General features: G+C 44.5%; 3 protein-coding genes across 5 annotated transcripts in view; 2 read left to right on the top strand and 1 right to left on the bottom strand.

The window, feature by feature from the left end:
- The first annotated feature begins 14,206 nt into the window (after positions 1-14,206).
- On the top strand, positions 14,207-20,838 carry LOC107117640 (G-protein coupled receptor 54-like). Its single transcript, XM_015419796.1, has 5 exons — positions 14,207-14,422; positions 17,111-17,235; positions 17,770-17,905; positions 18,248-18,486; positions 20,474-20,838. The coding sequence occupies exons 1-5, from the start codon at positions 14,242-14,244 to the stop codon at positions 20,828-20,830; spliced, it is 1,038 nt and encodes a 345-aa protein (XP_015275282.1). The 5' UTR covers positions 14,207-14,241; the 3' UTR covers positions 20,831-20,838.
- Positions 20,839-37,460: 16,622 nt separating this feature from the next.
- On the top strand, positions 37,461-41,660 carry TRAPPC5 (trafficking protein particle complex 5). 3 transcript variants are annotated; one of them, XM_015419793.1, is made up of 3 exons: positions 37,615-37,657; positions 39,067-39,161; positions 40,139-41,660. In XM_015419793.1, the coding sequence occupies exons 2-3, from the start codon at positions 39,133-39,135 to the stop codon at positions 40,707-40,709; spliced, it is 600 nt and encodes a 199-aa protein (XP_015275279.1). In that variant the 5' UTR covers positions 37,615-37,657; positions 39,067-39,132; the 3' UTR covers positions 40,710-41,660. The 3 variants fall into 3 exon arrangements, with proteins under 3 accessions (XP_015275281.1, XP_015275280.1, XP_015275279.1); XM_015419795.1 differs by lacking the exons at positions 37,615-37,657; positions 39,067-39,161 and adding an exon at positions 37,461-37,506; XM_015419794.1 differs by lacking the exon at positions 39,067-39,161 and having other exon boundaries at positions 37,605-37,657.
- A 7,611-nt stretch (positions 41,661-49,271) lies between these two features.
- LOC107117641 (CD209 antigen-like protein E) overlaps positions 49,272-70,841 on the bottom strand; it is a 26,443-nt gene continuing 4,873 nt past the window's right edge. Inside the window, exons 2-9 of the mRNA XM_015419797.1 lie at positions 69,179-69,301; positions 67,235-67,297; positions 63,826-63,879; positions 62,607-62,669; positions 59,737-59,817; positions 58,479-58,630; positions 54,403-54,509; positions 49,272-50,015 (exon numbers count right to left, since the gene is read on the bottom strand). Of these exons, the coding sequence (XP_015275283.1) occupies positions 49,877-50,015; positions 54,403-54,509; positions 58,479-58,630; positions 59,737-59,817; positions 62,607-62,669; positions 63,826-63,879; positions 67,235-67,297; positions 69,179-69,301 (782 nt within the window). The 3' untranslated portion in view covers positions 49,272-49,876. The remainder of the gene's footprint in view (positions 50,016-54,402; positions 54,510-58,478; positions 58,631-59,736; positions 59,818-62,606; positions 62,670-63,825; positions 63,880-67,234; positions 67,298-69,178; positions 69,302-70,841) is intronic.

Below are 70,841 nucleotides of genomic sequence, written 5' to 3'. Positions count from 1 at the left end.
TGCCCGGTGGTTGCTGCCCAACAAAAGTCTGGACACTCAACCACAGTGAAGAGCTGTCTGGTAGAACCACGTTGGAACAAAAAGATCTAGATCAAATTAGGCTGCGGCAACAGCGGGATAAGTTGCCCGTCTGACTGTGGCCATCGATACATTTTTAATTCACCTTATTTTATTTATTTATTTATATTATATTTATACCCCGCCCACCCTGTAAACAGTCTCTGGGCGGCTTACAGAAGACGGCAGAATGTGCCGAATTAGCACAAAACCCATAACATTAAAATAGTATAAAACAGAACTTACCTAAGATTTCAAGAGTTGAGACCTTTGCCAGCCAGGATAAATTTCAAACTTTAAAAACAATTCTAAAGGAAAGTCCCTGACTCTCCAAAATGGAAATAAAGTAAAATAAAGTTTCTTTTCCATAAAAAAAGGATTCAGTTTCCACAAAAGCCTTCATGACCAGACTGCTGATGGTGGAATTTGAATAACAAAGTGGGAGGAGAGGTTCTGGGACAGGACACTGATTTTATGTATTGAAAGGCGGGAGACGATCCCTGGCCATATAGGGCTTTAAAGATAAGTACCAGCACCTTGAAGCGAATCCGGTATGCTATTGGCAGCCGGTGCTGTTGCCTAAGCACAAGCTGGATGTGCTCCCGGCGCGGCAGGGGGATATCGATGAGTGCTGCAAGGTGAATAAATGTGGCTGTGTGTTGAGTTTTTGAGGGGTTATGTTCTGTGTGGTTGAACTTTTCAGGGATTTACATGTGTGGGAAATTGGGTTCCCTGTATGATCTTTTGATCAGGAAAATTTTGTTGTAGCATCTCATCTGTGTCTGGTAGCAGAGGAGTAGGGAATAGTTAGCCTGTTGATGTAAGAGTGGAATCTGCGACCTTCTGTCGTTCTCCACTGACGATCTGAGGCTTTTGCGGAGATCGATCAGTGTAAAAAATGGCTGGACAGCAGATTCCGGTGGTTTTGGGGAGGGGGAAGTATGGCAGTGGACCTAGGCGGGGTTTTAAGGGAAGGATGCGGAGAAATGGATCTATATCTTTTATTTACAAATTACTTAATGTGAAAACTTGGAGAGAAAAAATCTTCATCGCAACTAGCATGGGAGAAGGATTGTGTACTGCTAATAAACGATCAGCAATGGGCTAAAATTTGGAATTCATTTCCTTTCATGACCAATAATCTTCTGGTAAAACTAGAATCATTTAAAATTTACTCTCTTTGGTATTTAACTCCAAGCCATCTGTCCTTGTGTAAATTTAAGGCAAATCTGAACTGCTGGAAGGGATGTGGTCAAAAGGGATCATTTTTACACTGTTGGTGGGCTTGTCCAAAATTTTTTGAATTTTGGGAGAAAATTCTTATTGAAATTTTGAAGGTTATTGGTCACAATATTTCAAATAAGCCAGAATTGATACTCCTGAACTACTGGCCAAATTTATCTTTGACTAGACAAACTTCAGAATTGGCTTCACTTTTACTCTCAGCAGCTAAATCTTTGATGGCGCAAAAATGGAATCAAGTAACTATACCTACCTTGAAGCAATGGACATCTAAATGCTGGGACTTGGCTGTAGCCGACAAAATAGCAACTCAAATAACTGTCTCAGATACTCCAACTAAGACAAATAATTTTTTAGAAAAATGGTTTCCATTTTTTGATTATATTATCTCATGTTTTAACTTGCTATACAAAAAACCTGACAAATATTTAGACTTTACTTTCTACTAAATATATTAAGTTATCTATAAATTTCATGAGAGATTGCATTGTATTCATTGTAGCTGGTTGTAATATTCCACTTACCTAGATAATTTGTGGAGTCAGTCATCTCTCTCTTCATGTTGTTGGTTGTTATGTAGTTTGTTGATACACCTGCATCACAAAAAGTCTCCTTGCTCCACCGCCAAAGTTTCCTGGCTCCATCCCCAAAGTCCTCAGACATTTCCCAAGTTGGGCCTGGCAACCCTAGTGAGATTCATATGCTGCTTGCTATGTTATGTTTATTATGCTCTATGCTGCCTTATGCTGCATGCTGCTTCAAGTGAAATTAATGCTTCACTATAGGCAAAAATATTTTAGGTTAAGCTAAGCTACATGCTGTAATGTATTTTGTTCTGTGTTGGGGTATATTCTGGAAATTCTAAATGTGATTAAAGAGAAAATCCTTGTTAGAGCTTATGTACCAATAAAATCCCATAAATTTCTGAACCCAGTTGTCCAAGTTCTTTCTTTTCTTGGAACTGTCATTCCCAGAGTAAGATTCAAAAAGATCCCTCTCACAAGTACAGGTTTAGCCTGGAAATAAGGCAGGTTAACAAAGTGTAGCATATTTTATGGGCAGTCTTTTCTGCATCAAGCATTAGCAGAGTGGGTCAACAAGAGGTGACAGAAATTACGGGAGGGGCAAACATAGGACTCATCTAGTAACCTAGCAAACAACTGACAATTCATCCAATAGCCACCCTGGTGAGAAAAAATGAAAGTGCATCCATGTACTTAGTATAGTCACACTATAATCACAGGTATTTATTTTATTTGTTTACAAAATTTATATTTTGCCCTTTTGCCCTCACAAGAGCCAGCAAGGTGGCTCACAATTTAAAACATATATATGATAAATCAACTCCCCCAGTACAAATACTAAAAACATTTAAGATATAGTATGTACAAACACTTGAAAAAAGCAATGAAAACACTGTTCTGGTCAGGAATAGTGGATCACTGAGGAAGCACCAAATGAAACAAAAAAAGTCTTCCCCCACTGGCAGAAGATGGAAGCAGAAGGGGACAGATGAATCTCCCTGAGGAGAGAGTTCCAGAGCTTTGGTTACATGACTGAGAAGGCCCCCTCCTGGGTTGTAGGGTTGCTAGGCCCTACCTGGCTGCCGGCGGGGGGGACTCCTGAGCAATGTTCCCTCTAAGCTGTGGAGTCTTGTGAGCAAAAATTCCGCTTTGTGAGCCATTAGCATGAAAGTTGTGAGTGAGCAATTTGGCTACTGCATAAATTAGTTTGCTCCAGAGCCATTCTTCCTGAGCTAAGACTAAAATGTGTAAGCCGGAGGCTAAAAACTGTGAGCTACCTCACAGTAACTCAGCTTAGAGGGAACACTGCTCCTGAGCCTTTCTGGAGTTCTTCTTGCAGGCATGCTTTGCACAAGCGCCACAATTATGTCACCCGGAAGTAACGTCATCATGTTTCCGATGTTGGGGGTGATGCTCTAGGTTTTGGACAAAACTCTATGGTTTGGGGGCCTCAAGCCAGAAGACGTTTCCACCATGCAGTTACGGCGTGTGCAATTAAAAATAAATTATATGTTGTCTTTCCTATCCCCTATGAACATTGTTAGTCCCCTGTCTAAAAGTGTAACTGTAAATCACTTTGAGCCCACTTGTGGGGAAAGCGATTAATAAAATCGAAAAATCAGAATCGAATCGAAAGCATCTCCCTCAACGTTGGAAACCCAATGACAACACTCCTGGGTGACATCATCGTACTGGTGCTGGCACCAGGGCTTCTCGGGTTGAGGCTTCCCCCACCAGCCAACTGGGCCATGGAAGATTGGGGTCCCCCAAATTGGGGGATCCCCTGGCCCCACAGGGGAATGGCAACCCTACTGGGTTGTCACCCACCTCACCACATTAAACATTGTGGTAGAAAACTGGCCCCTGATCTGGTCTTCAGGCTGAAACTTGGTGGTTGTTCCCTGTTTAGGGATCCTGCCTGGCACCAACTAGAGTCCATGGCTTTTTCATAATAGCTCCCATACAAATAGAACAAGCTTGTGGAGGATGAGGGGGGCACAATTTCTAGAGTTATTTATTCAGGAGGCATTTGCTAGGGCTCCGAGTGAAGGGCGGGGTATAAATCCAATCTCCTCCTCCTCTTCTATTTATAACCAGTTTTCCCCCCATGGGGATCTACTTAAAACATTATTCTCCCCTCCTCCAGTTTTAGGCATTTAGGAGGGGATTATTTGCATGTGTATGTATGCATTTCATTTTGTAAACTGGCTTGAGCTATGGGAAAGTGTGGGGTGTAAATATTTGAAATAAATGAAAGAAAAGACTTGCTTGGGGTGGCAGCAGGGGGGGACACTTTTCAACCCTTTCCCATCTGATAGCTCCAAGATGTTCTCCCCATCCCTCACAGTATAGACTGAAGAGCCATCACTGCTCCCTTGTAAGGGGCATAAAGAGGTTTCAAGTCTGTATGTGAAAGCACTTGAGCAAAAATACAGCATACTCAGTGATATCTAAGCTGGTCACACATTTTTTAGAAAAAAATCTTATTTTTAACATTATTTGACAAAAAGATTCCTAGTCATTCTCCTAGCAACGAGTCAAAGAAGACTCATTATGTTTGCTGGAGGGGGGTCACAAAAGCTGGTTGTGAATTAGCTTTAGCATGTTAGGACAGTCTAGTTAAATCTCTAGAGGGAGGTAGTTATGACAGCTGGTGGGTTGCCATCTCACTTCCTGTTAAACTATTGACTTTATAATCATCCCATTTGCCAATTTGGTCACTTTTTTATTGCTGATTAGATCTGAGTCAGAAAAGTGCTTTGGGAGGCAGGTAATTATGCTGAGAGTTATCCTGCAGACTTTGGTGCAGGATACAGACTCCTTTATGAGGAATTTTGAGAAGCCTTTGAAGCAGCTCTGCAGCAAATGTCTGGTTTAGACTAGGGATGGGCATGAAACAGGAAAATACAGTTCACCTCAGTTCACGGTTTGTGGTGTACCTATTTCATGAGCCAGGAACCATCACAAACCTTTAGGCACCAAACAAACTGGTTCAGTTTGTGACATGGTAGAATGCTCCCCCAACAAGCTAGAGACACCAAACTCTCAGGGGATCTCTCACTTGACTCTCCTCCACCTGCCCTCTGAATTTGGTGAGGATTGGATTTACAGGGTCCAAGTTAGAGACCCCCCCAAAAGATGCCTTCAGGAAAGTGTTTTCTGGGGAAATGAGAGGTGCAGGTTTAGGAGATTCAGGAGTGTATAGAATGGACTCTGTGTAAGATAGAAACATCAAACTCACAGGGGACCTCCCCCTGATGCTCCTTTACAAGACCTCCAAGTTATACGCAGATTGGAATTAGGGGTGCCCCTGGGAAAGTGCTTTTGGGGGAAATGTCAGGTGCAAGTTCAAAAATGTACAGAATGGATCCCCTGCAAGCTACACACACCTAACACATAGGGAACCTCACACTGCCACCCTCTCCCCTACAATCTCTCCAAGTTGGGAGCTGATTGCTTTGAAGTTTGCTGTGAAGTTTGGTAAACATTTTGAGTGGAGATTGTCTGGAACTGTATCCATTCAGGAACAGCTAGGAACCACCACAAACTGCTTGAAAGTTTGTGGAAAGTTCATGCCGGTTAACCTGCTATGAACTTCAGTAAGTGAACCATGAACCAGCCAAAATTCATCATAAACGTTAGTTCATGATCCAGTTTATGCCCATCCCTAGTTCAGACATAGTTTCCTTTTACACCTCCATATTGTTGTGATGTAAATGTTGGTTGGAATAGATACATGCACAGTTCATTGTGTGTACTCGAGTGGTTGTATGATTGCTTTACTACATGAGAGGCTAGCTATTCAAATCCCATTTACAGAAAGTTTGGAGACATGACAGCAAAGAATCAGTCAGCTGAATCATTCCTCAATAGCCCAGTTGACAACTTTTCCCTCCATTCTTTGGAAAGTTTCCAAATTTGGGTTGGGCAGTGAAATTCACAAGCTGCAATTTGCATTTGGTTTGAGCTCTTCAAATGACCAGTTCAGGGTCAGTCTTCAGAAACAGAGAAATGGGATAAATTTAGACAGCATGTGGGGGGTCCAATATGCAAATGTTCTCCCCACATCAAAATCTCCCTAACTATAGAAAACAACATGTCAGGGAGATGTAGAGGAGAAGAAGAAGAGGTTGAATTTATGCCCCTTTGGTGAGGTACCTTGTCAAAAGCCTTTTGAAAGTCCAAGTATATAATGCCAACCAGGTCACCGTTGTCTACATACTTGTGCACTTTCTCAAAGAAGTCCAAAAGGTTGTTGAGGCAGGACTTCCCTGATTTTCCCTCAGCAGGCTTTGTCCCTCTATGTGCCTAACAATTCTCTCTTTGATTACAGTTTCTACTAATTTGTCTGGGACAGACATGAGGCTGACTGCCCTGTAATTTCCTGGTTCCCCTCTGGATCCCCTTTTAAAAAGTGGTGTAACATTTGCTATTCTCATCTTCTGGTTCAGTAGCTGAATTTAGTGATAGGTTACATATATGGGTTAGTGGATCTTCAGCAGCTGAATTTAGTGATAGGTTACATATATGGGTTAGTGGATCAACTATCTCACACCTGAGCTTCTTATGCTCTCTTGGCTGTATGCCATCAGGACCTGGAGGCCCCACATCTCCTCTTGGCTTTCCCCCTGGGAAAAGTTTAAAAGCTGCTCTGCTACCTTTTTGATATTAATCACCAGCATCCTTTTTGGTTCAAGTGAAGCCCATCTCTTTTGTACAGGTTCGGCTTGTTCCAGAAAGTTCCTGTTGTGTATACAGACTGACCAAGCCGGGCATGCCCGGGCTTGCCCAAAGACCTAAACCTCAAGCTTCATACTGAAAGACAATGGGCCAGTAGGATCCTAGCCAGGCCCAATGAAAGGGCTAGGTCCCAGGCCGGGAGGCCAATAGGTCTCTCGGACCCGTTACTGTAAATAGTCTATAGAGATTGGGGTGTGTGTGTTCTGGTGGTGGGTTTCTGAAGGAATATAAGCCAACCTGGATGAGCTGGCCAAGGTGTCTTGTTCCTGACTAATAAAAGGTATGCTTAGCTGAAATCACTCTCCGTATGCATACTTTTCAGTTCCGCAGTGCCTAACAAATCTAAACCTTTCCTCTCAGCACCCCTTTCTCATCCATGCATTGAGACCCCTGATCTTTTCCTGTATAGCTGATCTATTCCTTATTCCTAGTAGATCATAAAGAGGGAAAAGAATAGAGATTGCATTGGTTAATCAAGACCTCAGAGGAGGGTCACAGTCATCCCCTGAAAAAGTGATTTTGTGATATCAAACCAATTTTAAAAACCGCCCGTCCACCCATACCAACCCCTTCAGAAGGCATTAAAGAGAGGAGAGATGCTTCTTTCTGGGGATGATTACTGGGAGATTATAAATGCATTTCCTGTTAATAAAACTGAAGATACTGGGGGAAAAATAATTGAGTTACTGAGCTAAGGGCTGATTTCAATATGATGATGGCAAGGCAAAAGAGACCTCATCTGTGAGACTTTGCACTCCCACAGTTTTTCCTTTAAACTGGCTTGCCACCTGTGCCAGGCAGTTACACATTTAGTGAGCACACCAGGTGGGTGTTGGGCTGGTATGCTAATTCACTTGGCCCAGGTGAATTCTTTTGTCTTGCCAGTGTGTTACATTTAAATCAGGCCTAAGTGGCTTGTGAGTAGGTACACTAGAAAACAATAATGCAGGTCAAATACTTAGTACAACAGAATCCGTTTAGAGGGGATGGCCAATGTCACAGCCAGATCTTTGAAGGATAGGGAATTCTGGTCTGCTGTGGTCCAGGCACAGATATAGTATATATAAAATGAAGTAATTTGTTATTCATATGAGGAATGGCCTAGTCAGTCCTGGTGTGTCTTGGTAACGACGTCCCTTGCTCTTCACTGTGTTAGGCTAATGTGATGCAATAGACGAGCAGTTATTCCTAAACTGTGTGCCACAGCGGACTAATGCACAGTGAGAGAGGCTGAAGGTGTGTTTAAAAATATTAAGCCACTATACAAGCGTATAGTAGGATCAGGGAATTATTTGTAGCACTGATTCTTCCTCTCTCTCTGCTGAGGTATGGGCAGTGACACTATCCCAAGGGAGATACTGGAATTCCTTGATAATGCCCGTGCTACAGTTGACAGATGGATACGTATTCCAGAAGGATCACTGTTGCTGCAACGGAAAGCTTGATTTCACAGCAAAGTTTACAACCATCGGCAGCTGCTTGGAAGGTAGCCTGCAGCTGAGTGGTCACATGACCAGAGAGGCAGAGAGAGAGCGTGTGTGATGTAATGGTTTTGGAATCTTCAGTTTTGAACTGGAGGGAGGAAAAAATGGTTAGAAAAGGTGGTTAACAGCTGACCGCTGACCAGAAGAAGAAGGGGAGAAAGGGTGCTCTCGGATGGGAGAGAGAGCGTGGACCCTGTGAGCTGCTGAGGAGTTTAATGATAGAAACTCCTGGTGCAGGGGTCTTGTTGTAGAAAAAGAGCTGCCGGAGCTCATTAGCATAACTAATTAGCATAACTTATTTGCATATGCCACGCCCCCTGACATCACCGGAAGTGACAGAAGGCCACACCCCCTGACATCACCGGAAGTGTGTCAGAAGGCCCGGCTACTTACCCTCCTGCTTCATCCTCATTCCCAAACGGAATGAGGATCGAAGCAAAGGGCGGGGTAAAGAAGGGGGCGGGGCTTCACCACGTGACCGCCCCGCCCCCTAGAGGTTCTCTTCCGGAGCTCCGTACCTGAGAGCTCCCCCCCGACTAGAGCCCTGTCCTGGTGTATAACTCAGACACACATAGTGATCCTCTATAAGAAATCCTGTTGGGGAAGGTTATACAGTTCTAGCTAGGGACCAACTGCAAGTGAAACAGTTTAAGAAGACACTAGACTGTGGGAGAACCTTCAATAGAACAGAGGTATAAATGATGGAGTGTACAGGAAGGGTGTGGTCTGGAAGAAAACTAAAAGTCCTAAGAGCAGTCCAAAGTCTAAAAAAAAAAAAAGGAACAAAAGAAAGCCTGAACAACTGCCTCCCTGTATATAACTCCTGTCCCCCGGTTTTATTTGACTCCCTGTATATAACCCTGTCCCCCGGTTTTATTTTAAATAAACTTGTATTTGTGTTTAAAGTGGAGGGTGTCATAAACCTCTGTGTCAAAGAGGGCGAACCGGTGGTAGAGAGGGGGAAAGTGTGCTGAGAGCCCCCTGCAGCCCAGAAAACACTGGGTAAAGGGGAGGTTGGTAGGTCGTGAAACAATGCTAGCTGAGCTATCCCTGATTTGACTGCCCATTGTTGATCACAGAGTGCATCTCTCTCTTTGAATGTCTCCTTCTGAGGAGACACACTTGCCAGAAGAGACTTCTTTTAAAAGGGAGACTCAATTATCTGGACTATTTTTATAATTTATTTTTATCTGGACTATTCCTGCTTAAACTTGACTAGCAAAGGGGGAACCATTCCAATTAGAATGTTTGTTCTGACACAAAAAGACTGGATTCAAGATAGACATGATCAAAATATTTATTTGCGGGAATGTACATGTGCATATGTACAAAACACATCATTAGTGACATCCAGGAATAAAAATAAAACAATGTAACATTCACTCTGTTTTTCACAAGAAGGGAACTTTCAGGGAACTTTCAGCACCAAAATCAAAAGCCATTAAATTGGCAATCATTCATCATAACAGGGTGAAGGATCCCTAAAATTTTAATCCAGAAAAACAAATATTGTCTGGGTATCCATATAGTGTAGTGGCTACTGTGTCAGCCTAGGACCTGGAAGACCCAGGTTCAAATCCCCACTCAGCCAAGAGAAGGAGAATCGTGCCATCCCAATTGGAAACCAGTTGAGTATTGTTAGACAAGATCAGGGAGATCTCCATTCAAATCCTTGCTCAGCCATGATCTCCGTGTACTGTTTTGGGCCAGTCTCCACATCTCAGTCTAACTTAGAGAGCTGCTGTGAGGATATAATCGGCATAATAACCCAATGTATACTGCTCATGTATGGTTGCCAACTCCACTTGCACCATAGAGACCAACAAGGTTTCCAGGGTACAAGCTTTCGAGAGTCAAAGCACCCTTCCTCAGACACAAGTAGGAAGGGAGATCTGAGTCTTTTTTATCCCAGTCACAAGGTGGGAGAAGTGTTATAAAGAGTAGTTATAACTTATAAAAGAGTTATAAAGGATGCAATAAAAAGATTCAGATCTCCATTGTGTAAGACAGAAACTCCGTCACGGGTTGCGCTTCCCCAGCCCAATTTGAGAAAGCACTTGGCACATTCCTGTAGAGTAAAATCCAGGCTAAAAAGTTTATTAATAAAGGAGGGAAAATACAGGCACAACAAGGTTTTGAATCCTTGAGTACCCACAGCTCTCCCTAAGGTTACAATAGGAGACATAGGGTTTTAAACCCACTATGACGCTTTGCAAATAAATCAGAATTATCGGTTCCATCAAACTTTGTCATATATCCGTCACACCATTCTGATTGGGCCCGAACCTGTGGGTTGGATTTTCACAGGCAAAAATGTACCTCCTACAGCTAAACAATAGGCCTTCTTCTTCTCAGGCTGTGAAGTTCCAAAAAGTATCTAATGTAACAGATATGGGTACATCATGCAGTATGTTCTCCATCTAACGCAAGCGAGCTGACATCAGGAACATGCGCAGTCACAGATAGCCATCACGAGCAAGGTCATAAGCAATCAGTTACTGCCTGTCAGCATTTAGTATTTTCCCCAGAATGATTTAAGCATTGAAGCAAAGTGAATACCTGAATAGATATTCATAATTGATTTCTATCTCTGTAATTAGAATCATCAATGGCACTTAACATATCTGTATGTCTGTGTATGTCATAGGTGCTAACTGAGTCCACTAAGGTTCGTCTACTAAGGCAGACAGAGTGCTGAGTGCATAACAGTGTCACATATAAACTATGCGTACAACAATTGTGTCTAATGAAGGGCGCTTTAACTTTCAAAGGCTTGTACCTGAAAACCTTGTTGGTGCTACTGCACTCAGAGCTAACTATTATTGTTGAATCATAGTATTTGTTGGCAGAAGAAGAGGGACATTATAATATTGTATGTACATTTCCAACCCCTTCCCAAGTGTACTCCTTTGTGCAGTTCAGCCCTAAGCACGACACCTGCAGTAGCCAATACAAAAGGAAGAAAAGACTTATCATCATCCCACAACGGCTCGTAAAAGCAAAGTGAGAAAGTTATTAGTAGCAAGTAGCTGTGGTGGGGGTGGGGAGAGTAAGAAGAAACCAAAGTCAAGATTCGGAATAAAATTCCTTTCAAGACAACAGAGAACTCTTTTAATGTTAAACTAAATCATAAGAAATGTAAGGAATTCATATCTTCACAGTTCCAGGTATTTTCTAATCTGTAATTATATATGTTGATATTTACTGGTAAATTATAGAAATTTGTGGTGAAACCGTGACATTTATTGAAGGCATGTTGGTATTTTTAATAGCTATAATAAAAATGTCAAAACAAATGAGTCACAATTCATTTTTGACATTCATACTCAAGTTGTAGTAAATACTACCCTTTATTGGTAAAAGAAATAACAAAATTTGTTCATTTACTGAGGGCAGTTAGTTGGATTTGAAATTTACTTACAAATATCAAAAATGATTTTTCTTCTCATGCGTACGTGCCAACCATGATAATGTTGCCCTGTCATGGTGAAGAATGAAAAGGAGTCTGTAATTTGTTCATGAACCAAAGAACCTTAGATTTATCAGGAAATACCAGAAAATTGTTCTCTTAGATTTATCAGGAAATACAAATTGTTCTCTTAGTAAAATTTTAAATGATGGGTAATTACCAGTCTTCAATGAGTTTTGTTCGACATCGTGTGTGTGAGAGTGTAAGGACATTGTATCTGTCTATGCAAAGTTTTCTAAATGATAAATAAATGCTGGAAGAGAAAAACCAGAAATTCATTAACTTACCATCTTACATAAGTGTCAAAGAATTAAAATATGCTGGAGTACAGGGAAATCAGACAAGAGGCTGTTGTTTTGATTCATTAAATCTGCTGAAAGAGAAAAGTTGTAATTCTTATCTCAGGACAGGTAACTATGTTGGAGTGAGTGACTCAGCATGCCTGGAAATGGGGGGGGGGGGGCCTGCTACATCACATTGTCTCCTTGAATGGGATGCCTCTCTTTGTCTTAACCTGGGAGCTGTCCTCTGACCCCTCCTCTCTCCTTCTGTGTCCTCTCAGTGTCCCTACATGGCCTTCCATGGAGACAACATGTCTCTGCAGGTCTCTCCTATAGATACAATTGCCCTCTCATACTCCCACACAAATGATGCCGGACAAGCTGGTCATTTGTGATAGGGAAAGTACTCTTTAGATTAGGCTTCTGTTTCTTCTTTTGACTGCAACCTGAATGTGAACTGGATCTACCTGAATAAATGTAAGTTTACCTTTTTTGCAATATACTTCTTGGGAGATTGATTTACTGTATCATGCTTCTATGACTTTGCAAAACTCTGCTATGGCCCCAGTCACACGGGCAGGAAAATGTGGGGGGGGGGGCGAGCGTGGCTGTTTGCCCCGGAGCAAAATAACGCGCAGCTGCATGATCAGACGTCCAGTCGAGGTCCTGTCGAGGTCCCGTGGTTAGGGGGGAGGTGCCGATCAGAGGACAATCCTGTGGCGCGGCCAAGAAGCGGCCTCTCTAGCAAAAAACTCCGCAGGTTTAACCCCTTCCAGGACTGCAGATGAATGCAAACTGTGTCCTCCCTCCTGTCCCCTCCAGGAGGAGCTTCAGCCAGGCCGCCCTCCCGCCGCGCCCCCCCTGCACCTCCCCCTCTGCCGCTCGGTGCAGAGAGTTCCTCTCGAGCAGGCCGAGCGAGGAGTGGGGGGGGTACAGAAAAGAGGAGGGGGCTGAAGTGTGCGCATGCGCCGTTGGGTGCTTGTGCGCATCCCGTGGAGACTTGGGAAAAAAAACCTTTTTGCGAGGGGACATGGGCGGGCGCCGGATGCCACGACCTACCACCGGAAATGCGATCAGGTGCCTGCCCTTGCCCCGCGGTTTCCGGAAACTAGTACCTCGGAGGTACTAGTTTTTTACCCCGCATTTTCGGCGGGAAGCCTCGGGTTCGCCACGGGAGCTCTACGCTTCCCAGATGTGATGCTGTGATCGCACCCGGAAAATCCGCCTATCTTCCGTCTCTGTAGCGTGGCTAATGCTCCGTGTGACCGCAGCCATTATTAACCAAATATTCCAATTAACTTTTAGAGAGAGAAAAGGACCCAGCCAATCCCATTCAGGAAAACTGTGGCAGAGAAGCTCAGGAACATGGGTGGCAAGCCATATGCTTTAACCAATATGTCCCAGTCCCCTATCAGAGCTTCAGAAAGAACTCAAGAATCCTGTCTGTAATCTTTCTAGTTCTTCTTCCCTGCATGCCAAATGCTTGTCTTTCTGTGGGAGGTGTTGTTTGTGAGCCAGTACACAAAGGAGACGGTGCTGGAATTAGCACATATACATCTAGGATGGGCCCTGTAATGTGTACTTGTTTTCTGCTTCCTTGGTCCTCTCCCTGACACAGCTACAAACAGCATCCATGAGAGCCAATCAGAACCGTCGCTTCCACCTCTCATCATTAAGCACAGCTTGCCTAGTTTCTCTCCTGTGTTCAGACACCAGCATTAGTCACAGTAAGTCCCGGGATGCACTAAAGGAGGCAGGAGGAAGAGAAGGAGCTAGCACAGCTGTCTCTCCCACTTCGTGGCAAAAAGACCAGCCAGGAAACCAAAGCTGAGAGTTCTGACCATGCTGTGGAGGGAATGAGTGGGACTTTGTTGTGGCACAGAGAGGAAATTCTGAAAGCTTTGAAAGACAAAAGATTGTAGTGGAAATGGGATCATCTCAGGCAGAGCCTACAGGCACAAAAGGTACCGTCTGGGTGGTCTACCTACCCCATCTTGGCTCTCACAGCAGCATCACCTCTTATTAAGAATAAGGAGACCAGAAACTGGAGGAAGCAGTTCAACCGTCCTTTCGGCCAGCCCACATTTGGCTCACATCCTAAAGTCTATGGGGGATTGTAGCCTTCCCCCAATTTGCAAACAAGCTCCATTTTTACAAGGACTATCTATACCATGCACCCCCTTGGCTAAGAGACTGCTCATCCCTGGGGCATTAGTAGTTTCAGCACCTCTCACGAATTTTGTGTTTTCAAGACCAGAGACTTTCCAGCCAGGCTTCTCAGAGGGACAGACTACACATTTCCGGCTGTTGGCACGAGCTGCCTTGGTAGTCCACTCCAAATGGATGCTGAGCCTTTGCCTTCAGAGCTCTGGCCCAGATGGACAGCAGAGCCAACATCCCGGCCAGGCAGTGCCAAGCCCAGCACAGGTGCCCTTGAGGATAACATGCACTTGTGGATCTTTAACAGCAGTGGAGAGGATACCTCCCCCCCATTTCTGACCGATGCATGGCTTGTGCCCCTCTTTTACGCCCTCATTATGCTGCTTGGTCTGGTCGGGAACTCACTGGTCATCTATATCATCAGCAAGCACCGCCAAATGCGCACGGCCACCAACTTCTACATTGGTGAGTGAACCACCTACCTCTTACTCGCCCCCGCTCCTTGGTTCGGGAGTTGCCCTGTCGCTTCTTGCTTTTCTGACCATTCGCACTTCTGCTCCCCAGATGCTAACCTACGCCACTCATTAAACTCATAGGAAGAGATTCAGACTCTTCCCAGCCCAGCTGTCTGATCTTCTTCTGCCCTCATTTGCAGCCCCCATTAGTGGCATTATCAGATTCCACCCATAGATCCTGTCAACCTCTGTCTGAGTGCGACCCTGGCACCGATCCTCCCGTGGCCGTGACGTCAGTTGCCCCAACAGGGTAGACGGTCCTGTCAGCGGAGGGTACTCAAAAAGAGAGGGGAGGAGTGAGGAGCCTCAGACAGGCAGGGGCCGGGGTTAAAGCCACCCCGCAAGTCCCTCTGCCAGTGTGCGTCGGGAAACTCTTTTGCTCTCTCTCAGCTTTTCCGCCTCTCTATACCAGCGTCTCCTCTACTAGCTCCTGCGCACACTCCTCCTCCTCCCCGGCCCCTTCTCCATCCCCGCCTTGTACCTCCCCACCCCGCTCCCAGCACCGCCCGTCTTCCCAACTGTGGCCCTGCGAGTCATCTCGGCCCCGCCCCCTTTTATTAGGACGGCCGACGCGACTAGGTGCCAGGTTGGGTGGGGTTGAAGTTGCGCTGGCCTCTGGGCCGCGCCACTGGCGCCCAAGTGTAGCTGCGCTCGCCTCGCAGGGCTCGCTCCCGGGCCCCCTGTGACGCCGCCGGGGCCGCGGATGACTTCGGCTGCTCCACGAGGGGCCCGACCGGCGCAGCCTTATCTCCTTGGGGCGGGGTCGTCAGCTTCCGCGTCTGCCGTCCGTCGCGGACCGCTGTGCCCCGGCTCGCCTCCCTCGCTGTCCTCCAGGCCGTGGACTCCTTTGGCGAGTTGGATGCTTGCGGGGACTCGGGGGGGGGGGGGTTGTTCCGGGGGTTGGGGCCCGCGAGGCCTCCGAACCGGGACAGATCCCAGTGAGGGTTGTTAAATGGACAGTGCAATCCTAATTAGAATTATACCCATTTAAGTCAATGTGCTTCGAAAGGTGTAACTATGCTTAGGATTTTACTGTAGAGCATTTTGATCCCTGACATTCACGACCTTTTTCACTGTCACTGATGGAAGAAAAGGTTATTGAGTTAATATGACAGTGAACTGGCTGTAGTACTATGTCTCTTAAAGGCCATTTCATTCTCCATGGACCAGTGCTGTTTTATTACATCCTGCCTTCCCTAGGCAGTTCAGTAGATAAAATGTTCTCTAATATTGGTGCTGGCAGCTTATCCCTTAAGATTTGCATTTATTAATCTTACAGACAGCTAGTTAGAACAAACCTGTTCCAGAATTGCTTCCTAACACAGTTATGGATGGATCACAGTAGCCCATAATGTCCTGCTAGGTTAGTTCCTGGGATGTATTTCATATAGGGGTCAGCTGGGAGGGAAGGCAGCATGGCATAGTCCAATCTTGTCAGATCTTATTTATTTATTTATATTTATACCCCACCCTCCCCACGAGCTGGCTCAGGGTGGCTTACAACAAGGCATAAAGTGCATATAGTATAAAAAGATAAAACAGAAGCTAAGCAGGGTTGATGCTTGGAAGGGAGACCACCAAGGAAGACTTTGCAGAGGAAGGTAATGACAAACTATCTCTGCTTCTCATTTGCCTTGGAACTGCCTTGAAATTTCAGCATGTAACGGCACCAAGTACAAACTGAGGATACTGCACACATACTGCACACATTCATTGGTAGTATGAAGTCTCCCTTGCTTTTTCTTTCTTGCCCGTATACAAAATGAGCCATATTCATTGAAATATCTTAAGAAATCCCATCCAGCCTTGCTAGAATGGCACCCCCCTCAGAGCTAGACAAAATAACTTGTTCTGCACCTCCTTTATTTCTGCCAAGGAGAAAAGTGCTTGGGAAGGACCTTCAAATCATTAGCTGGAGCTGGACTTGAGTTTTGCTTGCCTGTGGGCACACCTAAGGGGTTCCCACATGGCCCACCATTTTCCATTTTCTTAAGCAACAGAAATATGCATAGCTCATTGTTTTCTAAGTCTAGTGCATAGACAGAGTTGTTCCTTCTGAAAGCTTAGGCTGAATTTGCATAATGCACAGAAAAGGAAGCTCATATATTTGTGAAATATATAAAGATTTTTATTGGGATAGGAATGAAACTAATGTGATGCAACAAGAACCATGGTCTTAACCATATCTTTATTGTGGAATATTCAGGATATATTGGGATAGACCCTACCTCTATCCTCCCACTCCACTGAGTCAAGTTTGAAGTCTTTTTCCAGCCTAAAGAGCCTTCTTCCAGCTTAAGTGGCTCTTCCATTGGAGGAAGAGCCACTTAAGTTGGAGGATGGCTGGTTAAGCTGGAGAAAGGCTATTTGGAGGATGGTTGGATCCACCCTATTGGCACTTTATGTTAGCTGGAATCCCATTTAGCATTAAGTAGGCAAAGTGAACCACAAGGATGGAGAATGGTGATATTGAGTGATTCCAGTTCTTCTGTATGTGATCTCCACTGCATCTTGCCTCTACCTTCTGCCAGGGAGCTTCTCACCCATTTGATGCAACTAGTCTCCAGTTTTAAGCTGGGGGGTGTGGCTGACAGCCAGAGCTACTCCTGTAGTAACATAATCTCTATGTCTCTTGCAGCAAACCTGGCTACCACTGACATCATATTCTTAGTATGCTGTGTACCCTTCACCGCCACACTCTATCCCTTGCCCAGCTGGGTTTTTGGGGATTTCATGTGCAAATTTGTCAACTATTTGCAGCAGGTGAGCTTGAGTGGTGGGAGAATCTGTGTAATATTTAAGTGTACAAAGAGATCTGGTGGTGGGTATGTCTGATGTCTGTGTAACAGCATGACTGTATACATGCAGATAGTGGTAGAAGAAGAGAAGAAGAAGAGATTGGATTTATACCCCGCCCTTCACTACCCAGGGGAGTCTCAGAGCGGCTTACAAACTCCTTTACCTTCCCCTCCCCACAACAGACACCCTGTGAGGTAGGTGGGGCTGAGAGAGCTCTTGACAGAAACTGCTCTTTTTCAAGAACAGCTCTTATCAAAACTACGGCTTGCCCAAGGTCATCCAGCTAGGTGCAAGTGGAGAAGTGGGGAATCAAACTCGGTTCTCCCAGATTAGGGTCCGTGCACTTAACCTCTACACCAAACTGGTAGGTATGCAGTGGTCATTCTTGTCTTATAGGAGGAGGGGCTGTGTTCAGAGGTACATATGGTCAACTCACTAGTGGATATAGTGGATATAGATTCCAAGCTTTTTACTTATGGGTCCTTGTTTTCCCACCAGGTAACAGTACAGGCCACCTGCATCACTCTGATGGCTATGAGTGTTGACCGCTGCTATGCTACACTGTATCCACTGCAGTCCTTACGTTACAGAACCCCCCACATAGCCATGGCTGTCAGTTTTGCTATCTGGATTGGTGAGTGTGACCAGCAGGAGCTATGCATACATAGCTAGAGGGCCAAGACAAGAGCTTCATGTGGAAGAGCCAGAGCTAGACCTAAATCCTAACATCTGTCTTGAACTTCCCAGGACCAGCTCCATAAACTCATATGGAATTCTGTATTAAGTTCTCTATAAGGTGCTTGGTACTGATTCCCAGTCTCCTCTTCTGTGGAAGCGTAACCACACAGTATCAAAATGAAGCCCCATTGACTGTTCTTCAGTTTTCCCCTGAGCTCAGGTTGGGTTTTGACTTCTGCAGGTGACACAATGGAGCATTGTCCTTCAGGGCTCTGAATGCTGTGTCTTTGGCCTCCAGGTTCCTTCATTCTCTCACTGCCTATGGCTCTATACCATCGCACTGAAGTTGGCTACTGGTATGGCCTGCGCACCTACTGCATTGAAGCCTTCGCCAGCAAAAGCCAGGAGCGCAGTTTTATTCTGTATACTTTCCTGGCTGTTTATCTGTTGCCTCTGTTCACCATATGCTTCTGCTATTCCATCATGCTCAAGCGCATTGGGAATCCTGTGGTGGAGCCCATAGACCATGACTATCAGGTAAGTAGGAGTCCATCCTCCCATACTGACCATCCCAGCAGTTAAGATAATCCTTTCCTCAAGCCCTGCTCTCTGTGTCCTTGCCTGCAGAGGTGAGGCAGATGGTGACTAAAGGCAGGGCTTTTTCAGTGGTGGCACTTTGCCTCTGAGTTGCCTTTATCCTTGAGGCTTGCTGGGCATTTATCCTTCTCTCCTTTAGATACTAGAGCAAAACAATTTCTTTTTATCAAGGATTTTAACTGAGAGGTAACATCTTTTCTTAGCTGTTTTATGATCTGCCTCTGTCCCGAGTATTGTTTTATAAATCTCATTTCAGGCTGCCCAGTGTTTGCCTTATACTGGGAAAGATTGAAGGTCAAAGAAGACGGGGACGGCAAAAGATGAGATGGTTAGACAGTGTCATAGATGCAACGAACATGAAATTGAGCAAATTTCAGAGGACGGCGGAAGACAGGAAGGCCTGGCGTGATCTGGTCCATGGGGTCGCGAAGAGTCGGACTCGACTGTGCGACTGAACAACAAAAGCGCTTAAGAGCAGTGGACTCTATTGGAGAACCAGGTTTGATTCCCCACTCCTCCACGTGAAGCCAACTGGGTAACTGTGGGCCAGTCACAGCAATCTCAGAACTCTCTCAGTCCCACCTACCTCACAAGGTGCCTATTGTGGGGAGAGGAAAGGAAGGTGATTGTAAGCTACTTTGAAACTGATTAAGGAAGAGAAAGGTAAAAGGTAAAGGTTCCCTTGCTCGAAAGCCAGTCGAATCCGACTCTAGGGTTGCGGTGCTCATCTCCGTTTCCAAGCCGAAGAGCCAGCGCTGTCCGAAGACGTTTCCGTGGTCATGTGGCCGGCATGACTAAACACAAAGGCGCACGGAACGCTGTTACCTTCCCACCGAAGTGGTACCTACTTATCTACTTGCAATTTCTTGCTTTCGAACTGCTAGGTTGGTAGGGTATAAACACCTACTCTTCTTCTTATATTGTTTTTATGGCCTAGCTTGGTTTTGATGCCTTGTTTGGCTTTGTTGTGTTGTTTTAGTTACAAGTCTCCTTGAGCAGTCTCTGGAGAGACAGCATATACATTTTCTGAATAATAAAGAGTTACTCAATTCCATTCACTATGTAGCCTATGTTTCACTTCTAATGAAAAGAAGTCCCAGGAGGACCTGATGAGCAGGATTCTGTGTACTTGGGAAGGGCAATCAAAAAAGATCGAGGCACAAAGACATGACAGAGGTTTATTATTAATCATGTGGGAATGTGGACAGAGAGAACTTCTCCACTCTCTTCCAAAATAGTAAAATTTGGCATTGGATACTGAGACTTTGTGCTTGCATAGCAATTACAGTTGCCTTCTTCATTAAATACATACTTCTGCTCTAACTGACCGGATTCTCTTCCTTACCAAAGCTGGAGATGGATCCTGCTGCCAGCCTGACCTACCTTACTGGGTTGTCGTAAGGAGAAAAATGGAGGAGTGGGAACCTCCCTGAGCTCCTTAGAGCAGGGGTGTTGAACTCATTTGTTACGAGGGCTGGATCTGACATAAATGAGACCTTGTTGGGCCGGGCCATGTGTGTCATAAAATGTAATGCCAGGTAGCAGAGATATAAACTTTATAAAAGACACAAACACAAAAACATGCTTAAAACATTAGCACTCTTGCAACATTTTGTTTATTTAACAGTGTCTGATAACTGACACCTCTTGCTCTGAATTATTACATCAAAATGTCTGTGCTGTTGCAATCTTAACTCTGCTGTTCAGGTGTGTATCTGTAAGCTGCAAACCTACGATGATGCAGCAGCAGCAGAACTGGAACAAGAAACAGAAGACAGCCAATTCCACTGCGTACGTGATAGAAGCCCACCGGCCGCATGTTTGACACCCCTGCCTTAGAGGGATGTAGGATAAGAGTGTACTAAATAAACAAATGTATCCATCTTAACCTTGGGTAGGCCATGTATGCTCTTCTCTTCAATCCCAGCAGGTGCAACATCTGTCAGAACGCTCAGCTGCCGTGAGGGCCAAGATTTCCAAGATGGTTGTAGTGATTGTGCTGCTGTTCACCATTTGCTGGGGTCCCATCCAGTTCTACTTGCTCTTTCAGGGCTTCTATCATCACTTCCAGGCCAACTATGAGACCTACAAGATCAAGACATGGGCCAATTGCATGTCATACGCTAACTCTTCTCTCAACCCCATAGTCTATGCGTTCATGGGAGACAGCTTCCGCAAGTCCTTCAAGAAGGCATTCCCCTTCCTCTTCCGCCAGCGTGTACAGGACAATGGCATGCATTCAGGCTGCCATAACGCTGAGCTAAATTTTGTCGCTTCACCCTGACCTGAATGATGGAGAACTCTGCTTTGTATGCACTATCAAAGGTCATGGAGACTAAGAAGATAAAACTGGATGTCTGCTTAGTTCTTACAGTGGTTATTCCTGAACAACATACAGTGACTGAAACATTGAAGGATCCTACTTCAAATTCATTTGGTGATCATGTTAGTGACTGTGGATTTTAATTCAGAAGTCTAAGCTAAACTGCTAAACCTCAAGACCAGGGCAGTAGCTAGGGCAGGGTCACTGGGTTCTCTGCTTCACTTGGAATTTCCATTCACTCTATCTGAGATTACTGAGGGCTTTTAAATTTGTAAGATTTTAATTTAATTAATAAAAAGCTTCTTTTGAGACTATGAAAATTTCTGGTTAAAAAGACTTAGTGGTGGATGGTGCCCCTCCGGCAGTACTGTTCCAGACTTCACTCATCTGACCAACTTAACACTGTCAACCCTCCCCTTAGCTACTATGACTTGTGAACATGGCAGGGTGCTTAAAAAGCATAAGAGAAAACATTTATTCAAGGAGCATGTTCATTATAAGTATAAAACCCCCTGAATTAACCCAGGATATAACGAGATACAGAAACCTTGGGGGAGGGTAAGCAAAGTTTGCTGGAGAGTCAGTTATTATGAAAGAGTTACTTTTGTGAACTCAGTCATCTTGGGGGGCAAGATTAGCCACGGGATTTTACTGTTGCCCCCCCCCTCTCATGGGCCACCTAAGGATGCCAAAGGGGTGTATTATTGTAGCATGCGAAGTAGCCAAAGGTAAGGATGTGTAAATTCTCTCAGGTTACTATATGAACAAATCTAGGTGCACAAAGCAAAATAAACTAAAGGGAAGTTACTATGCACTTACAATCCATGGTATATTTGGTCTTTGTTAGTTGTACGATACTCCTCCCCGTGCATCTGCAACTCTCTTTAGCATTGTTCCCCTATGACATCCTTTGTGGCAAAACTAACAGGAGAGACAGCTCCCCTAATGCATGCCAAAAACCAACAACTGCAGACAAAGGAACAGCTCCCTTTTCAACCCCTGCCCTGTCCAGGACCCTTAGCTAATCTTGGTTTTGGTCCTGGGCTCAAGCCCACAAGAGCCTGGACCCTCCAATCAGAACACATCAAAGGTTAGCATGTTTCTCCCTGTCAGTGTGGAAATGATGGAGGCGAGCACCTTTCCCACATCCTCCCAGTCACAGAGATACCAGTGTCCCCTTCCTTCACCACAACCGTCACAGTATCACCTGCCACTTATCCATCACAGTTACAATGCAGCCTTAAGGAGAGCTATACCCTTAATCCGTGGGGTTACATTGCTCATGTACTAGACCAGTAATGGGGAGACCCAGGTTCAAATCTCCTTGGCCAGGAAACTCATTGGATATCACTGTACCAGTCACTCTCCCTCAGCCTAACACACATCATAGCAGGGGTCATTTCGTAGAAAAAGAGCTAGGGGAACTCATTAGCATAACTCATTAGCATATGCCACACCCCCGACATCACCGGAAGTGTGTCATAAGGCCACACCCCCTGACATCACTGGAAGTGTGTCATATGGCCACACACCCCACCCCCAACGGTCCCGGCCCTGGCCCCAGGCAGGCAGGGGTGGGGAGAGGCAGGGAGGAAGCAACTTACCCTTCCTCTTCTCCTGCCTCCTCCTGGCTGAATGAGGGCTTCATCATGTGCCCCGGCCCCCATACCCCACCCGGGGGAACTGTGATCCCCCGCGATTCCCCCCGAAATGACCTCTGCATCATAGTGTTGTTGTGAAACTAAAATGGAAGAGACGAGAGCCGTATACACGGCTCTTATCTTCTTGGAGGAAGTGTGGGATAAAAATTAGATAGATAAATGATTGATAGATTATGGATAGACAGACAGACAGAGATCCATTCTGTGCCTGGATTGGGAAACCTATCGGGAACCTCATGTAGTCTGTTGAGTTCTATGATGGACTATTATAACTATTCAAATTTTTGATGCCAGGGAGGGAGGAGTCGCTGCAGATTGCCCTGAGGTATCACAGATACTGATAAAACCAATATGAAGAATCTCTCCCTCAGTCTCATTCTGTCTTCGCTTGCTCACTGTCTTTATCTCTACCTATCAAAATGTAACAATGCTGTCCACCAAAGTACCTAAGAAAATAGCAATCGTTTGCTCTGTGAAAGTAGATGTCGACTTTTGATTTGTGAGCCAGCAGGGGGTGTTGTCACAAGGAAGATCTTGTAATTTGGCTCAACATTGGGTGGCATTCTTCTTGAGTCCTACTGTTTGTATTTTTAATGACTTTTAATTCATATTGAGCCTTTTATCTATCACACAGGATAAATAAATGCTAGAGGCACATTGATCACCAAGTAAAAAGTGAAATGGTCTTTACTCAACCACTTCCCCCCTGAAATACAGCACAGAGAAGCTTTATATATGTGTGTGAGAGAACCAGCCATCCAAAACAATGACCCCATTAGTCTGCTGCTGCTGCTAATAGGAGAGACTATATTCAGAGTATATATAGAATAGCTATCTCTGCTGTAACTACCATGTCATTGTCCCCCTCATATCATATCAAACATGCTAAGGGTTTTCAAGCCCAGGGTCTGGAAGATGTATGCTGCTCAGTGTAATTTGCATGGCTAGCTATGCACAGGGCCCAGGCTGATCCAGTTGTAAACAGGGCTTTTGATTCTCATCCTGCTCAGTGTTTCATCCAACTGAGTATGACTACCTGCTCCCACCCAGCCTTTTGCACCCAGGCTAAGAGCGCTGTCCCCTCATGTGCTTTTAATTCTTGAGACCACCAATGATTGAGCCATGGACAATTTACTTCAGAGTTAATCACATTGTACTCAGTTGGAGCTTACATCTATGCATAGCATCAGGATGTATAGTTTAAAAATATATAATAAATTAAGCTGGCATCATGGACTGCTCATTCATGGTATCCAAATACATACCACATAGTCTCTGACTTGCTGATCTCCATGGGAGGCAGGACTTAACCTGCAGACTATTGCTTAGAAAGGCCTGGAATTGGGTTTGGCATACATGTAGGCTTGTGACCTTGTGTACCAGCTGATCCAGCACCACAGAATTCCTTGCCTTTAACTTAAATAAACCGAGGCAAAGTAGTCTCAGATGTTCTGGAGGCAGTTTCTGGCTATCTCCTGGTGAGGTCTTAATTGGGCCAGATTTATTTATTGATCTATGGCAAAATTACACACAGGAAACACATAATAATATAAAATATATAACCGAGTTGATACAGTCAGTATACAGACAGATTGAACAATCACACTAAATACTAACGTCTAAATTTTCAATCCATTCAACCGCAGCTGGGGAAAGTTCAGGGATACTAGCAGAAAAAGAACAAAGGTAGGCAGAGGAAAAACAGAAAAAGACAGAACTTAAGATGCTTAAAATTGCAGAAGAAAGAGAACTTGAGAGGCTTAGAATAGAGGACAATGAAAGACAAAGAGAAGCAGAAAGAGAACATGAAGAGAGAATGTTTAATTTGAAGCTCCATGAAATTCAGTTAAGGGCAAACCTCCACATTAACTGTAGAGAGGAACACCATCCCTCAGTAGAACAGAAAAAGTTCCCTAGATATCAGAAAGGGGATGATGTGGAAGCTTTTCTGTTCAGTTTTGAAAGAACCTGCCAAGATTTAAATATCGCTAATGAGGACAGGATAATTTACTTAAGACCACAGATTTTGGGGGGGTTGAGTGAAGTCTACTCTGAACTAAGAGATGAGGAGACCTCTAATTACCAGTTATTCAAAGGGAGAGTTAGAGCCCATTATGGGTTCACTGCTGAACAAAACAGAAAAACATTCAGAGAAATCAAAAGAAAGCCTGGGGAAACATTTTCTTGGTTAGGGTGTTGCCTAGACAGAGCCCTAAACAGATGGACTGAGGGTAGTAAAGTCACGACCTTTGAGGACTTGAGAAACCTAATCGGGCTGGAACAATTTTACAGCCAGGTTCCCTCACGGTTCAGATGGGTGCTGAGGGACAAAAAGCTGAAAACAGTTGAGGAAGCAGCCACAATCCTACATGAGATCGAGGGAGATCTAGGAAAAGCTATGTGGGTTAATCCTGTGAAGAAATCCCAAATGTGGGCTCCCTCAGAGAAGTTTGGGCCTGCTAACAACAACCCAGCAAGGCGGGGCAGTCCTCCTCTGGATAGAAAAGGAACAGTCACCTGTTTCCACTGCCAAGAAACAGGACATATAATAAAATTCTGTCCAAAGTTAGAGAGGGGCGAAACAACACTAACTGCCAAAACCATTAAACTTGTGAAGTGCCTGAGCCAAGATACTGAGGCAACAGTCATCCTTGCCCCCACAGTAAACACTCAGCAAGGAAGGCCAGCTAGTGTCTTAGAGATAGGGAGGGTTCAGGAGAGTTTGAACAGAGACTATATAGAGACTGTAACCGTTAATGATAAAGAGACTGACTCATATAGAGATATGGGGGCACAGATTTCTTTAATCCACCCAAAGTTAGTACAGAAAAAACAGTACTTACCTGGAAGAACATGTACTATTAAAGGCATTAGTGGACCTGCTTTTGAGGTGGCTTTAGCCAAGGTCCCTATTAAATATAAACAGTTCTAGGGCAAGTGGGTGATGGTTGTTTATCTAGCATTGGAATTATCTTTTTTATTCGGCAATGATTTGACTTTCCACATAAAAAGCCAAGAAGAAATTCCAGTCAATGTTGTCACTAGAGGTACAGCAAGTCAGATGGAACAGCCCACAGAAACCAAGGCCTCTAGCAGCACAGAGACTGAAACAGTATTTCAAGGCCCAGCAGCAGTAGGGTTCCTGAGTGAACAGAGACAAGATCCCAGCTTGCAGGAACTGTGGCAAAGGGCAGAGAATGAGAGGTTACTGTTGAGAACCCTTGTCAATTTAAAGTTTATGACCAGAGACTATACAGAATGACATTAAAGAGAAAGCATAATGTAGTCTGGGAGAAGAAGAAACAGTCACTACCTAGAAATACAGACTGCAAATACTTCAAATCGCCCATGAATCACCAATGGCCTCACACCTAGGCGTTAACAAAACTAGAAACCGAGTGCAGGAGAGGTTCTATTGACCTAACATGGGGAAGGATATCAGGGCATTTTGCAAGCCCTGCCATGCATGCCAAATGGTAGGGAAGGGTTTAGATAAAACGAAGGGAAAATTACAGCCAGTCCCTATAGTGTCAGAAGCATTTGGGAAGATAGGAGTGGATATTGTTGGTCCTATCTCCAGAGTCATCAAGAGAGGGAACAGGTACATCCTCACCATCATGGATTATGCTAGTAAGTTCCCAGAAGCTGTACCTCTTAGAGACATTGAAGCCAAGACTGTAGCTGAGGCGCTTCTGAATATATTTTCATGGCTTGGATTTCCAGAAGAAATGGTGACTGATTTAGACACGACCTTCATGTCTCAGGTCATGCAAGAACTCTTGAGAGCCTGTGGTATACAACATGTAAAGACTACTGCATACCACCCACAAGCCAATGGCTTAAATGAGAGATTTAATGAAACGTTGAATCACATGCTAAAAACCTATGCACTCAAGCATCCAAATGATTGGGATCAGCATTTGAAACACCTGCTCTTCGGGTACAGGGAGGTACCCCCAAGACAGCTCCGGATTCAGTCCGTTTGAGGTCCTCTATGGGAGACAAGCTAGAAGACCCCTTGATGTCTTGAAAGAAGCCTGGTCCGGACGAGAGGACATCCAGGAGACAGATGTCATCAATTACCTGCAAGAGCTCCAGAACCATCTGCACGAGCTGAAGACAACAGCTGCTGACAACATGAGAAGATCTCAGCAAAGGCAAAAGACTTGATACAATTCCAAGGCCAGGGGCAGAGATTTCAAGCCTGGAGATCGTGTGCTAGTACTGAAACCCAGGAAGAAGAACAAACTAGATGTGGCCTGGGAGGGACCTTATAATATCTCCCATAAGGTCTCCAACGTGAACTATTTGGTGACAATAAGTGATAATGGAATGTAAAATGTTTCATGTAAACATGTTGAAACCATACTATGACCAAGGTAATTTGGTACTAATGGCAAAAGGGGAAGAGAGTAAGGGAACTGAATTGTCGTGTTGGGGGGAAATCTCCCAAGAAATCACTATTAATGAGGTTCAGTTAGCCCCTTCTTAGTCCCTGGAGGTCTGGCGGTTTTCTTAATTGGTCTTTGCCTGTCTGGTAAGAAAGGGGCTAGTAGTGGTGCTACCCTAGAGTGTGATGATTTCTGGTTTTGTCCTGGTTGACCTGCCCCTCCCAAGAGATCTTGGCTTTAGGGGCCCTTGACACTCCCATCTAAGTACTAACCATGGCCAATCCTGCTTAGCTTCCAAGCTGTGACAAGTTCAGGCTAAGCTGGGCTATTCAGGTTACTGAAATATATTGCACCACCTGTGGTTTCTGAGTGGCTATGTAAGATCTGGTCTATTGCCTTCTCTTAACTAATTTGGCATACTGCAAAAACGATTGTATGGGGACCAATGACTTTGTGGATAGGTTTATAGAACACTGGACATTTTAATGTTTAGGAATAACAGATATTAGAATGGAGTTCTACCATATGTATTATTTAAAACATTGTAATTAAAAACAAAAACAAACAAACAGAAGGGTAAACATTCACTTGGTCATTGTAGAAGGATAATGTGCAGCCTTTGAAATCAGACTGCAAGGCAAAAGACTGCAAATTAGTTGAAATCAGACTGCAAGGCAATAAAAACAAAAACTTAACAAATTGGCAGGTCCTTGCTACAGGGGAGAGCAGGGTTTGCTGAGGTCCATCATTTTTGAAAAAAGTGTAGATGATTCTTCCCACGGGAGTAACTGCATAGAGACTAGCGTAACTCTGCACTGCACTGTAATGTTAGATCCAATATGATAGATAGGTGTCAGCCCAAACTTCCATTTGAACGTTGATAGAATTTCTTGGCCCTGTGACCAAATCTTAATTTCAGTGAACAGAATAATATTTGTGCTGGAGGTTAGGGTTGCCACATGTGGGTCAAAAAAATCCTGAAGATTTGGGGATGGAGCTTGGGGAGGGCAGAGTTTGGAGAGGAAAAATACCTCAGTGGGGAGTCCAGCTTCCAAAGAAGCTGTTTTCTCTCTCATCTGGAGATCAGGTACAATTCTGGGAGATCTCCAGACAACCCTACTAGAGGCCTGGATATCTGCCTGAGACTCAAGACCTAGATGTTTGCCTCTCAATCAAGGTCTAATTGTTGGGTCTGGCTGTTATCTAAAAGCTTTGAAGGTACGGAGCCAAAGCAGTGCTGCCATATTGATGGAAGATAAAAGTATTTATGTTGTAGTAGCATGTTTGACATCTCCAACTATATTTGCCATATTTTAATGCTGCTGCTTTTATTTTAATAAACATTAGAAAATATGTTCTTTCCAACTCTATGATTCTATGAAGTATATACTCAGAAATGGATGCTGCCTTCCTTGAACAGATTGGTAGAGTATCCAGACATCAGAACCTTATAATTATGGGAGACTTCAACTTCCCTGATGTGTGCTGGGAAGACAGGCTCAACAAAGTGACAAGAATCACGCAACTTCCTGATCTGCCTGGCCGACAACTTCCTTTTTCAAATGGTGGAGGAAGCTACAAGGGGCTTGGCCATACTAGACTTAATGTTAACCAACAGGAAAGAATTGGTAGAGGGGGCGAAGGTGGTGAGGACCTTAGGGGGAAGTGACCATGTCCTCTTGAATTCCTGTTGCTGTGGGGGGTCAAGGAAGTTTGTAGCCAGGCTCGTAGGTTAGATTTTTGTAGGGCCGACTTCAACAAACTCAGAGGCTTGATGGGAGTCATTCCGTAGGGAAGTGTGCTGGAAGGGAAAGGAGCAAGTGAAGGGTGGGCTCTTCTCAAACATGAGCTTTTGTGTGCTTAAGCCCTCAAGCTGATGGGTCGGTAGTTACCTGGATCCTCCTTTTCCCCCTTCTTGAAGATGGGGACAACATTTGCCCATCTCCAATCTTCTGGCACCTCACCTGTACTCCAAGAATTCTCAAAAATAATGGACAGAGGCTCAGAAATTACATCCACAAGTTCTTTTAGTACCCTTGGATGCAGCTCATCTGGCCCCGAAGACTTCGTTTCATCAGATGCTTATCTTGCGGTGGACTCTTTTTGAATATGTATTTAGCTCGTGTGGGGGTACTTCCATTCTAATTATCATCACTTATACTGTGGTGAGTTTTGTTTGAATATGTATTTAGCACATGTGAATGTACTCTTATTCTAATAATAATAATTTCTATTGATTTCATTGTCACAGGTTTTTTTTAATGGGTAACATATCCTGGCCAGTGTAGTTATACAATGTGATGTTTCTTAGTACTTCTTTCATTCAGTTCCCCTTCACCTGGGACAACTCTGGGTTGGCAGATTCCTGGAGAATGGGGGTGGCACCTGGAGAGGGTGCAATTTGAAGAAGGGTGGGACTTCAGTGCAGTATAATACCATAGAGCTTCTGGACACCTTTGGAATTCTGACACAGAGCAGTGGGCATAACTACAAATTGGCCACCAAGGGAGTCAGAGCCAGGGCCGGTTCTTCCATAGAAGCATGTTAGGCCATTGCCTAGAGTGCCCCCTTAAAGAGGGCGCCACACTAGCCTGCCGCCCCGCCCCTTCCCACCCCACCCCTCCCTCACCAAAAGCCCTGCTCCGTTCCGCTTGCCTCATAGAAGAAGCGGCAATCCGAGCACTGGGAGCACGTGCTGTGTACATCCCGTTGCTGCCCAAAAGGACTCTCCTCCTGCTCCACAGACTTGCTGCTCGGCACATCCCGTTGCTGCCCAAAAGGACTTTACATTGGGCCCTCCTCCTGCTCCACAGACTTGCTGCTCGCCACCTCAACCACCACTGTTTTCAGTTGGCAGCCGAAGCACAGTTCCCAGTTTCCCTGGAGCTGCAACACAGGCGAGTGGGGCGCGGTCAGTTGGTTGCCTGTTGTGGGGAGCAATGGGGTGGGTGCGCTGACCCACTGGGTTGGAAGAAACTCTGCCAGTGAGGGTGGTGCTCCTGGCAGCCCCTGCATGGGGGCATTGCCTGCCTCTCCCCAGAAGCCCCAAGGGTCAAGGCTTAGCGCCTGCTGGTCTTTGCTGCCTCCTCTGCAGAGCAATCCCTTCACTTTATTCCGCCTTCCTCTCTCACGAGGCAGTGGCATCATCCTCCCGTCTTCTCCAATGTGCAGCCCAGAGCTCCAGCATCCCCGATGATCCCCTTCCCTGTCTCTTTCACCCTCTTTCTGGTTCCACCTCCCAGGAGAAGATGCAGGGTGGGGGGTGGCACGGAAGGCAAGGAGCTGCTGTGAAGAGCCGAGAGCCCCGATCAAGCCCGCTGGCGGTGCTCTCTCAGTCCTCCTGGGAGAGCCGGAGGGAGGCTTAGCTGGGGGGAGAAAGTGCAGGCAAGCGAGCAAGCAGGTCCCTGGAGAATCTCAAGAAGCATCAACCCATGCAGACATGCGTGCATGCGTGTGTACCCCTCTCAGAGCTTGTATGTGTGCAGCCCTCCCTCCTTTCCTCCGAGTCCAGTGCCTGCCTCCAGCCGGGGCCTTGTAGGTTAATGTAGGTTTTAAAACAACAAGCAGTGATATCATACCTGAAACTTTGCAAGGTAAGGAATGTGTACATTCTCATTGCTCTTTGGATGTTCAGTGGAGTGAAGACCTTTGGGGAACCTGAAAGCTTGTTTGCTTCAAGGTTGTTGTTTGTTATTAGTCTTGATTTTTAAAAAGTTTCTGTGTTGCTGTCTTGGGGAGGGGGGTTCCCCTAATGAGCTCTGCTGGCTGCTTTGTGATCTTTCTCTGGGGAATTAAGCCTGGACTGCTTAGCAGTTGGACTTGTTTTGTTCCTATAAAATTCTGAGTATTGGAGGTAGACTGCTTCTCAACTAGGGTTGCCAGGTCTGGGTTGGAAAAGACTTGGGGACTTTGGGGGTGGATCTGGGAGAGGGTGGTGTTTGGGGAGGGGAGGGATCTCAGCACAGTACAAAGCCATAGAGTCCGCCCTCCAAAGCAGCCACCTGGAGGCTGGCAACCCTACCTGGACATCCCATTTAGCTAACCTGGACTCAGATACCCACAGCAATCAGTTCTCAACAACTTTCAGTCAGAAGAGTAAAGTTTATTGAGTACAGTAAAGGCAGGTCTTCTGTGCACACATTCTGTGTTAGAACTACTGGAAAGTGCACCCAGCGGGGAGGTATACACCTCACAATATGATGCATAAACAGTTTAGCCAGAGCCTTGGCCGTGGGTAGCTGCTTGCTGGGGATGAAATGTGCCTGCTTGGAAAACAGGTCTACCATCACCCAAATCACCGTTTTGCCCTTGCTGGGGGGCAGGTCTGTAATAAAGCCCATAGAAATCACCTCCCAGGGTTGGTTAGGAGTCTCCAGAGGCTGAAGCATTCCAGGTGGCTTGCCCGGTCACAGTTTACTCATCAGGCATGTTTGACATGACCCCACATATTGAGAAATGTCAGACCACATGTGAGGTCACCAGAACTGCTTTTGAAGCAGATGAAGAGTTTTAAAATGCCCAAAATGTCCGGCTAGCCTGGACTCATGTCCAAAGTGTAGAACCTCCCCGTGGAGGGCCTTTGGCACAAATGGTCTGCCCTCCCCCCAATACCAGCACCCATTGGTTCCCAATTGCATGGAGGAGTCTTTGGAAATTTCCTCCCTGTCAGTGAAAGCTGCTTTAAATTTTGTAATCTTGGAAAACAGGTCTACCATCACCCAAATCACCGTTTTGCCCTTGCTGGGGGGCAGGTCTGTAATAAAGCCCATAGAAATCACCTCCCAGGGTTGGTTAGGAGTCTCCAGAGGCTGAAGCATTCCAGGTGGCTTGCCCGGTCACCGTTTACTCATCAGGCATGTTTGACATGACCCCACATATTGAGAAATGTCAGACCACATGTGAGGCCACCAGAACTGCTTTTGAAGCAGATGAAGAGTTTTAAAATGCCCAAAATGTCCGGCTAGCCTGGACTCATGTCCAAAGTGTAGAACCTCCCCGCCGAGAGCCTTCGGCACAAATAGTCTGCCCTCCCCCCGATACCAGCCCTCCCCCCGATACCAGCACCCATTGGTTCCCAATTGCATGGAGGAGTCTGGAAATTTCCTCACTGTCAGCGTCTGTAAAAGCCGCTTTAAATTTTATAATCCATGGCTCTTCCCCAACCCAATAGTCTCTGCCTTCACTTGGCTGTGCGTCAATACAATCCCTCCCAACTGGGAGGGCATGGACATGGAATCCACTGCCTCCTCCCTCTGATTGGCATGTTGGGGGAGGCACGACAAGGCGTCAGCCAGGGAATTGGCCTTTCTGGGGAAGTGCTGGAGGGTGAAGTGAAACTTAGAGAAAAACTCCATCCATCTGAGCTGCTTAGTGTTTAGGTTCTGGGGAGTGTGCGAGGCTTCTAGGTTTTTATGATCAGTCCATACCTCGAATGGCACTCGCACCCCCTCCAACCAATGCTGCCACGTAGTTAAGGCCAACTTAATAGCTATGCCCTCCTTGTCCCATACCGCCCAGTTCCATTCAGTAGTGTTGAATTTCTTGGAAACGTAGGCTAAGGGGTGTAAAATCCCATCTTACCCCTCTTGTAGTATCGCGCCCCCTTCATGGCAACATCTGAGGCATCAACTTGTATTATGAATTTTTTGTTCTCATCTGGGTGGTGTAAAATTGGCTCGGAGGTGAACAGTTCCTCTGGCACTCAGCAGTCCACTCTAAACGGTACTATCCTGCCCCTTCCCCTTGGTCTTTAACAAGTCTGTGAGGGGCAAGCTTACATGGGCAAAATTGAAGATGAAGGGATGATAGAAATTCACAAATCCTAAGAAGGACTGAAGTTGGCGTCTGCTTCTAGGTTTTTATGATCAGTCCATACCTCGAATGGCACTCGCACCCCCTCCAACCAATGCTGCCACGTAGTTAAGGCCAACTTAATAGCTATGCCCTCCTTGTCCCATACCGCCCAGTTCCATTCAGTAGTGTTGAATTTCTTGGAAACGTAGGCTAAGGGGTGTAAATTCCCATCTTACCCCTCTTGTAGTATCGTGCCCCCTTCATGGCAACATCTGAGGCATCAACTTGTATTATGAATTTTTTGTTCTCATCTGGGTGGTGTAAAATTGGCTCGGAGGTGAACAGTTCCTCTGGCACTCAGCAGTCCACTCTAAACGGTACTATCCTGCCCCTTCCCCTTGGTCTTTAACAAGTCTGTGAGGGGCAAGCTTACATGGGCAAAATTGAAGATGAAGGGATGATAGAAATTCACAAATCCTAAGAAGGACTGGAGTTGGCGTCTAGTCTGGGGGGCTTCCCACCCCAGCACATATGCCACCTTGTGAGGGTTCATCTCCAATCCCCTGGGGGAAATGTGGTAGCCCAAGAAGTCAACCTCAGTCTGATGAAACTCACACTTGGACAATTTGGCAAACAGCTTATCTTCATACAAAGTCTCTAGCACTTCCCCCACTAATTTTATGTGGAAATCTTTATCTTTGGAATATAAAATAATGTCATCCAAATACACCAGGGCCCCCTTAAACAAGTGCTTGTGCAACACTTCATTAATCAAGTTCATAAAAACCCCAGGAGCCCCCTGGAGTCCAAATGGAATCACTAAATATTCAAACTGGCCCAAAGGTGTGTTAAAAGCAGTTTTGGACTCATCCCCCTCCCGGATGCACACTTGAAAGTAAGCATCTCTTAAGTCCAGCTTGGTGAAAATTTTCCCTTTCGCAGCCTCAGCCAGGAGGTCCTGGATTAAAGGCAGAGGGTAAGCATTGGTAGTAGACACTGCATTCAATCCCCGGTAATCTGTGCAAAGCCTCTGGCTGTGCAAAGTCTTTCTTCTTCTGGAAGAGGACGGGGACTGCGAAAGGGGAGGAAACAAGGCAAATGAAGCCACAGGCCAGGTTTTTATCAATGAAATTCCACAACTACTCCTTCTCTGCTGGGCTCATCGACTACAGCTTTCCCTTGGGCAGCTTATGCCCTGGTAGAATTTCTATGGCACAGTCAGGATTGCGGTGTGGGGGGGGAGTCCATCCACCTCCTCCTCCTCAAACATCCAGGCTAAGTCTCTGTATTCCGGGGAAATGGAGGTCAGCTCTTCTTGAGCCAGGCAGGCCCACACTGGCAGGGCTTTCGGCGCCTCCCGCCACTCCTCAACCCATACGTGGGTCTTGCACCGAGGGGTGAAGAAATGGACAGTGCTCTCGCTCCAGCAGACATATGGGTCGTACGCCTGGAGTCATGGGCTTCCTAACACCATCGAGAGCCTGGCCGTGGGATTAATGACAAACGTCCTCTGCTCTCAATGAGACTACGTCCCCACGATGAGGGGCATGGTCTGGTGTTTACAGGGCTCCCTCATTATAGAGCCGTCCATGTGGGTGAAAATCAGGAGTTCGGGTAGCTTCTGCATGGGGAACCCTAACCCTGTAACTATGGAGGGGTTTATTAAATTAGAGCACCCAGAGTCTATGAGCACTCTCACGTGCACTTGAGTTCCCAGTTCCGGGTTTATTACTGATACAGTCACAAAAAATAAGGGGGGAATGCTGCTCACCAAATGTGGCGCTGACTGCTCTCGGACCTGCTGATTTGCGCCTTTCACAGCAGGTCCCAGCCTTTTCCCGCTGACTGTGGAGTCTTGTCTCCACTGGACAGAGCCTTTTCAGCCGGGGCACCCAAGTGGAGGGCTCTCAGATGCTTGGGGTGCATGCCACCTTCCTTCATAGGAGTTTTGGAACTTTTCCGCTCCAGCGCCTTGGGGCCTTGGGGTGTGAGGACAGAAGGCAGCATAGTGGCCGGGCTCCCCGTAGTGCAGGCATAGCCCCTGCCTCATTCGTTGGTCCTGCAGCGGCTCCCACAGTCATTGGGTCTTCACTCTCCCCCAGCGTTTTTGGGGCAGGCTTGGGAGTATGCATTCGGATCATCTGGAGGCGGTTCTCAGCATCTCCAGCCTCTTGCACCCAGGCTGCCAGCATCATTGGGTTAACGCTACAGAGCAACGTCTCCAGGATTTGGTGATTCAGTCCCAGACAGTATTGCTGAATGAGTACAGCTTCTGGCCACCCCTGGATTTTAGTTGCATACATTTTGAACTCGTCTGAGTACTCCCGTACCGAATGGGTTCCTTGTTTCAGAGCCCGTAGATTGGTGTGAGCCTTCTCTGCTTCCATGGGGTCTTTGTACTGCCTCTGTAGCACCCACATGAACACTTGCACATCATGGAGCCCTTATGTTGTAGAGCCCCATGTACCAATCGGCTGCCCGTTCTCTCCGTTGCAAACCGATGTAATCCACTCGGTGCTCATCCAATGGGAAGGTCTGGCCCCAATCCCGAAGGAATTTGCGTACTTGCAACAGGAAAAAAGCAAGCTTCTCCGGGTTACCGTCAAATGTAGCATCCAGCATCACACGGTGCCGGTCAGGTCCCATAGCAGGAGGTCCTGGGGTGGATACTCCTGGGGGCCCAGCTGGTGGTTGGTCTGCCAGCCCCCCCCCCGGTGGTCTGGCTGGACCCGGCGCTGGACCGGGGCTGATGGGCACCTTGTCTGCCGGGCCAGCTGGAGGAACTTTGCCGCTGGCGAGTTGCTGCAGCCGCAGCTCGTTCTGCACCGTCATTGCGATGAGATGGGGCAGGTCCAGCATCATCTCCTGAATATCTCTCCGCAGTTCATCTTGCTGAAGCTACATAGATAAGAAGAGCATAGAAGAAATAAAACTTCAGATTCCAGTACAGAGGCAGACCAACATCTCCCCCCCCCACACACACACACACAGCCATAGCAGTAATGCCAGAGGCTCAGCTGACACCTTGTTGATTGGTTTGAGAAATCCATCCTTCCAGGAACTTGTTCAGTGTTTTAATGGTTAGCCATTCCAACTCTGAAAGACGTTAGTGCTTGAGAAAAGACATGGTTTGGCAACTATTTCAACTGAACATGCTGAAGCATCAGCTCTTGACCTGAAGGAACTGCTGACAAAATTTGCTAAAGAAAAGGCACACAAAATGAGATTCTGTTGTGCCTGAAATGGAAACATTAAAGGGACTTAAATTTCAACATCACAATTAACAGCATTTTTCAAAATGCTTTGTGATTTGTGTTTTTCTGTTTGAGAGAGAAAATCAGAAATTGTATTACTTGTTCTCACAATTAAAAAAATAGCAATTTCAAATTTTGTGTTTTTTATTCTTCCTAAAATGTTTGAAAATTGGTGGTCGCAGGGGGGGAGGTAGCCTCGCCTAGTGTGCAAAAAAACAAAAACCAAAAAAACCCCAACCTGGCACCAGCCCTGGTCAGAGCCAACTACAAAATGGCTGCTGCAGAGCCACACACATACTCATAGAGGAAGCCCAAGTGCAGGGTACAAGATAAGTAATTTTTTTTAAAAAGCATGGAAGAGGAGTGAGAGAGTAAAAGCAACATGGGTGGCAGCTCCTGCTGGAAAAAAAATATTATTTTAATCTGCAAGATGAATCAGATCTCCAGTGGCCAGTCAGAAGTTGTGCTGGGCATGAGCTCCACCCACTTTTTAAAAACAATTAGTGGGCACCAGAAAAGGTGTTGGTGAGTACCATGGCACCGAAAAGCACCATGTTAGGGATCCCTGCCACAGAGTTACATGTCATTTGGCTGATCCTAATAAAAGGCACTACATTGCAATAGAGGAGCTGTGTTAGTCTATTGTAGCACAATAAAGCAGAAGTCCAAGAGCACTTTAAACACTAATATTTATTCCAACATGAGCTAAGGTCCTAGCTCTGCTCTTAAGATTCACGTTACTACATTCAAATTGCACCAGCTTTATAGAATGTTGCAATCACAGATATTGACCACCGGAGGGAGCCAAAAGCACACGCTAAATTTCTATCTGAAGAACAAAGTTTTGAGTCCAGTGACACCTTTAAGACCAACAAAATTTTATTCAAGATGCAAGCTTTCCTGCGCAAGCCCACTTCTTCAGATATAGCCGAACAAATTTTTGTGGTCTTAAAAGTGCCACTGGACTCAAACTTTGTTCTGCTGCTTCAGACCAACAGGGCTACCCACCTGTATGCAAATTTATGCATGTTACATACATCTGATTTAAGGTTGCCAGCCTCCAGGTGGTGGCTGGAGATCTCCTGGGATTACAGTTTATCTCTTGGCGACAGAGATCAGTGACACCTGGAGGAAATGGTCGCTTTGGAAGGTTGACTGTATGGCATTATACTCCGTTGAAGTCCCTCCCTGCCCCAACCCCGCTTTCTTCCTGCTACACCTCCCAAATCTCAAGGTATTTCCCAACCAGGAGATCTTAATCTGGCTGGAAGTCTTTGCATTGTAAGTAATATACTGTTTTCACCACAGAGATGCTAAAACCTAGAGGACCGCCACGGGGCGCTCATAGAGAACGGAGGCTTTCAATTTTTACAGGCATTAAAGCTCGCGGTTTTTTATCTACACGCAATTAGGTTTTGACTCGTTGCTATAGTGATACTTCCGGTCTTCTGTCGCTTCCGTCAGAGCGTGCCGCCTCTTTTGCAACAGTCGTAAAGGGCGGTGCATAGACGGAAGTGAAGGACCAGTGTGATTATTTGGTATGTTCAACGGGCGCGAAAGTGGGGAGTTCGGCTTTCGAGGGTGGTGGTGGAAGGTTTGTTTGAACATGCAAGTGTTACAGAGCGGGCGAGGAAAACAGTCGTAAAGGGCGGTGCATAGACGGAAGTGAAGGAGCAGTGTGATTATTTGGTATGTTGAACGAGCGCGAAAGTGGGGGATTAGGCTTTCGAGGGTGGTGGTGGAAGGTTTGCTTGACCATGCAAGTGTTACAGAGCGGGCGAGGAAACGAGTCAATGAGATTATTGGCCGTCTCACCCCACCCCACCCCCGGCTTCGTTCTCTGGTTTCCGCATCAGCACCGCACCCCACCCCCCCGCAGCCTTTAGAAACCGCCCGGATTCCAGGTGCAGCTATTTTCCTGGGTGAAGGGAATCGTTTCTCACACCTGCACGACGAGCATAAAAAGACACCTGGGTTAACTGGCATGGTGTTTAAAAAAAAAAAAGAGCAAGCAACGGAGATTGTAGTTTCATGGGTGTGTGAGTGAGAATTCTTTGGTAATCTTTAATTCCTCCACGATACTACAGTTTCCAAAATTCCTGGGGAATAAAAGAGGATGGAAGCTGGTTTGTATTTGTGGTTGGAAGTGTTCTGGGCTTCTGCCACGTTTTTACTAGGTTAATTAAAGGGCCGGTGTATTTACCAAGTGTGTTTACATACAGTGATAAACACAAAGTAAATAACATGTTTTGACTGGAGCAACTAGTTTTAGAACTTTGGTTTCTTTATCTTACATTTATTTTCAGGAAAATAGTCTTGTTAGATGATACGCTTGATTTATATCCTATGCTTCCTTTGTGACAGAGTGACATACATGGGATTTTCCCATCCCCTATTTTTTCTCACATTACTCTTGTAAATCAAGCTAGATGTTAATAATCAGTGTTGGGTCATCCGGTGAGCTTTAAAACTGAACAGCTATTTGAACCCAGGCATCCCCAGTCTATGGGCTGGATCCAGCAATCTGTCAATGAAAGGTGTTAACTGTAATGGACCTTCCCTTCCTCTCAGCAATTGCTTCTGACCTCAGGAAACCCTGGTTCCAGGGTTGTGGTGCCCACATGGAGTAATAGCCATGTGGGTCAGTGGAATGCAGTGAGGAGAAGGGATGGGGCAAAAATCACCCTTCCTGTCTCTTCCAACAGCAGAGCTGTGCTGTTGAAAAGAGAAGAGGGAGTGATTTCACCTTCTTATCCCTTTACACTGCAGCCCACCAACCTACTTGGCGTGTGTGCAAGTCCCGTCACCCTGGGAAAGAAGGCTCAGAAGGAACTGCTGTAGAGAGGGAAAGCAGGGGGTATCCATGGTCCTTATGAGATTACTGTTTCCAGTTCTGTGTCCCAAACTGCTCCATCATAATAGCTTATAAGTCTCCTTGCAGCCCAGAGGTGCTGCCTTTACCCTAGGGTAGCCCCAACAATAGGGGCACCCCACTTTCTAACCTGAGCTGGAGAGCCACGGGCCCAGACCAAGGAAGGCAATCTTGGTTCTGAACCACAGAGATAGGAAAAGCCTTGCAAAAGGATCTCCATTTTCAGGTGGCAAAAAAGGCAGGCCTCAGAGGGGAAAACAACCTCCTGTCTTCACCCCACCCCACGAAAGGCATGCATACGAAAACAATGGGTTCCACCAGGTAGGTATCTGCATTTCTAAAAGCTATTCAGTTGCTACCTTGCAAATAGTCCTATCTCCAGAACTTCACCTAGGCCTTTTGTGTGACCTAGCCCTATGTAAAAGCCCTTTTTCTCCAAGCCTCTTTTTCCCGCTCTATCCCTCGGGATACGGAGATAAACCAATCATACATTGAAATGTTTAGCAATTCTTCATGATGCTAATCAGGGACTCATCTTCCACCTTTTGTCTATACTTGGGAACCTTTTCAAACTACTCTGACTGGATCATTAATGGTCAGAAAACTCATTCAACTAGCCACCCAGTACCTGGCTGATTTAATCAAGGCCATTGTTAAGACTGACTCTGCCTCTCTGGAATGTCATTGGTCACATCCAGGTCTGGCTCCTCCTGATGCCAAACCCCCTGGGCCTCAGGATTGGCCCAGGTAATCTTTTGTCCTCACCTGAAAGAAGCCCCTCAAGACCTCCCATTGGTCAACATTGCTTTACAGAGTATATCTGTCCACGTGCACCCCCCACTTTCTCTGCCCCCTCTCATTGCGCATAACGCTGGCCATTGGCGCTGTTCTCTTCAAGGACTTCTGCACGTCTGGACAGGTAATGTTACCCAGTAACAGACCCCTCTATTTCACTATCAATCACCTCTGCTTTCCTTAGTCCTGTATTGCTTGCTCTTTTGAATGTTTAGTGTGCTTGTAATTAAGGGAAATACTTTAATAAAAACTATTTAGTTTACTCTTCAAATCTGGAGTTTTCCTACTGTGCCGGACCTTGCTTTACAAGTGGTGTGCGATTCCTGTACCCCTGTGGCCTTGCCTGTTACCTAGCTAATTTCCCCAAACAACAAGGCAGGCCATTGGTGGTAACATCCTCCCCCTGCAAAATAGGTAGCATTTAGAGGCTACTACATGAAACATGCTTTATACTGATTCAGGCAGATGCTTTAGGTGTAAATAGTTTTTTCTTTTCTTGATAGCACCATGGATGCACGATTTACTCGTGGGAAGTCAGCTATCCTTGAGCGGTCGCTCACCCGCCCAAAGACGGATGTCAGTCTCAGTGCTTTTTCGCTACTGTTCTCTGAGATTGTGCAGTACTGCCAGAACCGGGTATACTCTGTCTCAGAGCTTCAGAACAAGCTTTCTGAACTTGGCCAGCAAGTCGGAGCCCGCATCCTGGATGTTCTGGTGATGCGGGAGAAAAATGGTAAGCGAGAAACTAAAGTCATCAACATCCTGCTCTTCATCAAGGTGACCGTATGGAAGGCGCTCTTTGGGAAGGAGGCGGATAAGCTGGAGCAAGCCAATGATGATGACAAGACCTACTACATCATTGAAAAGGAGCCTCTCATCAACACATACATTTCAGTGCCCAAGGAGAATAGCACTCTCAACTGTGCCTCCTTCACAGCGGGCATCGTGGAGGCCATGCTCACCTGCAGCGGCTTCCCTGCTAAGGTCACAGCCCACTGGCACAAGGGCACCACCCTCATGATCAAATTTGATGAGTCAGTTATAGCACGTGACAAAGCTCTGGATGGCCGCTGAGTAGAAGTGGTCTGAACTGATCTGAATTGCTTTTGGGTAATGTGTACTCTGACAGGAGTTTGAACTTGCTGCCCTGACCATCTTTGGGCTGCATGTAGTGCGGGAAAACCAGTCCACTTCATGTTGTTATGTCCTCTACATTAACTCTGGTAGTGATTTTTTTTCCCCAGCATTGGTACTTATTACCCAGGACCATTTCAATTTCCAGAGATCTTCCCTGATTGCATTCTTAAGCTTGGCAAGACTGAAAGCTGGGTAGGCAATGGAGATTATACTTTTCCCTGCCACAGTGTAGCTCAGCCAGTGAGTAGGGCTAAGCTTAGTTTCCATACATATGATTTGATTTAAGGTATCTTTCTCTCCTATTGTCCTGTATTTCTTTGTTTCTCCTCTTCTGAAGTTGCACCTAAAGAATAGTTCTAAAGCATGAATGTGGACGGCCTGTTTGCATTTAGAATGAGCCAAGAAGTTCTCATTTTTGTCATGTTTTTTGTTGTTGCAGAGTTAGCCTCTATAAATTGGTGTTAAGTGTTGTTCTTACATTCTGGCCTGCAGGAATGAGTTGGAATTGGTTTAGCAAAGGCATTTTCTTCTGCCAACTCTTGATCATTGTGTTCTGGCAGCCAACAGCAGAGCTCTAGAGGTCTAGCACTTCCCTTTTCTCTGAAGTCAGGCTTGGAGGAGGCCAAGCAATGCATGTTTGAGAGTTGTTCCCCCAAAGACATTCCAGCCTTAAGTTGCAACATAGCAGCAGATGTCCATCTCTGAATTAAGGATTCCTGTGGAATGGGTGGGTCTTTTTGTTATTTTGTTAAAGAAAAAGGAAAATACCAAGAACCTATGGTTGAAAGAAGCTTGCTTGCTGGGCTATTTTTTTTTAAAGTTTAAAATTGTTCCATTAAATATGGTTATGATACTAAAGGTTCTGAATGGTGTGTTGTTGTTGCTCTCCTCCCAGTTAATAAACTGTTGAATAACCATTGTTGTTGTTTTTTTTTGGGGGGGGGTTGTCTGCTTTTTTTGATGCTAAGATATTCCGCTGTATTGAACTTACTCATTTTGTTCCTGTGTTGTACTCAGCACATTGCACCTGACTGTAACAATGTGCAGCAGCAAGTCCCATTGAACCATTACTTTACTTTCATATGTTTTAGTGGGGAAATGCTTGCTTTATGGTTTTCATGTGATTCTTAAGTAGTTCAGTAATGCCTTGTTATCTATTTGGGAATGAGACTTCTGTGTCTCTGAAAACCCTAGAGTGGAGGCAGAGAAGTCATTCCACTAGCGGTGGTTGTTTTCTCTGATGCAAGTAGCCTTCTTCCCTCAGAACACACCTCTTTTAGCAAAGCAAGGTTCCCTGCAGTGAAATGGAACGTGCCTCTAGTGAAGGGCTATGAAAGGTTTAGTTTAGGAACTACCCGGAATAAGTGAACATTGGAATTTGTCTGCAGACCAAGGTGGCTTGTTGAAACGTCTGTCTATTGGGGGAATTTTCAAATTTATCCATCAAACAGAAGGATGCTTCAGCCAGAGGAGGCTTGATCTTCAAATGGGGCCTTGCCAATGGGTGCTGGCTGCCTTCCATCCAGTAGGCACTTTTCCCAAGTTGACTTCCATTGACTTGCTACCTAGCTAAACTTCTTAATTAATCTTCAACATTGTTAATATAGGGCCCACTACATTTTTTTTTTTGCTTTCACCCTTACAGGGGGTCAGTGTGTCATGTTCAGTTGTTGGAGGAACCTTTGACAAACTGCTGCAGAATAGGGACAAAATTGCTTTCTTCTGTCTCAACAACTTGCTGCAACTTAAACTGTTCCCACATCCTGCACAGTCTAATCCGGTTAGTCTGCTGCACATCCTGTGTTCCATTTTAGGCTACAACTCCAGCTTTTTTGCTTTGCTGCTATGCTTTGAAAGGTTTTCTCTTCTTCCCCTGCCCCAGCACTATTTTTGTACTGAATGTTCATCCTGATGAAGGATTCTAAAAGACCTCAGAAGCTTGCATGCTATTTTGTGATATTTTGGTTAGTCAAATGAAAGATACTGCATTACTTTTGTTTTCACTACAGGTATAGGATCACAGTATGAGGATTTGTTCCAAAACCATTGAATTATATCAATCAATCAATCAATCAATCAATCGACCTTTATTGGCATAACATACAAAACATAAGACTCAATTTTCAAGGAATACTGAACGCTTTCTTGAAGCTTCATACAGAGATTTTGCAACACTTTCAATTATTATGTGATTTTGGGTTGTCAGCAAAAAGTAAATCTTACATTTATCAGGTTTTCCTGAATATTTTCTCAACCATGGCTCAACGAATGTAAGGCGCAGGTCAGAGTAGAAAGTGCATGAAAGAGACACATGTTCAAGAGTTTCTGTCGCCTGCTTAGGGTTGAATGGAATTTTTTGGAATCTCCCATATAATACTGCTGATGGCAACACATTAAACCTTGCTAACATATATGCTCTTCATTGCCCCGGGTTCATTAAACAAGTTAGATACTCAGCCCTATGCCCAAAAGGTAAAGGCCCCAAATTAAGGGGTGAGCATACTCATACATAATTTGCAACTGGGGGTGAGCAGGGTTGTGGCCAGGTCTGCAAATGACACAAAATTATTCAGGACGGTGCAAACCAAGGATGACTGTGAAGCACTTCAGGAAGACCTCCACAGACTGGGTGGCAAATGAAGTTCAGTGTAGGTAAGTGTAAGGTGATGCACATTGGAACAAAAAATCCCAACTTCAAGTACATGCTAATGGGGTCAGAACTTGCTGAGATGGAGAGGGAACGAGAGCCTGGGGTCGTAGTCCAATGAAAATGTCAACCCAGTGTGTGGCAGCAGTCATAAAGGCAAACTCTGTGCTGGGGAACAAATTTAGAGTCCAGTAGCACCTCTAAGACCAACAAAGGTTTATTCAGGTATGAGCTTTCATGTGCACGCATACTTTTTCAAATACATTGGAATGGCAGGTAAGGTTCAAACTTATAGCCAGAGAATGAACAGCAAATTAACATGTAACATGATGATGTTTAAGATATGCAAAGTGAAAACTAGACAACAGTTTAGTTTTGTTCAACTAAAAAACAAGTTAAGGTTATAACCTCAACAGCTGTAAAGCAATAAATATGTCAAAATAGCAGATAAATGTCCAAAGGTGCCTTTTCTAATTGTGGGAAGTAACTGAGAATCTTAATTCTCTCCTCTCAGGTGTGAAGGGCACTTAAGAGCAGTTTTTGAGGGAGGTGTAGTCATGTCAGCAGACATCCCAATATCCCTTGCAGTACTTTCAGTATTCTAATGTACTATTCGGAAAAAGAACTACACTAAAATACGGAGGATTTATAGTCCTTGTTGAGAATACATATGTGAGGACTGAATGAGTTAGCACATGTAATGAAATAAAAAACCCAATATCCCTGTTGAGTCCTGGGGAGGTCCCCCCCCCAAGTGTTGTAATAACTTGTAATTCAGCAATTTCCCTTTCCATTCTGTTCCCATCAATGGGTAACCTCAAAGTAGCTGTTTTATTACAAAGGAACTTTAAGTGGCAACATCAGGGGGAGGCTTTGACCTCTAGGCCCTGTTCTTAGCCTGTCTACCAAGGTCCAATATTTGATCTAATGCCTCATAAGGGTGTGCAGATTCTTAGAATAAACAGACATTTGTGTAAAGTTAAGTATTTATTAAGAAAAAGAATAATAGCAAATGGAATTAACTGAATACAGAGTTTGAAATTTGTGCACACACACAAAATAAATGTTTTACAAATTCTAACATACTAATTCCTAATGTAAGCAAATAGTACTGATTTAGAAAATTATACTAATTTAAAGAGAGTTTGGAGAGAAATGGGGGGAAGAGGAGGAGGGAGAAAAATATACTAGCCTGTCCTGGTGAATAAAATCCATTACAGTTCATCAGAGGAAGGAGAAAGTGATGTGGAGGACCTGAGCCCAATCTTCACAGATGCCTGCACTGAAATAGTAGGGGTGATGCAGAGTCCTTGCACGTATTCCCCAGTACACATTCCCACATGGGGTTGTGGAGCCAGTTGCTGGAGCCCACTATAGAGATGGGAACCAATGGCTGGGGGGGGGGGGTTGGGATTCTTGGGGCTAAATTTGCATCCCAAAAGTGTGAAACAGATTGGATTGGAGCCAAAACTTTCAAACCTCATTGGAAGGTCAGTAAGAAAGATTGTGCAGGAAAGATATCTCTCTAGGAGGGTGTGAGGAAATGCATTTTTTCTTTGGAGGTTTGAAATGAGCAAAACCTTCGCTCTAAGGTTTTTTTAAAAAAATCCCCCACTGTGCAGAGAACAGGCAGGGAGGGAAGTCAGTTCAATTGATTTTCAGACTTACCTCAGCTTACTTTCATACAAATGCTAATAGGTATAGCTAGAGACAATTGGATGGGCCATTCCCCCCACCACCACCCCCAGCAGGGAACAGAGATTTGGAGGAATTAAGACTAGAAGGACTTCAGGAAGAAACCCCTGGAGACTTCAGTTTGGTGCATTGTTTAAGAGTAGCAGACTAACTGGAGAACCGGGTTTATTTCCCCACTCCTCCACATGAAGCCAGCTGGGTGACCTTGGGCCAGTCACAGTTCTCTCAGAGCTCTCTCAGCCCCACCTACTTCACAGGGTGTCTGTTGTAGGGAGAAGAAGGGAAGGCAATTGTAAGCCACTTTGAGACATCTTTGGGTAGTGAAAAGCAAGGTATAAAACCCAAATCTTCTTCTTCTTTGACCCAGCCTAACCTGGTCAGTGGGTGGGGAAAAGACAGAGATAAACGTCCTGGGAGCAAGGAGGAAGGTCTCTCAAAACAGGAGAGCTCTTAACTGAGGTCTGGAGGAGGAGGCCATTGCCATGTGCTGGCCTACACACTGGAAGGAGGATTGAAGGTAAGGGAACTGCTGTAAAGATCTGTAAGTTTCTAAGTAAGGAGCCTGTCTTATATTTAACAACAGATAGGGCATGTTTAGAGAGAGGGACAGAGGGATTGTGTTTTACCCATTTCTCTTGAACCCCTTGCTCAGTCTGGTGCTGTGCTAAAAGCATGCTTGTGAACCTTTTCTTTTTAATAAATGCATTATCTTTTGATTCTGGTAGTGGTTCTCTTTGCCACATAAACCTCCACCTTCTTGGATACTCTATCTTAAAAGGAGTGTCTGGAGGAAGGGGAGGCCATTCATTTGGCATGTGGCTACTCCCCTAATGGTGCACAAGGCAGTAAGCTGTTCCAACTGAGTAATGGGAGACACAGAGGCAAGGCCTCAGAATGTGGGAGGGAAGCTGGTAGTTCTGGCCCAATTGTGGTTGTTGAAATGGGGGGGGGGGGGAAGAGACTGTGAAGGAAATAAATATATCACAATCGGAGATTGATCAGTTGATGTCATTCCAAAATCATGGACAGATTCTGTTAGTGTTTGTGGAATGATGAATATAATTAACGGAATATTATTACCTTTAAACGGGGGCGGGGGGTGAGCTTGCTCACACATCTTTCCCCAAGCATGGTGGCAATTGCATTACATCCTCTCTCTGAAGTAGTGTAATATGCTGCTTGACGTTTCCCTTCTGCCTCCAGATTAGAGAAATGCATTCCTCTGTACTCATTCAAACTTTGGTAGAGCCCAGATTAAGAAAATAAAATAAAAAGATCCATAACCTTTCTGGGTGATCGATGAAGGGATCTCAGCTATGTACTCACACACTGAGGTAATAGGTCCTACAGAGTACTGTAACTGGTCAGCCACTGTGTGAGAAAAGATACTGAACTAGATGGACCACGGGTCTGATCCAGCAGGGGTCTTCTGATGATCTTATGACTCTGTCTAGTTTCCTATTGAAAAATGTAACTTTTGCTGGAATTGCAGAAATACAATACAGGGTCATTGTTTTGCACTCCCTGAAGAACATCCAGTCTAAAGCGGCTGCAAACATTTTGAAAGAACCATATAATAGTGAGAGAAAACTTTTGTTCAAGTTTTAAAACAAAAGACCCCCTCTGTCCAGGCAATCCCACCTATGTTTGGCCCTTCAGTATGTCTTGTGTGGGGAGAAGTATAGATTGCTGGATTTTTATTGAGAGATTCTTCCCATGGCTTTAGGGAATCTGTAGATTCAGCTGAAGGAACCCAGAAACCGGCAAAAGGGATTATGCTGTGTTAACTGTGTCAACTGAGATAAGGAGCTAGTGAGATGCCAACAGAAATTCTTACATATCAGAAACCACTATCACAAGCAATCAGACTGCACAGGTCTAGGTCCCACACATAAAAAGACCCCCAGAACAGTGTGCAAGAGCAAGACTGTTATACAGGGTACCCTTCCTTGACCCCCAAACCTGAAAAAACTTCATTTGAAGTTCCTAGAATGCACTGCTGTTTGCTGAAGAAGCAAAAGATGTCTGGGATTCCTAGGCACACCTACAACTCTGACAAAAAAAAGAACAGTCTTATGACCAACAAGAAGTACTCTTTTTGGCATATTGTTTTAGGGATACTGGAAGATATTAGTAGGGGGGATTTTTGGTCCCCTGAGTGCCTAAGTAAACAATAAATCCGGGAAGAATTAACACCATGTGTCTGTTCCTACCTCTAAGGAGGGGCTGTAACCAAGGCACCACTCCAGACCACAGGAACTGGGGAAAAGTCCAGGAGGAAGGCAGACTGAGCAGCAGACTTTTCTTTTTAAAGTCCAACAGCCTTTGATGTCTTGCTGTGTTTCAAGGCCACCAAAGACCACTCCCTGCCTAGCCCTTCTCTCCCCCCTAGTCCTCAACTGTCTGAAGGTTGAGATGCCCACAAGCCTGTGAGAGTCCTGTCTTCCTAGCTTTCCTTCATCCTTGGATAGGTAACTATGAAGCTGCTTTATTTGTTTGTTTGTGGTAAGTATTGTGTATGTTTATGTATGTGACTTCTGGTGACCCCTAGTGAGGCTTGGATGTTTCAGAGAGGTGGCTTGCTATTGCCTGCCTCTGTGTCCCCGTATCCCTTGAAGGTCTCCCATTCAAGTTCATGCTTGGATCAACTCTGCTGCTTGTGTGCTAGGAACCTCAGCTGTAACTAGAAGGTCAGGAGGGTGGCGAGGAGGCAATTAGCAGTTTAAATATTCAGAACAACTAACATGCATTAAGCTTCCCCCATGTCTGCAGAAAAATACCCACAATTCAGCATTAGGTTTAGGACAAGTAAGGGACCCATAAGATTATCAGGGGATTCCATCCTTTGCCCTGACTCACCAGGCAGTTTCTCAACCCATCTGCAGTGCCTCCACCTCCCTCATTTGCCCCTCCCCTGACCACCAGAGGTGGTGGTGATGACGAGGTTGGCATCAATAGTGGAGTGGCTGGCAGAAGTGGCTCCTATTCCTCCACTGCTCCCCTCTGCCACCTGGGGGGGGATTGGCTCCCATTCCTCCTCCCCTGCCTACAGAAGTGAGGCGGTGGTAAAGCTGGTGTTGGTGGAAGAGGGGAGCAGTGGTGGCTCCTCCTCTCCAGATCTGCAGAAGAATATTCCTCCTCCCCTGCCTATAGAAGTGAGGTGGTGGTAAAGCTGGTGTTGGTGGCAGAGGGGAGCAGTGGTCGCTCCTCCTCTCCAGATCTGCAGAAGAATACCCAGTATCTGAACCTGAGCCAATTATCTGGATGTATCAATCCATAAGGGTGGGCAGGTTCAGCTTTACATACAGGTATACTCTTTACAACAAACCCAAAACCTAGAAAAACAAAAGCAAGAAAACTGATCAAAATACCAAATAAAAGTTTTTATTACAAAGTAAACCTATATAACAGAATCTACTAACATAAATTGAAGTCCTTAATGCCATATTTTATCTAATCTCTCCGTGTGATTAACGCTTCAAGGCTGTGATGTCACAAATATGCATTTCCTTAATTTTATTTACCCACTGGTGTTTACAATGTAAAATATATTGTTTCTATTTCTTAGCAAATGTTAATCTAGCAGTGAGATCAGTGATCCCTCTAAGATGAGTTAGTGTGAGCTAGCTCACAGTTTTTTAGCATCCAGCTCACACGTTTTTGTCTCAGCTCAGGAAGGATGGCTCCTGAGCAACCTAATCTATGCAGCAGCCAAATTGCTCACTCACAGCTTTAATGCCAGTAGCTCACAAAGTAGAATTTTTGCTCACAAGACTCCACAGTTTAGAGGGAACATTGAGTGGGACGTAGAATGGTATGGTATAACCCAATCTCATCAGATCTTGTATGCTAGGCAGAGCTGCCTTGATGAGGGGCCATCAAGGGAGACTCTGCAGAGGAAGGCAATGGCAAACTACCTCTGCTTCTCACGTGCCTTGCAAGTCCCTCGATGGGGTTGCCATACGTTGGCTGAGACTTGATATACACATAAACATGCATATAAACTGCAGTAATAAGTATATTAAGAGTATTATTTTTATGTCATAGAAGCTTAATTTAATAACATGAACTCTGGAGTAAAACATACATGGTATGATCATTCTGAGACATTCTGATAAAACTATCGAAACTATTATCCATAATTTAGAGGTTCGCTCAGATAACCACCATATGGGAGAAAATGTTCTATGTGCATCACAAAACCAAAAGTTCCCCTCCAAATTGTTACAAATTTTGACTAGTTTTTGAGAGATGTCGTTGATGGACCATTTTCATTAAATTCTCTCTAAGCAAATGACCAACTGAAAAAACTGAACAAGAATAATCATATGTGCCCAAACTTCACCATTAGTCTCATATCTTACACCCCCTTTTGACAGAACTTTTTTCCTTTGGCTAACATGCTGTTACAAGCTAAATGGAATATATTGCTGGGAAAGGTTGCTTGCCTTTTTCAACCATCAGCATTTTGAACTTACTAAGTAAATGGTACTTACTTTTGAGTAGACCTGCTTAGTTGTGCTCCCTCAGGGATTCAATCTTAGAAGTAAATTGGTCTTTATTTGTAAATATTAAAAATCAGATATGATATTGTTACTGTAAGTTTATGCCACCTTAAATGTGATTGCCTTTGCTTCATGTGTAGAAATAATTTGCCCCCCAGAAGGTGTCAGAGTTTGCACTGCTAGAAGATCTGTTTCAGCAAGGGCCAGAGTCACGAAGAACAAACCTTCTGCATTTTGGATTCTATTCTTGCTGGCCACTATTGGCAATTCCATGGCTTTTCACAGATACTGGCCACCAAGGCTTCACATCTGTAATCATTCCAATAGCCATTTTCTTGCATCACGACACAGTCCTCACCGTGGCCATGATTATTGGGCTCCCCTAGAATCCAGTGGCTATGGAAGACAAGTGATGGCAATGTCAGTAAAATTCCTGTGAGGCTGTTTTTACACATGATTCGGTAAATACTTTCTGATAACCAGCAATGAGTTGTGTAGAGAAATGTCTTTCACTTTGGCCACATCACACTGCTGGGAGTTCGGAGGCTGCAAAACCTCCACCTTCATGTATCATTTGTTTATTATTAATTACAATAATTACACAAATGGGGCGTTCCGTAATTATTGTAATTGAAAATGAAACAAAATCCCCACCTAAACATCCTATAATAAATAGATGATGATTTTCTTTCGTTTTGTTTGGATTTCTTTTGTTATTGCAGTCTCTGCCTGTATTGGTTTCTCTTTTTTAAGGCACGCAGTGTTTTACTAAGAAGGACATAGAGGGAGCACTATGTTCCTTAGAGGAGGAGACAGGTTCTGCCTTTTCTTGACTGACTGCAAGTTGTAGCCACTAGGACTACATATATTCCAAGCCTGAAAAATATAGGGCCTTTCTGTCTCCTCCCAGTGCCTGCCCTGGTATGCCAAACTCTGACTTGCAGTCTATGCTCCCCCCATTAGCCTGCTGCTCTCATCCCTGTCCCACATCGAAGCAAATGTACCTCAAGGTCCTCTTGTCTTGATAGCATACCCTTCTTGTGCCACCAAATGCCCTCTCCTTGCCAGTCTACCTCTTCCTCATGCTATTATTCTTAAGCTAAGTGACTGCAATGTTGTCTGTTCTACTTTTTAGTATCTTTCCTATCAATTCCATGGACTTCAATGTTAAACATAGGTGCCTTTCATTGCCTCAGTAGAGGTGGGTAGGGCTTTATTTTATCTGTCTGAAATCTGGCAATTCCTTGGGAATACTATAGTCACACTGAATTTGGTTCAGTTTGGATGGAAAACCATGAAGGTACATACCAGAGACAAGGTGGGGAGATCTTCCATTGAAACCAATGGGAAATAGTACAAAATTGAATTACGAAAACAAAGCAACAATAATGAAAAAAAAATAAGGAAATAAAACCATTTGCAAAACGCAATAACTGAAGTCTGTCATGACCCCCTCTAGCTATTCTTAATTGGAATCCCTAGGTGGGGTTGTCATCCCCCAGGTCCCAGTGGGGGGTTCCCTGGTTTTGGGAGCTCCAACCCGCCACTGGCCAGCTGGTCTGACCTACAACAGCCACCACCCCCACTTCTCCCCCAAAGCATTTAAAGGGATCCTTTAAATGCTTTGGGAGAGAAGTGGGGGCCAGTGCGCGCCTGCAATCCAAGCTGCACATTCACAGCTTGGATTGCAGGTGCCCTCCCTTTCCCAAAGCATTTAAAGGGATCCCTTTACATGCTTTGCGGGAGAAGCGGGAGGAGGGGCACCTGCAGTCCAAACCATGAATTTGTGATTTGGAACACAGGTGCTGGTCCTCAATGTGATGACATCACTTCTGCATGATGTCATCATGTTGGCCTGTCCCCGCCCCCCTGGAACGCCCCCCAAAGTTCCCTGTTGGGGACTCAGAGGGACCTGGCAACCCTATCCCTAGGGGAGGAGCCAAGGTCAGTGACTGAGGGGGATCAGAGGGACCAGGAAGCGCCAACACTGCAGAGCCACTTGTAGAGGACTCCTCCTCAGTGCCAGAGGTTGCCTTGCTGGAACTTGCAAGGAAAACCTCTTCATCAGCCCCAAAGATAGTCTCCAGGCCTCTGCTATGCAGGACTCAAGCTCAGCCCTGTGGTCCCTATGGCCATCTTCTAGTCCACAGAAATGTTGGTGGTAGAGGGCCCAGGCTAGGGATGCCAGCCTCCAGATGGAACTTGGGGAATCCTCTGGGATGCCAGTTCATCTCCAGGCTGCAGAGATTGGTTCCCCGGGAAAAAATGGATGCTTTGGAGGGTGGACTCTATGGCATTGTATGCCACTGAGGTCCCTGTTCTCCCCTGGCTCCATCCGCAAATCTCCAGGAGTTTCATAACCTGAAGCTGGTAACCCTACTCCCTATCCCCTGCCAGTGGCCAAGGGGGACCTGGCAACCTTAGCCCGGGCCAAAGTGGCACAAAGGAGGCAAGGTGGCAGGCTTGCTGCATGCAATACCAGGGGAGAGCAGTGCACTGAGGATGAGTCCTTGCAGGATCATGTCCAGTGTGCAGAGCTGCCTCACACACTCCAGCACCTGTCGGCAATACAGATGGACTCAATTACATCCCAGCCTACTTAAGCTGGGGCCTGGAAAGTCAGCCTTATTGAGTCAACTGGTTTCTAAGGCCACAATCTTTGCTTCCTGGAACTAGCTCTCCAGACCCTGCTGACTCCTGTGTGCCAGATGTTGCCTGCTCCTGAAGCCCAGACCCTGCTTCGTGACCATTTGCAGGGTTGGACCTGACCCTTGCGAAGACTAGCCTGAGGTCAGAAAATAATGTCTTTTGTATTTAATAACAAAAATGAAATAAAAGCCTATGCACAGTAAGAAAAGGGAAAGGAAAGGGTTTTCTTATTATAGCATTACTTAGTGTTTGTCAGATGGCTACCATATCAAACTGCTGTGCTGTCTGTCTTGTTTAAATCTGTTTTAACTATTTATTGTGGAAGATTTTTATGAAATTGTGAAATCTTTTAATTCCTGTTGTCCCAGGCTTCTTAAACACTTCTTTGAGTGGCAGATTGTCAACACTAAGTGAACATGCCAGTGGTGAAGAGTCAGATTTCCTGACAAAATCTTCCAATCTATCCCTTACTTGAATGTTTTTGTTTGGAATATCTACTTGGATAGCAAGATTACATCTAGGCTTGCCAAGTCCCCCTGGGGGCGGGGAAACCCCCGCCCCAGAGGCCCTGGGGCCGGGGCCACAGTCATCCAAGGGAAAACTCTATGGTTTTCCCTCGGATGGTCGTGGCCCCGCCCCCAGCGTGCCCGGAATGGTTGCTTCACTTCTGAGTGATGTGGATGCGGCGCGCGCTCCAGCCACTAGCCGGGAGTCCCCTGCTGTGGCGAAATTCGAACTTGGCAACCCTAATTACATCACTTTCTTTAGTAGTTACTGTGGCAGAATTTTGGATTAGGGGAGACTTGGCCATTTATGTATAAGGTAAATTGAATAGATGTAGCAAAAGCAGACTTTGGTTTCTTCCCATGAAGCACTGCAGTATGTCCAATGCCTGCTTCCTAGTTGCAAAGTGGTGCCTCACTATGAACGCTGTGAGCCCTTTTCCCACACAAAGCCAAATGCTTTTAGCCAAATGCACTAATCCTCAAGGCTGAATATCTAGAGTTTTTGTTTACAACTCTCTGGCTCTGGCCAGGGGCTTTGACCTGATAGCCCTTGGGGAGTCAATGTTTATGGTTTTATGGTGCCATTAAGGGGAAGGATCTGGCTATTGGTGAGCCCATGACATTTCCAGTGGACATTTGATGTATGTCTTTTATTATCTTGCAAAAATGTATAAAAAGTGTCAATATTCCATTGTATGCCACTGTCAACCAGACTGGCAGGATTAAGGTCCTCTGCATGACAGTCAAGAGAATTGTCTTTCTTAGCTTAGATTATCCGGTGTATACTGTGTTTAAATTCGATGCTCTGAGATTTTCTATCATTTTGCTTAAGGTTCGATAAAATAGATGCTTGTCCTCTTCTCATCCTACTGAGACTGGGTGTCCTACGCGATCCCATCCAGCCCAGTGAACCTAAGTGAGGCTGGTGCCCCAGGTGGAAGCCTGGTGACTAGGTAAAACTATTTTCTTGCAAAAGTTACTTATAACTCAATTCAGGTCATTTGGATACAGAATTTGGATAAGATAATTTGGATGCAAAATAATAAAGGAATGTTTTTTCTGGATTCACGGGAAGCTTGAAACCAGGGCTTTTTTGGTAGAAAAAGCCCAGCAGGAACTCATTTCCATAACAGGCCACACCGAATAGCAGAAACTCATTAGCATATTAGGCCACACCCCTGATGGCACAGCTCATTAGCATATCAGGCCACGCCCCATGCCTTCCCTTGGCTTGCCTGGGTGCCCCATGGCTGTGGGGAGCCTGGGCAAGCCAGCCCTTGGACATTTAAATGCCCCCCCAATCCTTCCAGGGGGCCCCTGGCCCACCCGCCTCAGAGTCACTGGGAGGAGTCACTCTCCAGGCCTTCCCTCTGTAGCTACGCATGCAGAGGTTTTGGCTGCAGTGGGTATGGCCAACTCTGAAGCCAGCCGGAACTCTGTTCCTGTGCGTTCCTGCCCAAAAATAGCCCTGCTTGAAACAATGTCTCAGAAGTGGGGAAAGTGATTCATCTCAATCTCCACCCTTGGGTATATGATTTTGTAGTAATGAAATGGGTTTGCAGTACTCCATCCCCAGAGTGTTTATTTAAAAGATGCTAAGAAACACATGAACATATTACTAGACTTACGTGTACTTTAGAGGACTCTTATCAACCCAGGTGAACACATTTTCAGTTTTCATATCATTGAGACCAATCCAATATTCAGTGGCTTTTTTCTTTGATATGAGAAATGCCTGAAACACAAACCCAATTACATTACCATATTTAACTAAAATATACTATACCAAGATTACAATCTGTACCTAACCTCTTGGATTCAATGTAAACTTAACTGTGTTAGGGAGGAGACCACAGCTTTTCTATGAATTACATGGATTACTGTGGGGGTTTTTTTTGTAAATATTTTTATTTTTATAACACAAAGACAAAGACAAACAATAATACATACAAACATTCAATGGGAGAATCCCGGCTCTTTGGGTTAGCTGCTAAATTGTCCATACATCTCCCAAGTAAAATATGTTTCTACATCTTATAATGTTAAATATACCTTTTGCACATTTTATTATAGATACTCTCATTGTACTCTATTTCAGTTGTGCTCACGTTTCATTTAATGTATTCTTTAATCCAACTGTAAAGTCTTGATCATGTATTTTCAAAGTTTTCCTCTTTATGTCCTTTCAAAATTAAAGTTAATTTGGACACTTCAGCAGTTTTGAGTAGTTCATTTATTATTTCTTCTTTGGAAGATATCTCCTTTCTTCTCCAATATTTAGCATATAATACTCTAGCAGTTGTAATTACATGTACAATAAGATAGGAATCTTGCTTTTTACAATTTTCTGGAAGTATATTCAATAAAAACAATTCTGGTATGAAAGGTATGTTACTTTTTAATTTAATTTTTTTTGGCAATATTTCATGTATCTAAGCCCAAAACCTTTTACAAATTTTGGCACCCCAGATAGGACAAGACTTACCGCTAGCTGTACCAGAAAGAACCAACATTTTTTTTTACATTTCCAGCAGTCATTTGACATATTAGGATAAAATTTAAATAGCTTATCTGGTGTAATATACCATCTATAGAACATTTTATATATATTTTCTTTGTAAGAAATTGCTTTGGTAATTTTTATATTTGTTTTCCATATCTTAGACCATTGATCTAAATCAATGTTATGGCTCAAATTTGAGCCCATTGAACCATAGAGCATTTAACCACTTCATCCTGGGTTTTAATTTTCAACAATGTAACATATAATTTCTTAATAAGCTTATCATCAGTATAGATCAATATTTTATCTATTTCAGTTGGCATTTCATAAAAACCCATTTGTCTGTCTTTAACAAATCTTGATTCTAATTTTGCTCTTTCCCACCAACTGATATCTATATCTTGTTTTTAGAGGTTCTCTATTGGCTTCCTATACAATAAATTTGGATTTGTAAAAGCTTCATGTGGTGAGACCCACTTGGGTGATTTAATATAAAAAGTATTTTAGTTTCTTCCCATACTTTCAGTAGTGCTCTTCTAAGAACGTGTTGCTTGAAGTATTATGTATCTGTCATACCACACAAATGCATGCCATCCCAATAATAAACTGTGTCCTTTTCATTTTAATAACCTTGTATTTTGCAGAGTAATCCATTCTCTCACCCAGGTTAATGCAGCTGCTTTGTAATAAGGCAAATCTAGCTCTTTCTTTTGCATCTTGCAGAGCTTGTAATTTAGTTCTTGGCTTCTTGTTTTGCCATATTAATTGTGATACCAATTCATCAAGTTCTTTAAAATATTGTTGATTTTGAATAATTGGAATTGTTTGAAATTTAAAAAAACCAACTTTGGTAAGATGTTCATTTTTATGGTAGCTATTCTTCCCATGCAGATCTTTCCACCACTCAGCTGTTTTTTTACACTTTATGCAAACCCCGTTTAAGGTGACTGCAGCCTGTTTCAATGGGATTTGTGGGGCCACAAACTAGTTCAGTTTGTGAATGAATCTCCTGGTTTGATTTGTGCTTTAGCTATGAACTACAAACCACATTTTTTCTGGTTAATGCCCATCCATACATAAAGCAACCACATTGGCTAACAGTGGGGGCAGATTAGCCATTAAGGCTGCCAGGAAAAATCCCAGTGAGCCAATGACCCGGAGGGTGGCAGTGTTGAACCTACCAGGGCCACCGCTGCAGTGAGCTGGAGGCTCTTGCAGCCAAAGGCCCTTGCCCCCTGTGGGGCAGCTGGGGGGCAGTACAGGCAGGGAAGCCATTGTGAGTAACCTGGCCCTGGATGGAGCAGGTATGCTACTACCACCACAAGCAAGATGGCTACCTTGGCCCCATTCAGGATTCGTGAGCCACTGTGGCTCAACCTCTCCAAATGGGGTCAGGCATGCCGGCTCACTGTAATTAGGGCAAGAGAGCTGTGCTTTGCTCCTTCCCCCCAGGGGGTGGGGCCCTTTTGAAGGCCATTTGTCTTCCCCAGTCAACCCCTGCCTGGTATTTTTTTCAGATTTCAGTTCAATGTCCTTTAAAGTCCTTCATAGTCTAGGACCCATGTATCTAAAGAACCGTCTGCTCACATCTACCCGTTCATACCAACTACAGACCTGCATCAACCAGAGCCCATTCCTTTTCCATTGTAACTCCCACTCTTTTGGAGAAATGCCTTCTACTCTAAAATCCTCCTTGATACTCCCAGTCAAGTTACTCTCAACAATACTCTCTTTGGCAGTGATATGTTTGAGATATATGCTTGATCCAGAACATCACTCGTGTTAGAACTAAAGTTTTTGGTGGGCATATGCTTAATATAGGCAATTCAAACAGAGCCCCTTCCCTTCCCCTCATGCAGACGTCACACATACCATGCCTAACGTTGCTATCCCAACCAAGTGAGAAAATATACAGCTTGGTTATCTACTGCTAAAGCTGGTATCAAAGCTTCCAGGACATCCCTCCCTGGGAAAGAGAGGGGAGGCACATTTTGCAAGGAAAGTTATGGCTCCTAAAAGCAAAGATTCCCACTCACTCAACATACGCTCCCCTCCCTGCAGGAATTCCCTCCCCCATGCTCCCCTCTCTGCAGGAATTCCCTCCCCCCATTTACTATGACAACTGAGAAGGGGGCTGTTACCAAGCAAATCAACTCCAGGCAGGTTCCAATGCAAGGAAAAGGGACAATTAAAGCCAACTATCCCAAGGTCCCCAAGCAGTAAACATATACATTCAATCACAGAGGGCTAAACTATTTGTGCATTCCCGGGTCTGACCCATGAACAACACAGCAAGAGTTGCCAAGCAGCTCCTGAGGGAGCAAATCACAGAACACCAAAGTACAGTGACCTATACTCCACAGCAGAATGGCTTGGCTGAAAGAAACCAGCATTTGATGGAGATGGTAAGATGGCATGATGCACAACAAATATTGGGGCAAAGCAGTCCTGACAGCTCCTTACTTTCTAAACAGACTTTCTCTCATTCCATCCATCTCTCCAACCTCCAAGAGGACAACATGTATTCTCATCTCTGCTAGTCAGTATGGATTTCATTATTAATGAAGAATATCCTGACCTTTCTTAAAGCAAAAACTCCACTCTTCTTGTGCACAACCAGCTCAAGCGAACACATCCTGCTACTAGATGGTCTAACCTGTAGTGACAGGGTGGTTCTAGAACCCTGAGGAATCTTGACGTGTCCTGGCATTCTTTCTCCCTTTCTCCCTGCACTTATCCAGTCCCATTGATGGGGAGAAAAGTGGGATATAAATATTTTTCGTTATATATCACCTATTGTAATTACAGATCTTTTGACAGAATACAATAACAGGCAAAATACAAATAATTCCTAATAAGGAATAGTTTGACGCATCAGTATTTATGTTAAAATCTGAAGAAGTGAGCAGTGACTCACAAAAGCTGAAAATTTGGTTAGTGTTTAAGGTGTTACTGGACTCTTACTCTTTTCAATGTTAAAAAGTGTATCCAACAGGTACCTATGACATTTCCACAAAAAATATTCTATGCAGCTATCGCAGCACCACTGAAATACTACATTTTCCCACTTTAAAAATGTGCTTTGAGCACTTAGGAAATGCAATATTTGCCACAGAAGAGCTGGCTTGAGAGGAAATAAACAAGTTGTGCTCAGTAAATGGAAAACCTGTACTCGTTTATTGCAGAACGACCTTGAATTACCTGCTCAGGGTCGTCATTGATGACAACCAAGTGTCCACCTTGATCTGTACATAACTTTTCAGCTAAAGACCAGTGCGTCTGCTCTTCGTGAAAATAGTAGCATTGTCCTCTGTTCAACAGCCAGCCCTTTGGACACATTTTGCAGGCTGAGTCTACAAATGGATTACAGAGAAAGTATGCAAAGAGTCATCAGTATATCTATTTCTCAACCTGGCCAAATCTGTAGATATTTAAATCCAGAGATCAGAGCCATGAATCGACAAGACAGATATTTCTACAAGCCTAAAGAAACTCCTAGGTAGGCAAAAGAATATGAAATTTAGGGGAAAAAACCCACACACATAGAAAATAATAAAATAAATACAGTTCCTGTAGCTTTAAGAAACCAATGCCCTCTCAGAGGCTGTTGTGTGTGTTGCTAGGCAACCACAACAGTATTACCAGCCTTAAAGACTTGGTTTTTGCCTTTAAAAAGCAGGGGAGGGAGGAAGGCCTTTTTCAGGGCTATTTTGGCCTTTGAGGGAAGGCTCAGTGGGGTCAGGCCCATCAGCAACAAGGTGACTTGCTCTGATCCAACCTGTATGGCTGTCCCAGGACTGGCTGCTTGTTCTATTCAAAAACAGCCACCCCATAAAAGCCAGTGTGGTGCAGTAATTAGTGTTTCAGACTAGGATCAGGGAGACACAGGTTTAAATTACCACTCTGCTGTGGAAGCTCATGGAGTGACATTGGGCCAGTTATATGTATTCAGCCCAAGCTGATACCCCTTGTGGGTTCCCCATGCAACTGAGCCCAACCTGATGGCTGGCACTGTGGAACTCTGGCATTGTTTCCCAATTTCCGGAGCAGAAGCTGTCACATGAGGTAAGGAGGGAAACCTGAAGACAAGGAGACAGATAAAGGTAGTACAGCTGGTAGGTGGGAAGGGGGGAAAGGGGAGAAGCTATGACAGCTGCCAGGGAAGGGGAAGAGGAAATAGTGGGAGAGGGGAAAATGAGGTGCCCTCCACATGTTCTTATGGGTCCCTGCTTTTCATATACTTTACCCAGAAAACTCTGTTGTATGTTTTGCTTTCATACACAGCAGATTCTTCTCATGGTGTTTATTATCACACTGTACTGGCCTCTGAAGATGTGCTCTCATCATTCCTTATATCCCCAGCTTCCTGAAACATAGTACCTACTAGCAGGGGAGTAAGCAGCGTCTCTGAAGGAAAAGTATTTTATTAGTCCAGGAGAAAGGGAATTTTGTGTCTTACCATTTAGTTTATGAAATCCACTCTCTAGTTTAAACATCTCATCCCAGATCTTTTTCATCTCATTCTGCAGCTCTGTGGTCACTAGGAACATTTTGGGGAGAAAATAAAACAGGTGAACTTGGTCTGATGCAATTGGTATACAGTGCAAAAGTGATTCTAAAACAAGCTTTTCACAGTTTCCTCATTACTTTGTAGACTAACCAGTTAGGACCTAATTCTCACTTCTCACTGCAGGACAATTTAAATGCAAAAACAGAAAATGGACAAATAGTTCTCCTTCACTTTTTCATACTGTAGAGGACAATTGGAGGGTTCAAGTGATTTTCTATTGATTATTGCTGTCTTACAGGAATCTTTGGGGGGGAAGTCTCTGGGATTCCTGGTGTAGTTGGTGAGCAGTTTAAATCACTAAACACTGTTATAAAAGCAGGTGGTTTAAATCATTTTTAATTGACATGTTCCAGCCCTTGTTTCAAAGAAAAGCTAATTATAATTGGGAGCTACGTACACGTGTTTCTCAGTTAATTTAGCCAACTTTTCATTATTTATGGTGGAATCTTCTTGCTTCAAAGAGAATTAGAAGATGTTTTTAAAAGTGCCAAATAGAGGTGAAAAGTTTATTGCAGTGGTTTGTGAGTTTTAGCAACTTTAAATAAGGGAAACCCAGATTATGTTTACTCTTTAAGTTTGGGATATTGTACTATTGGAGTCTATAAGGAATATCTATATATATTTGCTTTTTTAGCTTATTATTTTAAAGAAGAAAAAGATTGCATTTTTAACTGGAATAACAGAAAGCTCTATTTAATGAATTGAATAGGTGTAATTATAACTTATAAGCTTTTATGTTACTAAGCTTTTTACTGGCTCATAACCAGCTATGATAGTATTGGGAATTTTTCTATTTGTCTTTTAAATTGTTATGTACTGGTCGAAGACCGTAATAATAAACTGACTGACTGAATAGGTGTAATGCCAGTGAAAGGAGTTTCAATTGGAAAGCATCACTGCCAATGATAAGACTGATGATCCATCCTTTAAAGGATCTAGCAAATAATTGGCCAATATGTTTTTAACTGACCTGGCAAGGATCCACAGCTAAGGATGTCAAGCAGTTGTATTTTCCATGCAAAATAGTTTTTAAGATGCTTTATAGGAAAGAATGATTGTTAAAAAGATAAATATCTCTGAATGTTTATAGCTGAGAATAAAGCTCATACAAAAAATGTTTTTGTATGTTTAATGAAAAAGAAGAAAATTAGTTGTTTTAATTTTCTAATAATGAAATGTGTTTAAAGCTAACAAGCTATTGACAAAAGAAGAGTTGGAAAATGACCAAGAGCTGGGCCAGGTGTATGGGGACCCCAGCCAACATGAAAGTACATAATGAATTATTTTAAACTATATTTACATTATATTTTAAGAATAATTTAAACATTATAAGAGAAAACAGAATTAAGCCAGAGAACAGGTCTCCCTGCCCCTTTCCACTATCTTGGTAGACCTGCACTCTGGAGTACAGGGCTGCCCACCCCTTTCCACTATATTGGTAGACCTGGGCTTGGATTGTCACCATGCACTGACCCTTAGAAAACATACCAGCACTTAGGGGAGAAAAAGCTTTTGCAATCTACTTTGGTTTTTTTAGTGAAATATGACAACCAGCATTACAGGTCAAGTATAACAGAGGAGGAGCAATCGCTGTCAGAACACTGCCTAACCTAACAGGAAGTTGATTAAATGTTATCAACCTGCCTAAACTACTTATTTATTCAAATATTTATATCCCACTTTCCCCTGTGACTCAAGGCAGTTTACAAATCATACTGAAAAGCATAATAGGGGTGTGCAGAAAAATTGGTGATTCTGGCTCAGTTATAGCCTATGGGGACCATTATAGTCAATGAGCCCCATAGCCTATAATGGAGAATTGATCTGGGGGTATCTGGGGCTCGGGGGGGGTGTTTTTTGAGATAGAGGCACCAAATTTGCAGTGTAGCTGCTGGTACCTCTCCTCAAAAAACCCCCAAGTTTCAAAAAGATTGCACTAGGGGGTCCAGTTCTATAGGCCCCAAAAGGAGGTGCCCCCATACTACATTGTTTCCTATGGAAGGGGGAAAAATGTAAGTTGAAGCTAAAATGCTCTGAGCAGCCCTCTGAAATGTTGTGCACCAGCGCCTCCTAGCACAGCTTAGAGGGAACTGTGCTATCAATAGTAGCAGAGGAGTGGGGTTCAGATCTGTGCTACATATAAATATCTTGAAGAGGGCCACTTTCTGTCCTTCCTGAATCTCCCTCTGTCTCTTCCACATTCTAGCCATGTTCAAGGTTGTATTTAAAGATAGAATTAAGGTTAAAGTTCTGTTAAGAACTTTGGTGCATTTGTTTGATTCCTTATTACAAGAACACACTGTTTTCTCCCTACTATGTGAGAATATTATAGGAGCTGGGCTTTGGTTTGGGGGTGTAAGCCTTTCCTCTATGTTCTTTCTGTGGTCTCTATTCCTCCCTCCTCATCTCTGGGGTTGCTATTCATCCCATGGGGGAGGATATAGACACTACCTCATAACCCAATCACTGAAAATGGTCTCCACCAATTAATCCGTTAAAGTTTCAGTCCTAGTTCTTACCAAGGTGATAAACTATTAGAAAGGCTGTGGAACTCCAGATGTTAATGATGACTCACAGGATTTAATGCACTTCCACACCCAAGAATTCCCCCTCAGAAGAATATTCGGAGTTAAGGCTAAGTAACAGCCCTTCTTCCTGATTTAGGGAAAAGGGGAAGGTTCTAGGGGAAGTTCCATTTTATTTAATAGGGCTTATTCCTAATAAAGTGTTTTTAAGGATTACAGCCTGAGTGCACTTACTATCCTGTTTTTGTTTAGTCTGATGATCTTCAAGTCTCTTCAGGCTGTTATTCATCTGTGATGCTGGAAGAAAACAAAACATTACAACTACACTTCAATCACCAGTTATAGGGGAAATATACTGTTAAATTCTCTGTGCTTTCTTCCAAAAAGTAAAAATCCCAGGAGTAGTACAACAGGGTTCAATTTTACTTTGGTGAGTACTGTACATTTATGGTGTCTCTGTAATTAGGCTGTTCTATTTGCAACTAAAAAAAAACATAGTGGAAGCAAATATAATCCTGCAGCAGGCAGAAGAACTGGTAATCCTGCAGCTAATCCAACAGTGTGGATTCTGCACATGCAGTTGGACACACATACAAATAGTTTCCATTACAGCTCTGTATGCCCTAAAGTTAAAACAAAAACCCTGCCACCCGTTCTTTCTTCCCTTACACTGGCAACCAGCAAGAGAGGGGAGAATGTTGTGGCATTGACACAATGTCTCTTCTAGCACAAACCCAGAAGTGACATCACTGCATCAGCGTGACAGTCTAGGATCCCCACCCCATGGTTTACACCAGAAGTGACATCAAGCCAATAGCACAATGACTCCCCCTCCCCATTTCCCCCCACAGCAGGGAAAGCAGGTGGATGGTGGGAGACCTAGTAAGCCTATATCTCACACATATCCCTCTCATACACGCATCCTGGCAGAACATGATCTCAAATCGCACTCTGTTAGTAAATTCCCATTCAAGAAAAGCTTCTCCCAAGTTACCATTAGCTCCCCTGAGGAAATGTCATCTATAGGTAAAGGTAAAGGTTTCCCTTGCTCGAAAGCCAGTCAAATCCTACTCTAGGGATGCAGTGCTCATCTCCGTTTCCAAGCCGAAGAGCCAGCGCTGTCCAGAGACATTTCCATGGTTATGTGGCTGGCATGACTAGACACCAAGGTGCATGGAATGCTGTTACCTTCCCACTGAAGCGGTATCTATTTATCTACTTGCAATTTCTTGCTTTTGAACTGCTAGGTTGGCAGGAGCTGGGACCAGAAACGGGAGCTCACTCCCGTCATCTATAGACCATGACAATTAGCATGCAATTTAACAAAGGATAGTGGTAAGCAATGGTAAACATACTTAGTCAAGAATTGTCCTTGGGAATGTTGAAAAGAGGGGGGAAGAGCAAAAACAGACTGCAGTAGGGATTTTAGGATCATAGTGAAGTCAATGCATACCATAGGTGGATTGACTAGAATGAAGCATGTCCAGTTGCGTCTGCATCTGGGTGTCTGGAAAAGACAGAGTTCACAGTTAGTAGGAGGACCTGGTTCAGAATCTATTTTTTTAGCAGTGTCATTATGCTATGCTAGACAGTTCTTTGGAGGTAAAAGGAGCTGTCTTTCATTCAAAGGCAAATTTGGTGCACATGAAGTAGATATGTAGTACCAATAAAGGTGTACCACCGAAGAGACTCTTGTATCTAGCCAAAACTGTGACTGAGACTGAACCCTCCATGTGGGAAGACATAAACAAAATGCACACTGACCAAGCAGAAAAATGAAGGAAGGCAGTAGAGGGAGAAATTAAATCTCCAAGAATCAAAAAGGAATATTTGCAGAATCTCTTCCAGAAAGGAAGATGAAACACAAGTGGATTTTCTAAAAGATGGAATTGTTGAACTAAAATATTGTTCCACTAGGAACGTGATTGCAGATGCACTTACAAAGCCACTTCCACTTGAAAAATGGAAGGTGCTGGCTGTTCCCTCCCTCCCCCTTGGAGGAGGAGGGGGAGGAGCCTCAGCCAGTTCTTTGCCAGACTCTCTCAATTACACAGGAGAGCCTTGCCAATCGTTCTCTCCTGTGTGATTGAGAGAGACTGGTAAAGCAAGCTGTAACATGGTGGCAGCAGCAGAACTGCAAATGGAAGTAGGAAACAGCCAGGGTCTTGTGGGCTTGATTGGGGCTCTCCAAGGGCCTAATCCAGCCCACAGATCGCATGTTTGACACCCCTGCTCTACTTGTTAACCATTATCTCACATTTGGCCTCACTGGGAAGCAGCTGCAATTCTGGGTGTGGAATGTGTCCAGCCTACATCTTCAAGCCTGCACAAACTCCTGCATAAAAGAGATGTGTTTTGGATTCACCATCTTCAGACATTGATACCTATGGGACTGAACGAAGAAGTGGACTGGACTTGATGGTTTTGAAAGTGTGAGGTGCTTGTGGCAAAGTGCCTGCTGTTCTTTGAGGTCAGTGCTGATGTTTCAGCTTTCATTAGTTTCCTTCTGTTCCCTGCTTTCTTCTTCTCCTCTTCCTTTCAATTCCTTTCCTCCTTTATGAGTAGAATTACACAACACTTGGGAGGACTGCATCATCCTTTGTCTCTCTATATAGCTGACCCTATTATGACAAATTTGGCTCCTGTCTACATTTTGCTTTATAGATATTAACATCCAGGAAGTTGTTAGCATGCAGTCACTATGAGAAGGGATCCATGGCCTGCCTTACAAGACAACACACAGCATATGAGATAGAAATAATTCTTGCAAAAATTAAAGAAATTTAATATAATTATTGTTTTATATCATTATACCAATTTGGCTCCCCCTCCATTTTAGCAACACCTGGTCAAGATTGATGTCATCAATGTGTGTGTTTTTTTTGGGGGGAAATCTTACTGACCACATAGGAAGGCCCTATAGGCCAAAACATGTATGGTCTTATGTTGGTCATTTGACTTGTCCATCAACTTTGTATGTGCAATTATTTATTATAGCTTATGTAAAGCTTGCTCTGGCTTTTACTGCTGTTTGATATTCAGATCCTATTATTTTAACTTGATTATTTTGTGCATCATATAATAAATATTTATTTTGTTATTTTATTTTGATGTAGCTTGACCCTTGTAGCATCTCTGTAATCACAGTCATCCTTTCTGAATACTCAATGAATGACTGATGATTTGTTCTGAAACCTTTAAGTATGGATGTCAAGCTGACGGGTTGGTAGTTACTTGGATTCTCCTCTTGAAGATGGGGACATTTACCAACCTCCAGTCTTCTGGCACCTCTCCTTTTCTCCAAGAATTCTCAAATGATGGACAGAGGCTCCAAAATTATATCGGCAAGTTCTATTAGTACCCTTGGATGCAATTCATCTGGACCTGAGGACTTGATTTCATTTTTAAAAACTAGGTGTTTACATACCACCCCATGCCTATCCAAAGCTGCAACTCCCTTCCTTCATCATATGTTCTCTTTTTGCCAGGTTTCCCTTGCAAGAGGAGACCAAGGCAAAGTAGGATTTGGGCAGTTCTACCCTCTTCATCTTTCCTCTTCCCACAGTGGGCCTACAACTTCCTTGTTCTTTCCTTGCTCCGAACAGAACCAAAGAACCCTTTTTTGTTGTGTTTAGCATCTCTCACTAGCCTAAACTCACACTGGCTATTTGTTTATATCCATCCTACCATGTGATAACACAGTTCTGTTTGTGCAAGACATTGTGCAGGAACTGAGGCAAGATCAAGTGCTGATTTTTCATTTCCAATCAGTTTTGTAGTGTATAAACTCAAAAGCCTATTTGACACAGTCATTACACTCCAGCTTGAATGAGTGATACGATTTGGGCAAAGAAAGTCATTATTAGGGTGGTGTGTGCATGCTGAAATGTACTGCTTCTTCAAGAGTCCTTGCAAAAGCAGAAACGTTCCATGGGATCCAACCCAGAAAAGCTGTAGTTGCACAAAGGAAAACTTCATGTTTTAAATATAAAGGAACTGAAAGTATATTTTGGGAACCCTTTTATCTATAACTGCTTTTCTTTCAACCATTCCTATCCTGAATATATTTGGTCATGATGATATGATAGAGAACTGAGCTTATTAATATTGGACTCCAAATGTAGGTTATTTAGCCATTTAAAAGCTGGTTCCGACTTAGCAGATAGGAACAAAGCAGAAGGTTAGATTACTGCAATGCACTGTACATGGGACTGCCCTTGAGAAACCTTCAGAAACTTAAATGGGTACAGAATGCTGGAGCCAGACTGTTGATCGGAGTGGGTTGTAAGGACTATATCACTCCAGTCTTGGCCCATCTACATTGGCTCCCACCTTGTTTCCAGGCACAAATCAAGGTGATGGTCTTGACCTTCAATGCCCTATCTGCTTTGGGACTAACATACTTGAAGGACCACCTACTCCTTATGAACCTGCCTGACCACTGTGATCCTGTTTGGAGGCTTTGTTTTGGGTGTCCCCACCTTCTGAGATCAGGCAGGTGGCAACCTGAGAGAGGGCCTGCTCAATCATGGCACCAAAGCTTCGGAATCCTCTCCACAGGGAGGTTTTTGTCTGTTCCCTTCTGTGGCTCTCTTCTGCCAGTGGGTGAAGACTTTGTTTTATCTGGCATTTGCAATGATTACTCCTTCCTAACCCATATTTTAATTGCTGTGTTATGTTTTGTATGTATGTTAACTCTGCTTTTTAATTGTTTTAATTATGTGTGTTGGGTTATTTTAATGGTTTTAAATTGTGATTTTATTATGTATGCTTTTGGTGGCCTTAGTAAGGGCAGAAAGGCAAAATACAATTTTTAAAAAATAAGTACCAAGCAGTTTCAAACAGAAAAGCTGAATTGTTACCATTTGCATGCAGCAGAGTCTGATTACCATGCAACCGTTCCAGTTCCTCGGCTATCTTGGCATCTGAAACAACATACAATTAAGTTGTTAACTGATCTCAATTGATCTTACTCTGAGGTCGTGATCAGACAGGCAGTTCAACCCACTGTTGCCCCGCTTCTAATAGAGACAGATTGTTTTGTTACAGAGAATCCTGACCAGACTCACCCCTTTTAGCGCTCTTCAAAGCAATTTTACTGGCTGTGGGATGATCAGACAGCACCAAGCACGGAGTCAGCCCACTGGCCATTTTTTTAAAGTTTGTCCTAGGAGCATGCCCACAAGCAGGGATGAGCCTTCTGGGATATGTAGTTCATGGGGCTGTCAGCCATTATTTTAAAATGTTTTCCCTCTGAGCATGCGCACAAGCACTTGCTGAGAATGCTGGCATATGGAGTTCACTGCCATCCTCCCTCTAATCTCTTCAATTTACCTCTTCCCCAAATGAAATTTAAAAAGCTGCAGAACAGGGGTGTCTTTGAGAGTTTTTCAAAAAAAAACAAGGTTTTGAGCAGCCCCCCCCCGGGGGGGGGGAGAGAGGTGTGTATATACAGTCATGCGATCCTCACTAACTAGGGGGGGGAATGGCAGCTGGAAAACAAGAGATCAGTGAGACCTGCCTGGCAGTTTGGGGGCGCAACAGAGTGACCAGATGACAGGAAATCCATTTTGGAAGTGGCCCAGACCAACAGGACTGGACTTTCTCAGTTATCAAAGAAACACGGGACAAGGGGAGTGGGGAATGGAACTAAAATGACTGGGGCACGACAGACAGATGTTGCTGTCTGATCGTGCACTTTAAATCCACAAAGGAAGGGCAATGGATCAAATTGCCCATGTGAACGCGACCTGAGACACAGCTAGTCTAGCTGCAGCAGTATGTGCAAAGGGCTTTAAGGCTTCCCAGTACCTCCTGAGTAGAACTGCTTCTACTGCTCAGGAGGAGCAGAAGGACGAAGAGGCCGGTGTTCAAGCAGCTGGCAAGGAAGGACTATCAAATGGACCTTCATGACAGTAGGTAAAAGTTGGAGAGTAGGCTTCAAAAGATAAGAAGCACCTCCAGCTTCTTCCTTTTCAGTCTCCACTGCTCCTTCCTTTGCCTTCTCTACTTCCCCATTTCCCCGCACCCCTTTAGCTACACTTTTTTTTTTGCTTCTCTTCCTGTTCTTATTCTGTGGTTCCTAGTTAGACTGTCCAGCCACCTACTGCTGGAAAGTTACTTAAGGTTGCCACCCTCCAGGTGGGGCCTGGAGACATCATGCTTTTACAACTGATCTGCTGTTTTGAAGGGTGGACTCTATGGCATTGTACCATGCTGAGGCCCCTCCCCTCCCCAAATCCCACCCTCTCCCAGATCCACCCCCAGACTCTCCAGAAATTTTCCAACCCAGACCTGGCAACCCTAGAGCTACTACTCTCAACTGTGTTTCATACCTACATTCTGCTGATCTCCTTCACTTAGTGAGGGTGACAGGCCTGCAGGCTTTGGAAGCCTTAGTCTCTGAACCATGGTGGCCATTGCCATCACATTTTCATGTAGGACATTAGATTGCTGTAGCCACCCAATATGCCACCAAAACATTTTTCAGTGTTATCTGCACATGCAGACATTGCTTGTCTTTGGGGAAAGAGTCTACTTTTTCATAAAAACACTCTGTATTTTTCTGCTAACCTGTGAGTTCCCTTGGGTTTGCAGAAGCCTGAATGCTATCTTTGGATTACCCTATTGTGTAGGGATTTTTTTTAATCTACATGGGGCTATCACCCATTGCTATTAAATATACAGATTATATTCTATAATATTCAAAATTCTGCATTCCATCCCAACCCACAACCATGCTTTCCCCCATGCTTGTGCTTTTAAGATGAGCTGAAATACAGCAGCTTTTTATCCCAAATCCATACATTTTGCGGTCAGAACGATGGTAGTTATGATCCACAGCAGAAACAGCACTGCAGTTGCAATGTAAAGGACTGATATGGATGTTTCTTCCGAATAACATCTGCAACGCTGCAACAGGAAAGCACCTGTGGACAACAAAAAGGCATCAAGTAAACAGTGTGCAGTGGTGGGAGCTACACATTCACTAGAAAGGGGGGGTAACTGTTGTGTCTAATAGCAAAGTGGAACACTTCATACTGACAAGTTTGGCAATGAAATAAAGCCACCAGATTTATGCATTAGGGGGACACCCCAGGAAAAAATGTTGGCTTATAAAAGGAATCTCCCTATTAGAGCTGGGAGGGTTGAGCATGCTTGCTGCCTTCATGCTGAGAGAGGGATGCCAGCCTCCAGGTGGGACCTGGGGATCCTGTGGAATTACATCTCATCTCCAGACTACAGTTTCCCTGGAGAAAATGGATGCTTTGGAGGGTGGACTCTAGGGCATTGTGCCCAACTGAGGTCCCTGTCCTCCCCCAGGCTCCAGCTTCAAATCGCCAGGAGTTTCCCAACCTGGATCTGGCCACCCCCACCCCCCCATCCCCTGCTGGTGGCCACGAGGGGGTGGGATGGGACCTGGCAGCCCTGATAAATCCCAGGCAGCATGAGGGCGGAGCACAGGCACAAAATCCTTAGTAGTCTAGTTGAGTGTGAGGCTGAAGAGACATGCGCCGCCTGTCCATTACTTCCTTTCAGTCAAGAGTGAAGGGTCAGGGCTTTTATTTATTTATTTAGTGATTTAGTCTATTTGTTAAAATGTTTATAATCTACCTTCTCTCTCTATTTCCCCCCTTTCAAAGAGGCTCTCAACAGTTTTCTATCTGGATCTTTAAGCCATTAGATCTGCCTCCTTTTGCCTACTTAAAGAGTGCTTTGAGGCAGTTATTTGGAATCAGAGAGGAAAGTACTTTCTGCAGTCCACATTAACCTCAAAGAGATATATAAAGTGCAAATGGGACAAATCTCCCTAACAACTGAAAGGATCCACGTGGGACTGAAGCTGGATGTTAAATACTGGGTTCTAGATGTATTGCAGTGATCAGCTCTGGTTTATTAAGTGATTTCAGCAAACTAAGCATGCAAAACACCACACCCAACACACACCCACTCCCAGTGATAGGCTATTTACATTACACTGCTTATCTATTGGTTAGCTCTTGGATCCAGGCGAGCTATTGTTCTAGAGAAGCAAGCTCAGCCCGTTCTAGGTACAGCTAGAGGAAACGCTTCGGCTCAATCAGAGGTCATTTCGGGGGGGATCGCGGAGGATCGCAGTTCCCCCAGGTAAGGTACGGGGGCGGGGCACATGACGAAGCCCCGCCCCCTGCTTCCGGTTGCCCCACTTCCGGCCCTCATTCAGCCAGGAGGAGGCAGGAGAAGAGGGAGGGTAAGTGGCTTCCTCCCTGCCTCTCCGCACCCCTGCCTGCCTGGGGCCAGGGAGGGCCTTCACGGGGCTTCCTTGCACTCCTGCCAGCCTTGCAGGTCCACCGCCGGGCCCCTCATGGGGCTCGGCAGTGGAGCTGCAAGGCCGGCGGTGGCGGCCGGGACCGTTGGGGGCGGGGTGTGTGGCCTTATGACACACTTCCGGTGATGTCAGGGGGTGTGGCATATGCTAATGAGTCCCCC

Source organism: Gekko japonicus, unplaced genomic scaffold (genome assembly GCF_001447785.1).
Source record: "Gekko japonicus isolate JY-2015 unplaced genomic scaffold, Gekko_japonicus_V1.1 scaffold2157, whole genome shotgun sequence".
In the NCBI taxonomy this organism is placed as follows: Eukaryota; Metazoa; Chordata; class Lepidosauria; order Squamata; family Gekkonidae; genus Gekko; species Gekko japonicus.
The sequence above is the reverse complement of the archived record's forward strand: the minus strand, read 5'-3'. Positions and strand labels throughout refer to the sequence as shown.

Excerpts from the sequence above, each read along its gene's own strand:
- TRAPPC5 (XM_015419793.1), top strand. The coding sequence starts at position 39,133 with ATGCATACGAAAACAATGGGTTCCACCAG. Across the intron at positions 39,162-40,138 it reads AAAACAATGGGTTCCACCAG|CACCATGGATGCACGATTTA; the intron begins GTAGGTATCTGC and ends TTTTCTTGATAG.
- LOC107117640 (XM_015419796.1), top strand. The coding sequence starts at position 14,242 with ATGCACTTGTGGATCTTTAACAGCAGTGGAGAGGATACCTCCCCCCCA. Across the intron at positions 14,423-17,110 it reads GGCCACCAACTTCTACATTG|CAAACCTGGCTACCACTGAC; the intron begins GTGAGTGAACCA and ends TGTCTCTTGCAG. Across the intron at positions 17,236-17,769 it reads TTGTCAACTATTTGCAGCAG|GTAACAGTACAGGCCACCTG; the intron begins GTGAGCTTGAGT and ends TTTTCCCACCAG.